This window comes from Arvicanthis niloticus, chromosome 10 (assembly GCF_011762505.2).
Source record: "Arvicanthis niloticus isolate mArvNil1 chromosome 10, mArvNil1.pat.X, whole genome shotgun sequence".
NCBI classification, from domain to species: Eukaryota; Metazoa; Chordata; class Mammalia; order Rodentia; family Muridae; genus Arvicanthis; species Arvicanthis niloticus.
Genome location: NC_047667.1, coordinates 26,935,274 through 27,007,362, shown reverse-complemented (window position 1 = coordinate 27,007,362; position 72,089 = coordinate 26,935,274). Strand labels below are relative to the sequence as shown.

The window sequence follows — 72,089 nt, the reverse complement described above, 5'->3', positions numbered from 1 at the left end:
GAAATTCAGAGGCATTGTTACCCTGGAGAAAGAGTTTTGAAAATATACTATATGTTAGTCTACTTTTAGGTTTTATTTTCTGGTTAAAAACAAAACAAACAAAATCAACCAAACAAAAACTCCACAATTTCAAGAATAACATTTTAAAAATGTATTTTTTTTTACTTTGTAAAGTAAGAAAAAGCTTATTAAGTGGAAGTTTGTTAAGCTAAAAACTCATTTGTTAGTAGTTCCACATTATTAACTCTGCATGGCATTGCTTGAAGTATGACAAAATGAACTTGGAGATGAATTATTAAATTTTAGAAAATAATCCTGATTTAGGTGTCCATCAAAATCACATTATATTCTGAAGCATTCCAAATGAACAAAACCATGAGATATCTTTTACATTATCCTAATTATCCCATGATACGATGGAAATATTTGAGGGCACTCCATTATCATTTCTCTGACATTAGATAATTTATATCAGAGAGCTAAAAATGTTCCTTGGAGAGATGGGGTACCAACCAATACGCTCTCATTCCTGTTATGGGAAAAAATGGAGGCATATGGAAAAAAGAATGGAAAGAACCTCAATTTTCTTCAGCCTTTAGACATAATTTTTACTTTACTGCAAGCAGCATTATTTTGAAAGCATACATTTTAAAAGCCTTTATAGTCACTAATGATATGTTATTGGAATGAACAGTAAAATTTTTAAATTAGATGTACATTCATTATTATAAATTTGGAATACTTTGGGAGAAGAAATGGAATTAAGATACACACAACATACTGGAAATTAAAAACATCTGTCCCCTAAAATTCAGTACATTCACACTCTTGTAAACAGCATATGTTTCCAAACATGACTTTCTTCTTTAGTACAGTTGCATGTGTCTACTGCATGGTGGGGGCCAGAGAGGAAAAACAATGTATTCAAAGTTTCTTAGTGGATGAAGCTGCAGAAGTCTGAGCCTTTGCAGTTAATCCACATGTGACAGAATGCTTCTATTTGAAGGAAACTATGACTGAGTTCAGCATAATGATGTCCGTAGAACTTATTTTCATGCTTTTATATATATATATATATATGTAATATAGAATATGTCCTCAGACCTCAGTCTTTTATTTTTATAGTTTTAGGGATGCTGCAGAGAGCTTTATAAAAACAGCTGTTCTGGAAGAGATTTTCTGCAGGAATAAACATAAACTTGGAGGAGGTAGTGGGGTTACCTTTCTGGCTTTGCAATTTGCTTTGGGATACCTCACATGGCATAAACAGAGAGAATTGCCACAAAACCTTAAAAAGACACAGGGATGCTTCAAGAACAGGAAGATCAAAACAGGAGCACTCCACTTATGTGCAGAAGTAAGCATAAAAACTCCTACTACTAATTTAATCAGCAGGCCAAGTCCACAGGTAAAACATTTGCCACCCTTCTTCATTTGGAAGCTTCTTTTGCTTAAATATGTTTCTTAGTGGAAAGACAGAAAGAAGAGATGAAGGGAGGGGAAGACACTGGAAGGAAAGAAAGGCTGGAAAAAAAGAGGGGGAAATTAAATAGAAGCTTTCAAACCTGCAAGGTGCCAGATGCTGGCAAGGTGCTGACAACAGATGGGGTGGTTCCTCTGGATCTGGAAAAGCTCAGGGCCTCAAAGGGAACCACACTTGGTGGGTGTGCCTGTAATCCTAGCCTCAGGGAGGCAAGAAATGGAGGATCTGGTATTGAACTGAAGGCTAACCTGGGCTACACAGTAAGAATCTGCCTCACAATAGCCCCCAAATTAAAAAGAAGCAAAGTATCGAGGGACATGAAGGTTGAATAAAGAGCTAAGCTGATCATGGGACCTTCCTGGAATTCAGAGTTGCAGCTCAGTAGACAGGATGCCAGTTTTGGTGCATTAAGATCTGCTTGTGCAGTGGAATCTTCCTTTTTTCTGCTATACAGAGTTGATGCCTAAGATGAACTTGCATTTTTTTTCTGCCTTGGCAGTCATAGAGTTGACTGGAATAATATATCAACAGATATGTAGATATAGACAGATATAGATATAGTTGATTGGATATATACATATCCATCAACTCACTGGTTATTAAACATATCTTATTCAATACCAGCTCTATTATCAGATTACAGGAAACCAAGCCAACCTTGATTGTTGTTTTCCTCTGTGAGACTCAAAGTTATACAAGGGTTTGATTTAATTTTAGAAACTGTACACATGACAGGTAGCTACTTGAAAAAACCTTTCTAGGTTAGATTGATAGACACCATATTCACTGTAGACTTTCAGCTAAATATGGCTAGAAATTTGGATTATTTACCATTTGTTAAGAATAGAAATGTATACATCCAATCAGGAAAACTTGAGTAGCTCCAACTGAATAATTATAAGCTAATGACAAAGTGTCAAGTTTTAATGAAGGGAACTGTAGTTAAGTTTGCATTTACCATCAATATAGATGAGTACTTAGATTTCCAGTTTTATCATTAAGTCTAGTTTAGTTCTGTTTTTGTTTGTTTTTTCATGAAAGAAGAAATCGAGACTTAGACAATGTAAGTAACTTGCATAAAATTCCACAAAAAATCGATCACGAGTGAGGGTGACTGCATAATCACGAGCCACTGCCCTGATGGTGTTGAACCCCTGTCCCCACGGGTGCTTCGTGAAATGCATGGGTTAGGCTGTGTGGTATTTTACCAGTTCCATCCCACATTCAAAATCCTCTTGTGTGTTTATTTCTGTTAGTTCAGCTCAGAGGTAACAGGTAGAGTTTTCTGTTTATTGTGACTGTGTGTTTCTTCCTCACCTCTAATGGCATTTCCCCTTTGCTTCACAAATGCATTTAAAAGTCTGAAACTTCAGAGTTGCTTTAGATCAATGTCATCACAGCAGTGCCCTGTGGAATGCTAGCATCTCTAGCCCCAGCCTCCCTTGCCTCGCCCAGAGAGCCATAGGCAAATACATTTGATCTCAAACTGTCACAAAGTATCAGTGTCTACTTGTGTCTTTCATTCCCAAGAGCATGTTTGCTTAATGGATTATTTCTAGGACAGAGTTATGTGTTCATATTCAAAAATAAAAGTGTTTTCTGGTTCTTAAATCTCCAAATAATTCTCCTCTCTTCTCACTTCCTCCTTCTCCTCCTCCTCCTCCTCCTCCTCCTCCTCCTCCTCCTCCTCCTCCTCCTCCTCCTCCTCCTCCTCCTCCTCCTCTTCCTCCTCTTTCTATCCTTTAATTAAAACTGTTTCCTTTCTTTTCAATATCTGTAAGGTAAAAGGTTAAATCAAGAGTTAAATAGAGAAGTAAATTTTACTTGCAGAAACACACATTGAACCTTAAAATACTATCTAAATTACACCTTTTGTTATTCAAATGATGGCCTGAACTGATGGGAAAATATTTCAGTTCTACAGGACCATGGAGTGGTCCATAAGATGTATCTTCATTATCAATTTGGACTTAGGTATCATCTTGACTGTTACACTGAACTGAAGCTTATTTTGTGACTGAGTTCATCCCAAGCCTTTAACCCAGCAGCATGCACATCAGTGGATTCTCAAAACACAAAACCTCCTGTAAGGCTGAAAACAGAACAGTAGAATTGAGAAGTATGAAGCATGAATAAAGCAAGTTTTCGGTGGCTCCATCTGGCCAGGCCCAACGTTCATTCTAGCATCTGAACTGCTCAAATCTGTGTCTTATCAGGAATGTGTGTGTGCCACCTGAAGCTGGAGTATGCATTTCCAGCAGGGTCAGTGAACATAGAGGGCTGTATTTTTATGTCTGAGTCTCTGATAAGATGATAAATTAATTTCTAGGCCATAAGTAAATCTGCCTTGAAGTCAGGAAGGGCATTATTAGTTTCATTAACATATAATTCTTTGCAAATAATTTTTACACATCACTACATGAACTGAAATGAAGAGATCAGATAGAATATGTAACTTTTTTCACTTGAAATGGAGAAGCTAGGTGATGAGAGAGAGAAACAGGGGGGAGACATGGAGGCATATGTTCACTTGTCTCCACCAGTCAAAGATAGTTGATATATCTAGGTTGGGTATTGGGTTACACTTCTGATTGAGCATTACCAAACTTATAAAGCCTTTGATTAACATTTTAAAAAAAATTATATAAAAGCAAAAAGAAAAAGGGGGCATGGGATAGGGGTTTTCTAGGGAGGGGAATTGGGGAAAGGGGAGGGCTTCTGAAATGTAAATAAAATATCCAGTAAAAAAAAAATAAAAATTAAAAAAAAAAGAAATGAATACTACACCAAGTTAATTACTTTCCATTCCCAGGAAGCTGAGCAGTCAGTTTCTGGACAGCAAGAGGGACTCAGCTGCCTGTCTTGCTCATTGATCAGCTGAGGACCTAGCTGGGGTAGTTACTATTCACCCTACACTCAGGGCAGAGCTTAGAGCACAGGATAAGTGGAACCCCAGAGGCTGAGGAAGGCTGGGCATGTTGACATAGGGTCACCTCAGAGACTCAGCTCTCTGGTGACAGCTTTTAGACAACACACTGGAGGACCCAGACACACAATCTGCCTGAGGCTGAGCTTTGTCTTGGCTATGCATTCTTCTTCAGGAGGGCTGGCCCATAAATCAGAGGCTCAAGTCTGTCTAAGTCAGACTCTGGGAGGCCTAGGCAATTGTCTGCACTGGGCCTCTGCACCAGGTGATTAGGGGCCTTGCAGGGAGGTGCTCAAAGCCTTAATTATATAACAGACATTAATTAGGCCAGCCAAAACTTGAAGTAGGAAAATAATGAATGGAATTAATTTATAATGTACAGCAGGCAGTCTGCCTAATCGTTTTGGCCTAGGATCATAATTAAAAGCCTACATAGTCTCTACTAATTCCATGCAGATTTTGTTTCTATTTTTCTGTAACACTTATTGAACCTAAATGCAGTATATGGTTTTTTCTTTCACAAAATCTTCTAGGTGCATTATGTTCACTGGTACACAAGAATTGAACAATACACAGGCATGGCCTCTGATCTAAAAACTTCCAGGGAAGTGGTTTCTGTTTTTGGAAGCCTTGTGGTCTGGTCACCTTGCAGAGGGATACTAAGTGAGTTGAGAACCTTCTCTTTCAAGATGCCATTATCTTTGTTGAAAACAGAGAATGTGGTGAACGCAAAAATTAATAAGAAATAATTTTAATAAATATATATACTGAAGCATAAATTTTATATTCACCCCTTGTCTTCTTGCTTAGGGTACATGTGAAAATATCGCAACAGATCTAAGTGGTCAAGCTCTGCAAAACATTTGCTCCAAGACACTTCCTTTTAAAGAGGTAGGGTATGACCAGACTTCTAGTGTATTGGAGTGTTTATAAGCTCAAACAACAGGTTACAATATAATATCCTTGGTGAAAAAAAAATTATTTCAATGAGTGAGCATTTAAAATAACTCAAAGTGAATAAAATTTTACAACCTGTGATAATGGAGTGATCTTTCAGATTATGTGTAGATGCCACCAGGCTCAGTTCACATTTTATACAATAAGAGTATAAATGGTCTCATTATTCATCTGTGTGCACTCTCTTAGTAGAGCTTTACACAGCTCCTTCTTCTCCTCAATCCTGTGTGGAAGTCTTTGTGCTCGCTGTGGTGGTTATTAATTACACAGCTAGGAAGACAATGGCATGCTTTTTTCTCTCTCCATCACCACCACATATACCAAATCTCTTGCACTGAATATGCAGAGAACCTCTGCGTAGCTCCCACCCCTCTGTTTGGCAGGCTATCTTCTCAAATCAAAGTCCCTGGATGACATGAATTCTCTGTATTTTTTGTTTGTTCAGTTTTATTTTCCTCTTGCCTCTGTCTTCTCTACTTCATTTGCAAGATGTCCTGGCCATTAACAGAGCATGCTAGGCAGAAGGCACCCTTGGCCCCTTGACGCATGCCATCTTTTGGTCTAGAATGTTGGACCACTAGCTAGACTGGCTTTTCTTACTTCATTCATGCCTCTGATCCAGCATGACCTTTTCTGTCTTGGCTCATGGTTTCAAAAGAAACAGCAGCCCTGTCCTTTTAACTATGAATTGACTCTGCTCTACTGTGCTCACTCCCATACATCACCACAAGCCATTATACTAGATATTATAATTATTAACTATAATTCCTAAGACACTCATTGTCTATAAACTACTCAAGCTTATCTTATATATAATAAATTATATATAACATATATTATCTATGGACATATAAGATGACCTGTGCACACGTATGTGCACAGATATGTCAAGCTCTTCCCCCTAAAATTTTGGGACACAACCCAGCACAAACCAGTAAGAAAGAGAAAATTAAAACACACAGTGTGTCAAGCCACAACAAGGACTAAAGATTCCAAATAAGAGTGCAGATGGGGACATTATGAAATGAAATGAGGGTAGAGTTAGTGCCAAACCACATGAGTTTTCAGTATGAACCTGACACACAGAAGGAGCTCACCCCAACACATTTAGAGGAAGAACATTTAAGAAGTTAGAGTACACACTAAGATTTGGGTGCTACATAAGGCTGGGGTCACTAGTCTGTCTGTTGACCGTCTGTGTGTCCTGTGAGAAAGGATCTTCTATCATAGTGGCAGCTTTATACTTTGTGCTTCACCACTGTATCTCCAGTCTGCGATAGAAATTTCTGCTCAAACACGGTAAAGTGCCTTGAATGAGCTAATAATTTTTAATTTACCAAGGAGAAAGTAGACACACATCAGCTAAGTAAATAGCTCCAAATAACCAGGTCCTGACAGGGCACTTAAAATAGAGCCACTCAATACGTTTACCTCTGCCACCCGTGATGAACCATGGCTCTACTAGAAGCTTCAGGTCTCTCTGCAAGCAAGGATACATCGAATACAGGCTTAACAGGAGACGGTGACTTCTCTGGATCGTGTATTTTTATCCTCGGTTTTAAATATAATTGTAGAGAGGGTAACAGGTTTCCCGAGGTCAGGTTGAGAACTGTCTGAATCAAAGCTTACTGTAATCACCAATGCAGAGACTCACATGGAAAAAAAAAGAACCCACACCTCCTGCTCCTTTCATTTAGAACTATGTAGCTTTGGATAATATCTTTTCCCCCATTACTCAGTCTCCTTAGCTGCAATATAGAAATATCTGACTAGGAACTCTAAATATTTCCCTAATTTTTTAAATTGTGATATAGGCATTTCTGTAAATGCTGACTTCTTGAAAAAAAAAAAAAAAAAGATCTCAATGGTTGGTTTTATTTTTGAGCAATTTTGAGCAATTTAAGCAACTTTGATTTACTAAAGAGATGAATAGAAATGATCTACCATGAAGAGTAGAAGCGATCCAAAGAGAGCGAACTGTTGAGCATAGCGTGAGGTGAGGGTGATCCACAGCTCATTATAGAAACAGCACATATCCCTGAGATCCACGTGTCTGGGCACAGAGAGAAGAGAGGCAAGAGGGTGACTGAAACTGCTAAGCCTGCATTTAAAATATGTACGAAATGCTTTGATACCTAGGAAGAGAGTTTGGGCCCTACTCAAGGGGCAGCAGAATATACAGTCACCTGAACCGAGCATAGTTTTCTAAAGCTACATGATAGCTTATGGCAGGAATGAATCAATTTCTCATTCTATAATTCTTTCTTTGACAGGGATTTTTGCAAGGCAAGGTGGACAAGGAACAGATGCGGCTTTGAAAAGTTACTAGAATAAATTTCAATGATGTTAAGGCCAGCATTGGAAAACCTTCCTGCCTCTCTTCTATTTCCTGCCTCCCTTCTATTTACCCGCCCTCTACGGAAACACTGTAGCCGTGGCTGTGTAGCTCATCTTAGAAAGAGAGATAAACACAGCAACTTCCTGTCAAAATGACAGGACAGTAAAGACAATAGGAATGTTAAAGGATTGTTAGAACAGTGTTAGTATGTGAGTTCATCGGTTACAGAGGGAACTGAAGGTTCCTCTAATTCACCTTTTTAATGGTCAAGACATTAAAGAATGCGGGGCTTATGAGAACATCCTGTGAACACATGGACTTGCTCTTTCCTTCCTTCTCTCTGCTCTCTCCTCTTCCTTCTCCTGCTCATTCTTATTTATGCTTTGGAGCAGCCATCTGTGTGGAAATCCCACAAAGCTTTCTTTGGAGCTCATCTTTGATGGTCATTGTACAGCCTGATATTCTTTGTTGACTCTTCTGCGGGTGAGCCATGCATGCCCTTCACTTTGAGTGGAGGACAGTCATTCTATACAGGACATGACCAGTAGCGTGCTAGTATATTTACAAGAGAACTTCACTACAAACAGTATAGTTTCCGTTAATCACCAGGAAAATGTCTTAAAATTTTACTAGAGATATGCTTCTAAAGTTTTTATTTGTTTTTTCTTTCTTTCTTTTTTTTTTTTTTTTTTTTTTTTTTTTTTTTTTGCTTTTGCTTTTGTTTCAAAGTACCTAAATATAGCTAGATTTCTGGATTTTGACCATTTATAAAATTGTGACTACTTCCAAATTTAACCTTTATATTAATTTATACTAAATTAATCAAATTAGTAATATATAAATGTAAGTAGGTGAATTCAGCACATCCAAGCATGGTAATACATAACTGAAATCCCAGTATTTGGGAGGGTGAAGCTCAGGCAAGATGATCTTGACTTTGTGGGCAAACTCAGCTACATACTCTGTCCTCCAACATTCCAGAAAAAATGTCTGAGACAAACTATGTTAACACTACAGAGATAAACTCTAGACATAACTATACTGCCAATGCAATAAATGCTGAAATTAATTGTGTATTACAGTGGTTATTTATATATAAAAAAACAACGGAATCATACCAATGCTTCAACTTACAAAGTTACATATGTAAATATAGGACCAAATCTATTTTATAGTGACATGTACATACATGCTTAATAATATTTTTATGCCTTAAGCAGTGAGTTCCCTGGAAATGAGTTGGCATGTCAATTACACGCTTGGCTTTTCATCCCCTCAAGTCCTTACAGTTCGTGAAAGAAAAAAAAGATGACAGATATGGAATCCTCCATTATCTCTTCCTTTTCTTATTCCTTCCTCTCTTTAAGTCAACTGCATGCATTCCCTTTAAAGTCCCATTTTTCCTAACTACCTCATAATGTTAAAGACTATGTATCTTAAGTTACTTCAATTTGATATTTTTAATTAAAAATCACTTTGGTCTTGAGTTGTATGTGCTTTTATAAAGCAATTTTTTAAAAGTGAAAAAAAGCATATTAGTCTATAAAAACCCATATGCCCCTAAAGCTTTAAAACAAGTGGAATTTAGAGGAGTATCTTCACTCAAACCAATTATTAAATAAGTTGGCAGTGGCTGGCCTTTTCAAATTAATGTCTGAGAAGCCACTAGTTCTGGGAAAACAAATGAGCAAACTCAGAACGTCACCATGAAACACTTGGCCCATATTAGATAACCTTCTTTTTTTATTTATTTAAAAGAGAGAAAAAAAAGAATCAGACCAAATAGCTATTCTTCTTTGGAAATTAAATTTGCTGTATCAATATTTCAGAATGTTTATATATCTAATAATTATATCAGAAGTATTTTATCTAAACTATTTTGGCATTATTTTCATTTTTCATCAAATAAAACAACTTTTCTATTATTTTATCATTGGGTTGTTATTATCATAATTGTCTTTGTACATTTTAGCCTTCCACTAGTAGTTAGCATGGTATTATCTTGTACTAATTAATTAAAATTTGGAGGAATTGACATTAATCAAAGAAGATCAAAGTTCACCTAAGACTCTTGCTCAGTCAGAGACTATGGGAATTTCAGGGAGTGCTGATCAGAGCCTGGGATTTCCATGTGAAGGTCTCTGGGTGGAGCCCTGTGGTTGTACATGTAACAAGGACACTTGTCATACAGAATATGCAGTGAAGAGCAAAGTAACTGTAATATTTATTTCCTTAATAAGCCTCTTGGATGGTAGTGGTCTAGAAGGTTTTTTAAATGTACTTCATGAATATATTATGAATTATGCATCACATAAATTATTTGTTATTAATTAAATTATTTAGTGCTCTCATTGCCTGTTCTCTCTTCTATGTAGAAAGCTATTACAAGGGAAGATATGTCGATGAAATGACTAGGGTTTGGACTTTCTCAGTCATATAAAGAAAAAGACAAATTCATTACCATTGTGCCTGTTCATTTGCATTTGTGGGTGAAAAATGATAGTCCAGTTTTTTGACATGGAACTGGGTTAACCAATAGCCAAATCCAGATTTGGCTCTGTGTGTGCAAGCACAAATAGCATTTCTATTCTGGGAAATTCAATAGCAACCATATGAAAAATGGTTCTGGTGATAAAGACTGAACTTCTTCATGGACAGGTAACTAGTACGTTGGAAGATACTCAAGTGTGCAGTAGTAGGGAAAAATTTTAATTCTCCAAACCTGTTTGTGATCTGTATGCCCATACTTAAAGAAATGTCTTTCAACAGCTCCTCTTAAAGGCAATGAGACTAAGGTTTAAATATTTTGCTCTTAAACCCAACACATACAAAACAGGAGGCTTACACTCTTGATCAAAGAATTGCAGGGAGGTGGTGCACACCTACGATCCTAGCACTTGGGAGCTGGGACCTGAAGAATCAGTTCCAGAGTGAGTTCTAGGCCAGCCTGGAATACAGGGGCCCATGTCTTAAAACAAACAAGCACACAAAGAAACAATCCAATGGGTTATGTTGAGGTAGGCATGGTGCTGCTCTATAATACAAACACTATGATGCTGAGGCAAGAGGAGTGAGAGTTTAAGGTCAGCCTGAGAATCATAATAAAACAAAATAAACAAAACATTTAATATACAGCATGTTGCATACTTGACATAATCTATTTAAGTGTCATTCTGTTTACAAGGCTTTGACCTATCTTTTAAAACTGTCATGGTAAATTAACTTCAGTGAAACCAGCGGTAGCTGTGCATCACACGGAAGATAGGGAAAAGACAACAGAGAGAACCAGCACTCCAAACAAATTATTAGCTGTGAAGTTCACAAAGATGATTCAATCTTTCAGAGATCATCTCTCTGGAGATGTGCAAGCCAACTGCATGGTAATCTACTGTAGTGCTTTTCTGAGAATTCACTCAGCAGAAGGATGCTGAAATGTATTGTGTTTGAAATGAGTTTGATAGAAGAAAGGCATGAGCTGGCACTCTGTCTTTGTCCCTTAATAAGGGATGAATTGTATGACACTTATCTTTTCAAAAATCTCTCTTTACTCTCTGCTACAATGTTAAAAAGGTCAAATGAAACTCCTTAATTGTTGATCTATATAGACATCTGTAGATTTACCTATCCAGTATTTATTAACTTAAAGACTATAGTGAATATCTTAAAAAGTATACAATACTTTTATGATGGCTATTTCATATAAATGCACTCCATCATTTGAAGAAGAAACAAGAATTCCCTCTATAAAATGCACAAGATCATGTTATTAGGGAGAATTCCCAGTTTTACAAGATGGAAGTTAAGAATATCAGAACGAATATTACATCAACACTCAAGTTTTAGTCATTAGAAAAATAGAAATATTCATGTCAGAAAATATTTTAAAATTTAAAAACTTATAAACAATGGTCAGGATCCTGCTTTCTGTCAATCCAAAGAAAGTATTAATAAAAAAAAAAAACCAAAAAAAAAAAAAAAAAAGAAAATAGATTTTGTTCATACAATAAAAAAAAAAAAAAAAAAAAAAAAAAAAAAAAAAAAAAAAAAAAAAAAAAAACGTTAAAACCAAAATCATAGGTGCTCATACTGACAAAAACACAGGTGCTCAAACCCTTGTAGTGACAAAAATTACAGGTGCTCATAAGGACAAAATCACAAGATAAAAGGTGCTCCTATTGTGAAGATCACAGGTGCTGATGCTGACAGTATCACAGGTGCGCATACCCTCATACTGACAAGACCACAGGTGCTCTATACTGACGTATGCAAATTTAAAAAAGAATCTTCATAGCCAAAAAGCATTGAAAATAAAAGGTTTAACAACTATTTTGGTGCTCTGTTATTGTTGTTGTTTGTTTGTTTCTTACCAGCATTTTCATGACAGGCTAAGAGTTAGTGAGTTGGATGAATGGTATATATATATATGTGTGTGTGTGTGTGTGTGTGTGTGTGTGTGTGTGTGTGTGTGTGTGTAATTTATTTAGTCTAGAAAAGGAAAGATATTCTTCCTCCAAATGAATAAATATTAAGGGTCTTGTGGTAATTGGAATTAACCAATTAAAGTAAAAATATCCTTCTTCCAAGTGAATTGAATATGAGGGCCTTGTGATAATTGAAATGAGCCAATCAAATGACTATAGACTTGTTTACATGATGTAACAGAGTACTCAGATTCATAAATACATAGAGTGCAATGACAGCTGATGTGTCGTGCTGGGCATATGTTGTAATGGCATGCAGTTCTTTGGAAGAACAGCAATGTTCTAGAGCTGGATGGTAATTTGAGTTGTTCTTTAAATTAATGCTTTGTAGCATTAAATTATATTTTTCATATTAAGTACAAATTCTACTAGAATGACATCATATAATGAAAAGTGAATTTCGATAAGGCTTTATAAAATTATTAAAGTAGCTACTCATATGTATTCATATGCACAAACATATTTCATTCTTTTTGATTGGCAAAAAAAAAACCTTGTTGAGTTTCATATTACATTATTCTAAAAGGTTTTACTTTTCCTGTTTGCACTCCAATCCTTTAAGTAAAGCAATATATGCCTTTAATTCCAACACTGAGGAGGCAGAGGCAGGCAGTTCTCTTTGAGTTTCAGGATAGCTTGGTTTACATAATGAGTTCTAGGCCAAGAGAGTTTCACGCTGATACCATGACACAGAACAAAACAATATAAGAGACTTAATTAATATTAAAACAACAAGAGACAGGTAGCTAAGCAGGTTGTATTTATATATTGATGAATATGTAAGTGTAATAGACTACCAGAAAAAAAATCTAGCCTGAATCCTAGGAGTGAATGGGGAGGAGAGTCATAGTCTAAAGTTCCCCACACATGCAGAATTTCTTCTCTCTGATTTCACTTCCGGACATGGCTATTCCTTCTTTTCCATTGCTTCTAATAAAAGAAAATTGTATTTTAATTAAAACATTATATTGTGCAGCTCTATTTAGCTCAAAAAATCTGTCAGTAAAATATTTGTCATGATTTATTTTGCCAAACATTAATTCAGTGTGGACACATTTAACCCAATTCAGTAGAAGAAAGAACTTAATTGTCCCTCTTCTCGATAAATATGTCTATCACTCCTTACATGTTTCTTAGAAAGGTGAAATAATGTTGTAAGATCTTAGACATTCCCAGATTGAGAACTATCTGTACAGTCATCCTTTTAATTTCCATGTTTCATACTGTTTAAAATGTAACTTTCTATACACACACACACACACACACACACACCCATACAGAGAGGGGGGCAGAGACAGAGAATGTCGTTCAGATCTTAGAACTTTTAGAAGTGTAGGAATCCACTTATTTGTAGTGAATCACTTTTTCCAGAACTGAGACACACATGACACATATTTTGATATAAGTCTTATCAGTTAAAGCTTACTTAAGAGAGTTTCAGAAAACAAGACAAAACAACAATGACAACAAAAACAAAACAAAAAATCCTCCCATGAGAGTATTAAAGTCGTTATTGAGTTTTAAAATGGGCAAGCATATTATGTAAAACATCATTATTTTGTGAGCAACCTAAACCTCCTCTTGCAAATACATTAATTCCATACTGCACTATGAAGAATGAAAGCAAAGCCCTCTGGCCAGTTAGGAAGGCGGCTCGTGCTCCTGGAAGCTAGTTCTAGTCTTTGCTCACTGATGGTACAGATGTATAGATACATGTGTAATTACATAAACCATTGAATGAGGTGGATGTAAATGTGCTTTTATAGAAAGTGTAGCATCTTTTTGTGTATCTTCAAATGCTAATTTTCAGAAGGGTTTTACTGTGAAGTCACTATAATAAACATGTTAAAAGTACACATTCCAATTAAAACTAGTTTCTTGTTATGACATTCGAAACACGCCATCTGTACTGAATGCCATCCCAGAATTCAGAGTGTGGTGCCTTTTGTTTATATTTAATAGCTATTCTAGTATAAGAAGGCTTTATGTCAAATATCTTGTTTTGAGAGAAAACAAAATTCTTATAATTGATCTTTTAATTTCCATGCGTCATGTATAAGTGTAACACACATGTGATATATTAAATAGATGGGAATACTAAAATAAAATTATGAGAGGATTATATTACACAAGGGAAGGAAAATCTATACATAAAAGCATGTCCTTTGTCTATCTTGATTCGTTCAACTATAGACCTAGTTTAAAAGATAGTTCTCTTACTTTTTCGATCAAAAGAGAAAAACAAGGGCAAGCATATATGGATTCTTTAATTGCGACATCCTGACTGATTGCAATGTGGTGTCCAACATGATGTGGTGTTTTGACTGCATGGTGACAGAGGACTATAATTTAAATGCCATCAAAGACACATAAGGCCTAGTGCGGAGGCAGGAATGCCGTGAAATCTTTTGGCCTGCAGTCACAATGCAGATCAAATTGTTGCTCTGATCTCTCAGTGCTAAAGTCTGCTGTGTAGAAAGAAACGTTTTGTGTGTGTGTGTGTGTGTGTGTGTGTGTGTGTGCTTCCGACTTAAACTAAGACATTTTCCATCAGAGTCACCTTGTTAACACCACATAAAACCTAACACACATTTCATGGAGCAGGTCTTCGTGTTCTCCCATCTTTATTTTGGGCTGTGTTCTGATTGTGTAGTGCTGAAAAATGATGTGCCCAAAATGTTCACATCTGGTATAAAGAGCCTAGACCCTGACTCCATGTGTTGATATAGACCATTTACATGTTTTTTATGTTAGGAAGTCAGGACTTTGTAGTTCGCTGCTCTTCTCTGTAGTTTTTCTTCTGGATCAATGGCAATATATTTTGCTCACAAGGCTAAGCAGAGCATCAACACTGTTTGCACCTCTGAGAAAACTCAAAAGCAAAGATTTCAAGTAGAATATTTGCCACATCATAGCAAATTACATGCAGTCCATGTCAAGATTCTAAGTCACAGACAGATTACTGATACGTTCACATTTTTACATTAAATTATAATTTAAAAAAATGTATGCTTACTTCTCAAGGGAGGAAAAATGATCTGGAAGATTTTCCTAGCAGATTCACTGTGTTTCCATGGAAAACCAGACAAAGGAAAAGCCATTTTCCTTTTAGATATATTCATATGGTCCATTTTATGTGGCACTATAAAATCTGTTCCCCAAATCATCTATTTCAGATGATAATATATTGGCGATAGTTTTAAAATATTAGGATATTTTAGGTCTCACACATTTGTATGGTGACTGGTTTTTTTTTTCTTATTTAAAAAATGAATAATAAATTCTTTAAAATACAGGAGGTTAGAAATATTTTTCTATTCTCATAGTCAATAATCATTTTTAGTTTCTTTTGTAGGTAAGAACTTCTCAGTAACTAAAGGATGTTTATTTAATGACCAATGATACTAGTTCCAATCTGGGGATGTGACACAGTCGGAGCAGGCTGGTATGTGGGAGGCCCTGGTTTCGACCTCAAGCACTATACAAAATAAAATGTATCATCCAAATTTATCTTGTGGGGAAATCTTGATAACAAACTTTACCAAGGCTAGCTTAAATACTTTGAAAGTACAATGTCCTGTGCATAAATATTCTAATTTCACCTTGTTACATTTTATGTCATGACATAAAAGATTCTAAGAATGAGCTGTAGAAGTGAGATGTCTTTGGAAAGTTAAAAGTGATTTCTGAGGTGTGAGAAAAGCCAAAACAAATAGGGAGAAAAGCGTAAGCAGTTCTGACACATAGTGTGTCCAGTAGAAACAATTCAAAGTCTGTTTTGCACAATACTCTTCAACAAGCAAACAACCTAAATAAAATCTGGAGCTTCTAAATGACATCATCATTTCCCGGCCTTCTAAGCAATTGCAAGTGACTTGTAAGTCAGATAAACAGGGGGCCCTTTCTGTCTGCCCAGTGCCAAGGCTACTGCAGAAACTTCTGTTGAGGGATCTTTATTGCAAGCTGAATCTCCTCTCCGAAAAGACTAGGGTACAGTCTTCCCAAGTGCAAGCCTTTGCATTCCCCTTTTGCACATGTACAGACTGATGGAACTTCACTGCAAATAGGGTGCCCCATGTACTTTTGTTTAAGTAGCACTGAAAAGGAATGTTTTGTCCAATGTGTCAGAAAGCATCAATGGTGTGTGAACAGGCCATCGTAAACACAATTCTGTCGTATTGATTCTGAAAATACTTCACCTGTGTCTGAATGCTCAAGAATTGCACAAACCAATGCAAAACTTGCTCTTACTCACTGTGGGGCAATGAAAAGTGAATTGTTACTAAGAGAACAAAATGCAGAGGAATAAAGGCAACAACGCAATTGGACAAGATGTATTGTGTATTCTGTATGTAATTTTAAATTGGGTTTCTAAAAATTCATCTAAACAGTTTTCTGGGCTTTATAATTGCTACTCAGAAAGATGAACCCTGGCAATGTTTTGTAGAGCAGTGAAGGTAGACAAGCCAGCCATTATCCAAACAAAGATTTGCTTCAAAGTGAGTTAAGCCTTCAGTATTAAATGGCATATTAAAATATTAGAATAATGTCCAATAACTTCTGGTTATCAGAAACAATACTCGAAAGGTAAACACACTGTTCAGGCATATATAAAATTACTATCATGTGAACATATTGTAAATACACTGTCAAAAATTCTAACCAAAATAGAATAGATATTGAAGTCACTGCACAAATGATACAAGCCTGCTTTAATCATTTGAAATAAACTGTTGATTCATGAGAGATTATTAATCATTATGAGTGCAAAATTAAAAAAAATAATCAAGCAAATGGAAATATTGAATTAAGTAGCAAATTAGGGCAAATAATATGCCTGGAGAGTATTTTAATGTTTTGGAGTAAATGAAAGCAAGATGAATAAACAGAAATAAAAATAAAATTAGTAAACTAAATAAAAATCATATGCAATTATATTTTTGCCAAGTGGCACTGTGAGCCACCGCAATGCTCAATCTATTCTCGAGCAAATCAGTTTAGTTTCTAGAAGATTGCTGGCAATCATTTTGATTAACAAAATGATTATAGAGCATTAGTAAAATCCATCTCCCTCTTAATTTTGTGAACAAAACCTACTAATGCTCTTAAAATGAACATAATCATTATGGGTTTTTTAAAGATAAGTTAATAGCTAGTCCATGCAGCATCCACTCCTTTTGATCATTTTAAAAGAATCAAGCAAGCCATGTAAACAGCCGCAAGTGTTCATCAGTTTTAAAAATCACAAAATCTTTCCCTACGTTTATTTGATGCCAAAAGCCAGTTGGATTTTACCAACACTTAGTGACTCTGTATTTCATTTGGGAAACTCCAGATTTCTTAATAGATTCCTAAGTATTTGAAAGTTCATTTGTTTGTTATCTGAAGTTCTATATGAACAAAGACAGAGTGGTGAAACCCTCTCACTTACTGGCTAACTTAATTCTCTTCCAACAGTTTAAATAGGAGTGTGTCCTTCTAATAGGCACATGTCCTTCTAACCTTGATCATTGGTGAAAATGATGGCAGGTGAGTTTCTAAATCAAAGATAAGAACACTTAAGACCAGTGTACATCTAACTAAAAGGCTAAATTCAAGATATACCAATGATATGTGATGAGTGTGTGTGTGTGTGTGTGTGTGTGTGTGTGTGTGTGTGTGTGTGTGTTGCTAAGCAAACACAGCCTACACCATCTGTAAGTAAGTGGTTCATATTATGATGTGTCTTACATGAGTATATGATTCCAATAGTGCATGGTACCAAGTGGTGTGATCACTAATAGCCTTGATTTTGAGTGCCCAGAAAATATCAAAACAATGAGTATTCTTTGGAACATGTGCTTAACTTCCTGTAATGGGGCAGGAATCGCAGCTGTGACAGTAGCTGGGGGCTTCCAGATGTCAAGGCTGTATGGATGCTGAGGTAATTGCAGGAAGAAAGGGTTACAATTTTCTTATCACAGATTATCCTCCCCATTCAAAACCCCAAATCCAGCACCAACAACAGCACTTTGGATAGGCACATCATGAGCTAGGGGGTCTGTGTCAAAGACATTTGTACTTTTGCCCTTGTAGAAAAAGAAGGCTAAGATTGTTAAACTACAGAGAAAACAGAACGGAGAGGGGAGACAAACCTACATTAGTATACCTATAACCATTTTAGTCATTCTGAAGCAGAAGACAACTTCTAAACCTAACTCCCAAATCTGGATACTGTTGGCAAGGTGTTGGAAAACAATGAGTTTATAAAGCCAGGAAATAAAGAAAGAGATGAAGTTTAGTTATTAGTGTTCTAATGTAGTGTTTATCCACGGCATTTGAGAATATAAAAATCATTTCCTCACTAATGAATCAGTACCTCTATTCAAGGTTCTTCAAGTAACACTGAGTAGGGGGAAAGATGATGGCTTTCCAACAGTCAACCAGTAATAGTTCCTTTCCATCTTCCCTTGCTCTGTAGTCAGAACAACTACAAGACTTCAGATCTCTGTAAGTTTTTATTCCACAGGTAGACTCAAGAGGTCATAATTCTATGTGGAATCTTAAGGCACACATGCGCCTGTGTGGCAGAATTTACTGTCAACTGTAACACATATTTATTGACAAATTAGGCACTAATTCAACTGACAGTGTCTTGGTTTGAAAGGTTTGTGTTGTTTATTTGGTTAAGTCATTCAATGCTCCTGCCAAATAAGCAAAAGAGTGGGTGCCCTGGTTTAGTGTGAGCGCTATAAGTCCATGTTGGATTCATTCTCCCAAGCATGAAGAGGACTTCATATCATCTTCATTTTTGCTGCCTTCATCTTCTCCTAGAACACCAAGCATTTTATGGTTTCTGTGGAAAGCTGCATGGTAACTGCTGACTGAGGGCTGTGGTAGAGGATAATCTCTAACCAAATGGCCACACACATGGCAAATGGGCCATTCTTACTTGTGCTTCCCTCATTATGTCAAAATGGGAGTGAGGATCAGAAGCTGACTCCTGGATTAGGATGAACAGTCTCTGACATCTGACTCAGGAACTTCTCAGGTAGCTTGTTTACTCTGAGTGCTTTGAAATAATGTACAAAGAAGAAGCAAACACTCAGCAACCCTGAATTCTATGTTTAATGGCCCACAATTCCTACAGTCTCATTCACATGATCAGCTACACCATGTGCTTCAGGTGTGTAGTCTCCGTCATCATTGAGGGAGGCCCTGAATATCTGTCAAGATATGCTTTGCAGTTCTGGCTAATTTACTCTATCCCATAGATTAGCACTTATTTAAATTTATTAGAATCTTAATAAATTATAAGTAATGGTACTGAGTTAGTAGACACATGCAGTACATGTAAGTAATAAAAGAACCATAAAAGGCTAAGAGATACTGGATATTAGGGTGAGGTTGAACTATGAAAAAAACAGAGTTGTTAATTCTTTAAGAGCAGGTGGAACAGAGATAATAAGAAAAGATGAATAAAATATCAATGACAGGTAGTTTTGGTTTTGTGTTACTATATACTATATACTTTCAAAATTAAGCTGACTGAAATTTGTATTTCAGAAGAGATCGCCTGTTTTGTTTTTTCTCTTAAAGTTTCCTGACTTTTAATACCTTATGAAGGATTTTGTTGTAAACAATATCATTTATAGTCCATCCATTCTACTGGTAAAGCTACGTTTGTCTATTACAAATGAGTATTCCCAGGTCATGAACTTATTTATTTAACTTGTAATGGTCTTTGTCATTTCTACCAAAGAGAAATTTCAGCACCAATCAAGGGTTGGTTCCTGAGTATCAATAAAGCTCTATAACACTGACACCACTGGACAACTGGTCATACATGCAGGGTGTCAGACTTTACTTGAAGCAGAGACTCTGGCCCAAAGCTGAGCGATCTATATTTTCCCAATACTTTGAATAGTCCTGGTACAGGCAAAGTTTGTAAAACTCTGGTGTAGAAAAGTCTGTGATAGTTAGAAATGCCTTTAGCCACAAAGTTGCTGAATGTCCATTTCCCAGTTCATCATTAAACCAAATTGTAATTTCTCTTTGATGTGAGCTCATTCACTATAAAAGTTTCTTTTCATCACATGAAACATCTCCTGGCAATAAGTTCTCATATCTATTCTTTCCTTTTATTTCAGATTCTGTTATTGATGACCAGAGAAAGACTCCTCTGTAATTTTAAAAAAAAATTATGTGACATATTAAACAAAGCACACTCATTATAAACTCTTCATAAAGAAAAAGACTGAGCTATAGGCACACTGCCATTTTATGACGTAGTTACTACAGAGTGGAGCTCTAAAGTCTTCTGGCTTTTATGTCTAACTCTTGACACTACAGACACACAGCTGTATGGTTAGTGATGCTGCAATTAACTCCTGAATGGATGTGAGCCCAGCTCCTGCGTTAGCATACAACTACAGCCCTTGAAGGAAAGCCTGTTGTCTCATCACACCATGGTACGTGGATCCGGATGACTGATTAAAATCTGAAACTATAAACACACAATAACATATAAACAAAGCATGTTTAAATTTTATTGCCTCCATATCACCTGGTAGAAGTCATAAGGCAGAGAACCACAAAAACTTTAGAAAAATTGACAAAAACTAAAATGAACAAAGAAAAAAATCAGCTTTGTCCGACAGGTGTACAATGGGGAGCCCACATCACCCACACACGTGTGTACATATGCACATGTGCAAGCACACACGCACACTCAATCACAGGGAAATTACCAATTTATTCAGGAAACTAGTCCTCCTCAGTTAATGGACCCAGATTATTCATTTTTGTTGGTGTGAGCTCAAGTTACAATATACTGTCTTAGTAATGTTAACAGTTTTGAAAAGAACAAGCAAGGCCATGGAATGTATTTTCCCTGTTGTCGTTTCAAGCTGTACTCACAGAGCATTTTCTTTTGATGACTCATCTTGGTTTCTATGCAACTATTATAATTTTACGTTTTTCCGTCCAATCAAAATCACTACCAGCATACAAATGTACACACACATATTCAAAAGCAAGGTGTATCATCTTGGTAGTTTCTCTTCCGGCCTGGAAAGGACCATGATTGTCAACCTATTTCCCTGGTGGTCATACATGGTTGCTTCAAATTTTCTTCACTGTTCAATATTTTATGTGTCATCTCAAGAAACCTATTTAGTAGTTGGAGGAATTTCAAATGACAAAGCACAATTAATACCCCCTTTATAAGCTTAGTTTCCCATGGAATCATCCAAATCGCCTTACTTTCTTCAATCTTGTCAAAACTTGGTTCTGAAAACATGCTATTATATTTAATGATAACACGTGAGAAAAGTGTTTCATATCCAAATGAAGGCAAATATTTTATGTCAACATAGCTGGGCACTTTGAATGGTTTTAAATAAAGCAGTAAGTATTAGCCCACATCCAATGACTCTTAATATTCTTATGTTATCACATGTGTGATGCAGGTGATGGGCACACAGCTGGAATTACAGTACTACATACACAGGTAAAATACTGTTCTGCAGGAGCATTTGTGTCCGAGCTATCCTATCCACTCTGTTCAGAAAACTGCTGCACACACACACACACACACTATTAAAGTGAGTGCGAAGATCCAATATAACTAATTTTATGTATAGATCAAAAAAGAAACCAAAAATATCTTGCAGGTAACTCTCAGTCAGAAAGAACTTGCCTTTGAAGAACTTTTGGTTGTGTATGAATATGAGTTGCCTAGGGAGGGTGGAACTGTCATGCAGCAGGCAGGAGCCAAGGCTGAGGAATCTCCCCATGAAAGGAATTATATAGATTAAAATATCAGCACAGGTCAGGAGGAGTGACCCTGACCTAGAGAAAAATAACATACTTTTCACTCCATATAAATGGCCCATAGTTGCTATAATTCCTGTTACCCACGTGGGAAATGAGAACTTCCATCACAGGGGTATGGCCCCATGAGACAAGTGAAATTCCCCTCTACCCAATCCACTCCAATTTCCAAGGCCTCTAAAGAGTTTTCACCCCAGTGCAGAAAACATAGCTAATTGGTTTGCATCAGCAGGGCGTCTGCAATGAAGGTTTCTTTTTGTGCTGAGATTCAGAGTTATGTATCTCATACCACATGTGAGTGTCCAGGTTGGTTAGTCACCTTCTTGAGAAAAGCAAGCCACTGTGCATGATTACACTGTTCACTTAGATAGCGGGGTAAACACTGTTCTCAATAAGATTTCATATTTTACCTCCCTACATGTTCTCAAATCAGAAGTGTAAGTGAAAGTATACAGCCCAGTTTCTAAATGAAATGGATTATGATCAATGGACACCTCTCGATGTGCCTTTAGAAACTCCCAATAAAGCCGGAATACATTCTCATATATATAATGTGACCTCTCCCAAAGGGGTTCCTAGATCTCCACAACTAAAGAAGCCATTTGCAATATAGTATAATTTTATTACATAAAATTAACACTGGAGAAAAGTGACTGACAAAGTTATGGTTAAGTATTTTTAAGCATATGATTATAGACTTTCTTTTTTATTTAAGTGCAACCTCAGTTTGCAAGATGTTTGTCCCGCATAAATAGCAAATAGCATTTGTAGGTGGAGACTGAGAACTACTCAAACATTATTATTTCACCAAAATGTTTAGGTTTTATTGAAGGGACAGCTATTTTTAAAACATTTCAATAAAACCATACCCTGATTTCTTCAAAACACCTTAGACTTGCACTCGTAACCATAGGAAGATGTGGCAAGCTTTTTGGAACTAAGGCATCCTACTTGCCAAATTTTAAAAACTATATAATTTTGTGTGTTGATTCAAATTGTGACAAAAGTTTTTAAAGAAATTGATTTTCCTGGGAAAATTAGATAATTGGTTTAGGGGTAGAATCAAAATTTTAAGTGTGGTGACTAATACCTACAATCTTAGCACTTAAGACAGAGACAGGAGGATGATCATGAGTTTGAGGCCAGTCTGTGCTTGAGAGTAAGATATTGTCTCAAAAATTACCAAAAAAGAATGTTAAAACTTTAATGTACACAATCATTTATTGGTGTATTTAATATCTTGTTCTTTTAAAAAACATGACAATCATGTCTTCCAGAATAAACTATATTTCCTAGAGAATCCTACCAATATTTCTAAAGATAAGATGTATCAGTTGTTTGTCATGCATCTTCTCTGTGCTCACACAGCTACCAGTTCTCATGGGAATATTTATAAATGAGAAAATGGGCTTTCATCTCACCCCGTTTAAAAACAAAAGAAAACAAAACCACAATACTGAAACTGAGGAAAGAATTCCCAAAGGTCTAACACAACTTATGCACACACTTACCTTCCTTTCTTCTAGGCCTCCTCCTGAGCAAATCAAACCCACAGGAAAATGAGCAAACACCTTCAGAACAGGAAAAAAAAAAAAGCCAAACAGAAGCTGCAGATGAGTCCAGAAGAAAAGATTCAATCCTCAGCAGAATTCTGTTGAGTATCATATGTATACAGATGTCAGAAATATCTGAGATTGACATCAGTTTGCTGTGTGAACAATATCCTCAGGCAATTTCAGCACACACTCTTGTCTAGGTTGGATGGTAATTCCAGTTTGCTGTGTGTGTTTTTGATAAGAGTATTTCTCCTCAAACATTTCTACAGCATCTTCTCTGAGTGTGCAAACCTGTAATTAAGCCAACGACACTATCTAGCTAGTCTGATGATTTAGGAGACAGTTTTAGGACTTCCTGCTTTCCATTTGATATGAGTCACAATGCACAATTTCAGTGCTTACTATCATTTCTAGGATTCTAATTAATTTTATAAAAATAAGGATAAGGTTAAATTATAAGCTGAGAACCGCAAGTACACCCCAGTGCATGCAGCACAAGTGCCTCTGGACCACTGAGGCGTTTTTAGCTGCAGTGTCTTCTTTGAGCTCTCAGCAGGGAACAGAAGTCAGGGACCTGGTAGCTTACTTTTCTTGTGTTTTGCTTGTTTTGCTTTGAAGTAAGGAAACAGAAGGAAGGAAAGTCAAACATGGAACTGTTAAATCTAGGATCCAATTGACTGGGAAGTGGGGTCACAGGTACTGGGACATCGCACTGAGTGAGGAAAGGATTCAGGGAGGATTCCCTACCATGCCACATAGCGCATCCTGAGGAGTGGGGTCTTTCTTACCATGCTCTGGACAGTCTGCTCTTCCCAGCTCTGCTTCCAGTAGCCATGTCTGCAGCCACCTGACTCCAACCATTTGCTGCTTTTATTACCACCACAGAAATAGAAATTATAGCTTTCAACCCTCCACTTTATTCCTCTTACCTATATTTCTCTAGTTCCAGTCTGTCTGCCCCCTTCACAAAGACTTTTTGTTTTGTTTTGATTTGATTTGATTTGGTTTGGTTTGGATTGGTTCAGGGTGTCAGAGGTGGTTTTTACTAAAAACAAACAATGCAAAACAAAACACAAGCTACCGTAGCTTTGTGAATATATTTTATATACAGAGAGCTGTAGAGAGTCTTGAAATTTTTGATGTGAGGAAAAAAAGAAAGAAAGAAAGAAAGAAAAACCACCCTGGTGGGAACACAAAACAGCACAGAGAACACATAATCATGACCCTCATAATTGAGATTGTCACGTGTCTTATTAAAAGCCCGCATTTACCTAGATGTCTTGCTTGATAAAGACAGTGAAATGCCTTACAGATTTTACACAAACATGTCTTTCAAAGCCTTGCTGATCTATTTTCTTGTGTATGATGTTTGGTTGGGTCCTTCAAAGGGCTTCAAGGGTTACTTTTATATTTACAAAGACTGAAGATGAAAGCTGTTATTTGAATGAAGCTTTGCATTCAGTGGCACCAAGATGCTTATTAGAAGTGCCCTGATGAGACCGGGGAGTGGCTCCTGCACATCACTCTCCTCTAGTGTGTACTTAGGTGCTCTGGCTGCCTAAGAAGCAGCTTAGCTTTAATGAAAGGATAGTAAATAACATAAATTATAAAAGACATCTGCTAAGGAGAGCAAGAAAAGGGAGAAGGAAAAAGAGAAAGAGAGTGAGAAGAGAGAAGAGAGAGAAGAGGGGGGAGAAGTACAGACGTTGGGGTGTGTGTACATGGAGACATTGGACGAAAACAGAGAGGGAACTCTGACAGGCAGAGAATAAAGTGTTTCCAGGGATATCAAAGAAATGATGGACCTTAATCACAGCCTAATTTTAGTGTACATTGAACTAACCTCCTTAAGTTCTTCAGGGACATGCACGTTGCTGCAGTTCCTACTGGATTGCCATTGAACAAGTAGATGGAGCTGCCTTCATTCTCCTTCATAGGATTTTTTGGTCCTTGAGTCCAGAGCCTATACAAAAAAAAAAAAAAAAAAAAAATCCTCTCTTGAACTCAGGCAAATTATCAAAAGCTCTTTCTTACCCTTCTATGGGGATGACTGCCTTTCCAACAGTCCATAAGGATGGCAAGCTTTGACCGTCGTCTACTTTGCTAGCCTTGGGACTAATTTTAACATCAGAGACATTCCCAACTTGCATAAACACACCTTTTCAGTAACGAGAGTCTCTGTTAAAGGTAAGCTAATAATTTTAGCTACCTCTAGACTATGATTTAATTATGAATATTCCTTTCCACAGAAAACTAATCTTGTGTATTTCCTATCCACAAAAGTATCTAAAATATTTTAAATGCTACAATTATCAGTGAAATCTACCTGCATTCTAAAATATCTTAAATATATAGTTTTGTGTTTTATCATCTCTTTTCTCTGAAGAGTCAAGCTTACCTAGTGACATCATGCTATTTCTATACCATTTTTTCAACCTGTGATTACTGTTGAAATTTTAAGTTCTCAGGAAAGAAATATTGTGATTCAGTAGTGTGATTTGAATGTAAAAGTGCTTCCTGTCACTATTGAATTCTAGCAAACTAGAAAAAAAGGAAAACGAAATAAATAATGCCTCATTCCCCCCAAATTATTGTTTTTTTATTGCTGATTACTGATTTTCTTAGGTTGCTCACTGTGTATTTTTTTTCTTTAAATGTAGTTCTCTTATTTTTATTTCCAAAGCCTGTGGCTGTGGTGGTCTTTCTTCAGACCTCACAGCCTGTCTTTTTCCTGGGATAGTTTGCTTTCATCGTCTTTTGGAGCTGAGCTCTGGAAGGTCTCTTTAGAATCCAGCTACGGAGGGGAGAATGACCCTGTTGGCTAACAGTATGAGTCAGGGCACTAACCACTCCACACGTCCTCCTGCCAGAGGCTCCCCGTGGTAGGGAGAAGCTGAAGAGGCCTGTTTTCTAGCTGAAAGTTTCCCATCATGCCATTCTCCTTGAGCCTGTGTCACTAAGGATTCCATTACAATTAGAAGAGTAGTGGTCAAGGGCAGACAGAAAAAGTCAACAGGGCTGAGTAAACATGGAGTGTACACTTTAAGAAGTTTTAAAGCAGAGTATTGTACTTCAGGTTACAGAATGTTGAAATATTATGAGAGGAACACACACCCATCCATACTGCAGTGGTGCCCATGTGGAGCCCTGGACTGCTTTATGCCGTGAATGCACGAGAGAGATAGAACCCCTTAGCATACTGCAAGTTCAAGTTTTTAAAACAATAAATATCTCACATCCTTTCCTCTCAGCACATACATCTGCATTTAGAGCAGAAGGTTTCCTCCAGGGATTGATCTCCAAAACTGAGCTTCGACTTGCAGAATTCTTTATATTCCAGGCAGGAGAACTGAGATGGTATCAAAGGAAGATTGCGATTTGGCCTAATTGAGAATAAAAGTTAGGCTTCCAACCGAGCTGGCATCTGTTTCCCACAAGCATGCTGATGTTTTCAGTCCCCTTTAGGTGGGGCATTTTAACACCACATATGAAGTATCAATTTTGCTGACTTATATTAGTGATATCTTTTAAGATGGTAATATCCTTCCCAGTTGATCATAATAGCTAGCGCCCTAATATGGGTTTTGTGTGTGTGTGTGTGTGTGTGTGTGTGTGTGAATAAAGAGTTTATATAAAACAGTTATATGGTTACCTAATAGCCTCACTATCCTCCAGGATACCTTTTTTTGAATTCTAAAGTGTTCTGTAACAGTGCCTCTCTGCCTCCCTCCTCCCCTCTCACCCTCCTCTCTCTCTCTTTCTTTCCTACCCTGATGTTTCTAGAAAGCTAAAGAAATTTAAGAGTTACGAATCTTGTCAAAGGTACAGGAAATTACAAATTGTGTTTTTTTTTTTTTCATTTTAAATTTGTTATACAACTTAAAAAAAAATTAAAACATCCCCAGTGCAATTTCTTGGTCTATTACCCCTGACAACTACTATTAATTATATTTTAACCTGTTAAGGACTCACTTTCTTAAGTATATTAAGCTAAGTTTTCTGCAAACACTGAGCTCATCTGAGTAGTAGGGATGGGCTTCCAGGTAGACAGGAATAAAAGCATAATCTTTCTCCGTAGACAGTCTTTCTTTGTCTCCCAACCCCGGCCTTTGCACCTACACATTGCCTGGCATGATGGAGAGGCCAAGCAGATGGCCTTCGCTGTGGAAGACAGGGCTCTGGGCCCACGAGACGAAACCTGCCTGCTTGGCAAGGCTGAGGCGCCAAGGTTTCATGTGTAATAAAGTACTCGCTGCCTCTCCAGTAATGATATCCAGGGGCTGCTGAGAAGAGATTCTTTTCACTAGAAACATACTCGTAGGAATTTAATACTATCTTGCTAAACCCTTTGATTCAATAAGGTTTTAATTTTAAAAAAACTTCTTACTTTGTAGACTGCGGGATGTGATCAAGTATCAATTCTTACTCTCTGATCAATATCTCTACTAAGCTCAAGATTCTTTTGCCTTCTTAAACACGTGCTTCAACAAATAAAATATCTTCCTGCTGCCTGTCGTTTTTTACAGCCTGAAACACTTTTAGGTTAAATAATATTTGTTAGGCTTTGATGCAATCAAGTGAAATTCGAGTCTTCAGAGCGATCCAGCCCCGCCTCTTGGAGACCGCACATATGTGTCAGCTTTCAGTTTTTCTCACCAGTGTTTTACACATGAAATCTATTTTTCCTTGAGAAAATGGAATCTTTGTGTCTTTGTCTGGAAGGCGCGCTGTGCTCAGGCGTGTTCTGGCAGGAGCTGTGACTGCCAGGGCCCTGGGGGAGGGGCCTGGCAGTCATTTGTCAGCTGTCCTGCATCTGTAATTTCTGGCCACTCAGCACTATCAGAGTCTTAGAAAGGGGGCACGAAGGGTGGGGGAAAGAGCTTGTCACTGATGAAAGACAAACCCCGAATAACTGCCTGATGTTGATGACCAAAGGGAAGACAGAGTATGAAAAACTTTTATTGTGTGCTTTAATGAAAAGGATTTTATTTGAAATAGCTAATTTATGAAATTGCACATGGTAACATTTTCAGACCTCAGTCTAGAAAGGCTCTGTCCATATTGTGTTACCAATTTCACTGCTTTTACCTTGGCAAGGGCTCCTGAAAGTGTTTTAATTTTCCTCCATTGGCTTCTGGTTATTTCTGCTCCTATGCCCTTGTAACCAAACTGACAGCACAATTAAACATCTGCATTTTAAAACTGGATTTTCTCCCCTGACTATTTTGCTTTGCTTCTAAAATTTCCAGATGTTTTGGGTTCTTTATGATTTTAATGTATGCAAATATATTTGCTTATATTTTAGAGAATGATGGAGAGGGAGCAGAGGGAGGGGAGGGGGAAGAGAGAGACAAAGGCAGAGACACAGGGAGACTGAGAGACACAGAGAAAGAGACAGAGAGACACAGAGAGACAACACAGAGACAGAGACAGACACACAGAGAAGCAGAGAGACACAGAGACAAGACAGAGTATATACTAGCATGGACTGAGCAGATGTTTCTATAAGAATAGCTTTGTAATAATACATCAAGCATCAAATCACTATTTTTCCTGTTTGTAGATTTATATTAGAATACATTTTATCTCTTAGCACGTTACTATTTTAATTGAATTTTGCAACTCAGTTTTGTGACTAGAGTTCAGAATCCACATCCTGATATCTCATAACTGGGTAGAAGCTCTCTACTCTTACTGTCTTCATTTCAGGGAGAGATAAGTTGAGGTGTAGGAGAAGAAACAATGTATTTCAAATGAGCATCTGGCTTTGTGGAACTTAAGAAGATTATCAGTATCTTGCTGAAGTGTTTGAACAAGAGTTACAAGAGTGTCCCTAACATTTTAAGAAAATTCCGTTCCCATAATTAATAACAGGAAGCTCTTGCATACAAATGAATTCCCAAACAGTAATATAAAAGAAAACAGGCAAAGAAACAAAAGCAGCCTTTGGTACCCAAGTGGTTCAGACCAGAAATACTTATGAGATATGTGCTCACATAATCCTTGGGAGTAAATGAATATCTATTTTCCATTCCTGACTGTCCAAACACAAGCTTGGGAGAGTGCAGCCATTTTTCCCCTACTCTAATTTCTGCAAGTGATCTCAGGCAACTGACATACTTAATAGTTAGTCAGAAAAATGGCAAGTAGTTATGAAGGAAGACAATGTATTTTAAAAATATTATTTTAATATTTTTAAGATCCATTCTTACTGTACCCTCTGGGAGATGGTAATACCTAGTAAGGGAATTTGTGTACATGTCAGGTGTTTGGGGAAATGGATGAGTAGATTTATGAGTCTCAAACTAAATGCATCATTAATTAGACAGATAACAGGGCAGGGCGATTGACCCACTTCTGCACAGAGCTCTGGGCTAAGCTCTCTGAGAACTGACAGGTCTTTATCTTCTAATTGTATCAAAAAATGGGGACTGTCTGATCCCAGTCCTGACCTTGAAAGCAGCAAAGTGAGGTGATGGATGGTGTCCTGTTTTGTTTTTCTGAATTCAATCTCAAAGTTTGAAGCTTCAAAAGCAGAATTAGCTGCTTTAGTTTATATTGAATTTTTATAGTGAATCGTTTCCTCTCTTAAGGGGAAAAAGCCTGTGAGAGAAAGGCAACTGCTTTAGAAAGGTTAAAAATAAGACTCAGCCCAATTAAAGGTGTATTCTTACTTCTGTAACATGAGCAGGAAAAGAAGGGAAGCTAGCAAAAGTGAGGGTCAGTTTCATTTATTAGGTCCATGTATTATAAGTGAAAATGCATGTTGGCCATTATATCAGAGAAAAACACATCTCTACAGTTCCACAGAGCTGCAGCCATGTGCTTTGCTGGTTGCTCCCAGCAAGCCAGGCCTTAGCTCCAGAAAGATGAGACTAGACAGTGTTCTACATGGCAGGGCATATGTAATGCACGTGCACATAGATGACCTTGGAATCAAAAACCTTGTTATCTTAGCCAACACTTCAGCACCCATATATTTAAAGCAGAGTTGTACTAAAAGTTAAATGGGCCGAAATATTTTCATGTGTGTGTGTGTGTGTGTGTGTGTGTGTGTGTGTGTGCGCACATATGGATAAATCGAAGTGAAGCATCTACATTATGTGTGTAAATTGTAAGCAATGAAATGAGTATTTAAAAAGTTAAGTTGGAAAAATAAGAATGTAGTTTTGTCAAGCTGGAAAAAAATAAAAATATAGTTTGCTGAATCAACTATAAGATAATTTTTCAGGCTGTAAAATTTTAGAAAGCCTAGAGGTAAGAAAGGCACACCAAAATTAAAGTTATATATTTAAGATATATTTTGTTAAGGATGATGGACACTGTGCAGTACTGATAATTAGTAAAATTTCAATAGTGTAGTATTCTCTTAGCTCTCCAAGTCAGATTCATGCCATTTATTATTTGATGTTTTAGAAAGAGTAAAATATGTTCCTTTGTTTTTAAAGTAAAGATCTTCTTGGAAGCTTTGCAAGAATGAAGTACAAAGTTTATTATTTATTAATTTAGCTACTTAATCTAATTTTACATGAAAGCAAATGAGGTACAGATATGTAGTAAATTAGGTGCTATGTCTGGGTTTGAATACTCTTGGATTAGGGAAGAAGAGGGAGAGAAATAGGGAGGGGGAAAGGAGGGAGAGAGAGGAAAGAGGAGGAGGAAAGATTAGAAGAAGAAAAAGGAGAAGAAGGAAGAACAGAAGGAGGAGGAAATTTAAATTGTTTATTTTGCAGGATAACTCACTCTGTCATATGCTCATGCTGTGATAAAGATGTTCGTTTGTGAAAATGATTTGTTCTAAGAAGTGTGTAGTTGCTGTGAATTAGTGTTCAGTAGAGTGATCAAAGCCACCAAGACCTGATTAGGCTGGTTTCTCAGGTTGTGTAGAACTGTTGATGGCTGCGAAGATGAACATTTTCTTCCTTTCGTTGGCTCCATCAGAGGATAAGGGTTAGTCCCTTGAAGAGGCTAACAGGGGAAATTTAGTATATCTTAAAAAGAGAACCAAAAAAAAAAATCCTTGTGTATAACTTGTCATATCATATCATCTTGCTGGTGTAGCAAAGTGCTAAGAATTTAGTGGTGGCTACACACGCCATCCAATCACTAAGGGTCTGAGGCAAAGAAAGTCATTATACTTGGAAACAAACTTCGTCTCCAGGTGAGTTCTAGGGCAGCCTGGGCTACAGACAGAGAATCCACCTCAGAACACAAAACAATAAAGTTTGTTTTACTTCTTGAAAGTGATATGTAGAAGAAAACAATATTATAATGTTTGAACTGTAATATTATGTATTCCCCCAGACTTGGACAAATGTTTATATCAAAAGGGGCCATGGGCATAGCTCAGTGGAGGGCTGATTGACTCAAGTATGCAAGACCCCTAACTGAAGAGCTAAGATTTACGAAGCAAAGTCCTCATTTAGGTATACAGAAATAATCTCAGCTCAGTTTCAAATAATATGGACTACAGAGTTTCACGCTCCTGTTTGTTCATCCCTCCAGTGAGTGACAGATGGTTTCTCTGACTTCTCTTCGATTTTTCTTCTGCTTTTCATTTGTTTTTCAGTAACTTGTCTCAAAAACACCAAGAATCTGCTTCCCCAGTCTTGCCTCTGCTATTTGGTCATGTACAAATTTTCTGTTGTAGGTACTTGAAAGAGATAAAAAGTCCTTTGGTGTAGAAGGAAGCTGGCAAGAATTAACTTTAACAACAATGTAGCACATCTGGTACAGAATGAATTTGTAGTGGGAGCCAGAAGGCTTCTGTAGTTGGAAAAGTATCAACTGGGACCTGGGCAATCCTCATGAACAGGATACATGGAAGAGGGTGATGCAGCTAGAGCTTTGACGTATTTCTTTCAGATAATTCAGAAGTTTGGACATTCTCTTCCTGTTCTTCCTGAAGATGGCTTATCATCAAGCAAACATCTAAGACTATCTCACAGTTCCCCAAATAGGGATGTTCTTTCAAATTCTAGGGATCCTTTTGTCTTGCGTTTTTGTGTATTTTAGTGACCACAGCCCTATACATTTCCTGTCTTTGTCACTTTTCTAAACACTGTAACCTGTAATATACACTGAGCCTACAAGAGGAAACCATGTTATTTTGCTAATAATGTGCTAGCAGCAGAAATGATTAAGACCGAGGAGTAATTTTTAACATCTTTTCAATCATAAACAACTGATGGTTGTAATGGCCCTGCACTGAACTAACAATTAAAATTTCACAGGCAGTATAATTATAGGTCAGGAATGGACATATATAATGTAATTAAATATCAGAATAGCACTGATTTTTCCCATGATAAATAGCAGAATGTACTCAAGATATATTAAAAAGAATTGTCTGCCTTATAATCCGAGCCAGCGAGGTTTCATTGCTGCCAATCAACGTCGTCCTTCAGCTGCCTCTATCCCACCATTTACAAATAGAATCAAATCCACTTTGCCAGACATGGGAAATTATGTTTATAAATTCTAATTTTAGAAGGCAAAAATATAGCATTTGTCTTAGTGGCTTAACAAGTATTCAAAACAACCCCACTTATAATACTTTTTTTAAAAAATTAATTGAACCCTGGTTCTTTTTTTTTTTTTTTTTTTTTTGACAAAAGTCTATGGACATTTCAATTTCGAAAGGCAATTTTAACTACAAGTTGTATTATTATTAGTTATCTAAGTAAGAAACATGAATGTTACTTAAAAAAACTCGCAATGTTAATGAACTCTGGAGTCTCTGAAGAGTCTGTAGAAAATCCAAACACACGTGATTGATCTCAATTTTTACTTGATGCCTGGCGAATGATTTGTTGAACACTTATTCTCACATGAAACATGCGCTTTCTTTCGGAGAAAAAGAGAGACTGTGCGGGTAGCTTTTGAATGGAATGGGTGCTACACCATTTTGTGTGGGCTGCAGCTGATCCTGAGTTTTCAGTTCTGCTCTTCAGGGTGATGGGGCATGCCTACTCTCACCTATCGTGGAGCAGGCAAAGCCCCTCTGCCTGTGTCTATAGATTCTTTGTGCCCTACCTAAGTACCAACGACTCTTAAAAACAGGCTGTGTGCCTATATATTTGGCAAATCTGATCTCTTCGCTGGATTTTCACATTTCCTAGGGTAGGAATAATCATCTTTATATCTAGGAAGAAAGTTGTATTGGAAGATGAAATTCTGCCTCCTCTCTCTGGTTTATTGTATTAAGTCCTATAATTCTAGACTAAAAGTTATTTTGCTAAAATGTTCAAAGCAAAACCATTAAAATTTTATTTATATTTTCTTTTGTCATAATTTTTATTATTCATCATGTAGCAATATGTTTTAATAGGAAAATTTTCTAACGCTGTGTATTATAGTACTGATTAACAGTACACTATGTTTACAAAATTTTCTTTATTTTCATGTCATGTTATTAGTTTCCCATCTGTAGTCTAAAAAACTTTGCTTATGGCTTGTTGTCCTGTGAGAAAATATCTTTTATGTTTGTTATAGGCTTAGTAAACTTAAATATTTAAATATTTGCAGTTTTAAGAGATAGAAATTTTAAAGGGATTGGAATCTGCTGGACCCCATGCCTCAAGAATATTATCACATTCTATTGTCCTATTCTCTGTACCCACTGGAATCATCAGAAAAAAAAAAAGAAATTCAACTCTTCTATAATCTCTTCAAATCATATAAAAGTTGCAGCAGTGCTTAAGCACCCAGGAATTTCATAAACATTATCTCCAAAAAGGACAGAATTGAACATCAATAGCTCTGACAGAACAAATTATTACAAACTACATTTTAGCAAACGTGTGTGCACCCACTGTAGCGCCTCTGCAGCAAGAAAAAGCAGTAGTTTCCCTTCTCTCCAATACGGGAACATTAAAGAGAAACTATGTTTTCATTGGAACAAAACTGACACACCTTGTAATGGATGGCAGTGCTCACAGAAAATGGTCTGCCTGGTCCTGGTTCTCTTTGCTGAGAACCATCAGTCTACAACTGATGAGGCTTCTTTCTCTATTCCAGGCAGCCCTCCCCTATTCTACTAAACACAAATAACCTCAGGCAGAAGAAAAGAAGAACTTCCTACTCTCAACACTCTTCTGTCTCCCACACTTAACTACTTCTTCTGATCAGTGAGTCAAACAATACTAAGGATAGAATTTGTAAAAGAAAAAAAAAGCCAGAAAATACCCTAAAGAGAATTAAGAAACACCTAACACATCATTACTAGAAAAGAGAAGGGGCTAAAATTATCTTTGAGCACTTACAAGGTGCTTACTTCCTTTACTTTAAGAATAAGCCACTGGTAAGCATCATGAAATAATCAATTATTTAGATTCCCATGACAAATGGAAAAGATTGGGGTTTTTTGTTTGTTTGCTTTGCTTTGTTTTTTTTTGGAGGGGAGGGGGATGGGGCTTGTTAGATTGAACTTCACTGATTATTTAGAAAGCATGTCCAACTCTCTGTTATTCTATTTCTTTCTTGGCGGAGCAAATGAAGGCTGTAAATGGTGCACAGAACATTGAGTTTCCAGAGGAGGAGGCTACAGAAAGAATGGAGTGAATGTTTGACTCAGGAGGCAGAGTCTCCATGAGTCAGAGGTGAGTCTCCTAGAGTATGTGAAATGAATATTGTGTGTGTGGTGGAAGAAGTGACACACATGTGTGTGAAGGGAAGACTTTAGTACCAGTATCTATATTTTCTGATTAAAACTCAGCAGCTATATCATGTTCCAGTATGCTAAACACCAAAGTGCCCAAAAATTATTAAAATTTTATTCAAGAATAATGAGAAAAGAATAAGCAGAAACTCCATTGTTCTAATAATATGCATTCTCTAGTACAATATGGTTGTTGTAATGAAATCTTTTAGCAAATCTATTAATGTGTTCAAGAAATGCATGGTTGGTTAAAGAGGTATTTTGAAACAAAAATAAAATCATGTTCTTGGATAATGTATCAGAATAAGCAAATATGTGAATAACCAGAACTAGCAATAAACTTACATTTTAACATTTAAAACTTGTTTAATGTATCTCTAGATACCATTTTTATGACTATACAAATTTGAAACACACATATTTGAAACCCAAGGAACACAGAAAACATGGCTCACAGAGATTCAGCATGTCCCTCTATAGAATGCTAGCTGCAGACACTCAAAATGACTTGCTGTACAAGGGTTTTCAGCACACAAAATCCAAAACATAGCTGAAAATCATTATGCCCATTTTCTCAAAACAAATTAGAAGTTCTTTATGAAGCCAGTCATTTAAAATTCAATTTTTTTCCAAATTCTGCTAAAAATATTTCATACGTTAACTCAAATCTCTTCTTGGATATGTAGAATAAAAACACAGAGAAAATGTGAAATCTGGTGGACAGAACAGTAGCTTTGAAGCTCTGGGATCTGGCATGACTTGTGACACAAAGCACGTCACCCAGGCCTCTCTGAGAGCTGGGTTAATCCTGACATTGATCTCCCTGGAGAATAAGTTGGAGAATAATTATCCTATGAATGTAATACAATGGAACCTTCTCATAAGGACACTTTTTAAATCTACATGGAGTTGAACCTTACTTAGTACAAGTCTTGGGGGAAAATAAAACCTTGGTGCCAATTTAACTAAACTATTTCCAAGCTCCAGCTACTTCTTGACATCTGCACTGCTCTGCAGCCCCTGGGGAAGCAGTGTTCTAAGTGGGCTCCATGCTTCACCCTTACTCAATCCCTCTGGACCTGTTCTCCAACAGCAGTCATGATGTCTTGTTGACACAAAAAAAGGGAAATCACACAGACCACTGTTCAAACTCTTTAGTAGCTTTAAAATAAACCCCCAAATTTTACCCATGCTTCTAAGTATGCTACATGACCCGCCCACACACTTTTTCATTGTGCCTCTTACCATCCCTTTCCTAGTCACTCTGTTTCGACTATGTCGGCCTCTTTGTTCTTCTCATAATGAGGTTTGCATTTCATGCCATTTGTACTCTTGTATCTCTGGTCTGGAAAGATCTGGAGTTGATGTTTTCCCCAACCCTTTTCATTCATGACTTAGTTAGAACACTTCTTAGGTGCATCTTATCTACACACATGCAGATAAGCTCAAAGCTCACCCTCCCTGGTCTTTGATTTCTTGTCTCAGTATTTATGGCATATATGGTGACATTCTAGTGTGTGTGTTTGTTTGGTGAGCTAGGGACTTGTTAACCATTTGTCTACCATTATCTCCTCCGCAGTGAGAAGACTGCTGGGAGTTAAATATGTGATCAATAAATATTTGTTGAATGAAAAGGAATAGCTAACACTCAGATGCAGAAGTATAGAGATCACATGACTTCTTTGGCTTATATTTATTTCCTGAGCTGCCCAGTAATGGTACTTCTATTTTAAAATGCCTGTTTGTTTCCCGTGGCTTATTTGATGAGCTCACCATTTGTACTCTGTAATGATTGATGCCATTATCTTCAATACTGGCCACTTGTTGAACACAGACTTATAAAGTCATGGAAATTAAGGGAAATGAATTTATATAATACAAATCAAACAACTCCGATCTGAATTTCAATTACAAAGGGTTTTTTTTTCTTCCTTCAGACTGTTGAAATAAATAAGGCTCTTTAAATGCTATCATTCAGGCAGAAAGAACTTGGTACTTTCAATATTTCTAGAGATAGTTCAGTCATAAGATTGCCTCTTTGATGTCTTCATGGTTGTTTTTCCCTTAAGTCCTTACCCATTGATTCAATATTTCAATAAATATTCACTTGGCATTCACTATATCAAGGCTTCTGTTTAGTAAATGAGACCTCTGTTTATGGAATAGTCTTCAAAAGATGAAGAGATACTACAGAAAGGAAATACGGTAAGTACCATGAGCAGGATAGAGCTATAAAGTTATTGGACTTTAAAGGGATTCTATTTGTCAAGAATGGATAGGGGAGATGAATCTTAGATGATAAAACCTCAGTTGGACTGCATATGAATGCTCAAAAGGAAGTAAGGAAAACTCATTTCGATAGGAGGAAATAGAATAAGCAAACTTGAAAGGTATATGGAGACAGCAATAGCTCCACACAATGATAAGAAACGTTGGGCTATAGTTGTTTATATGCTTACACTCTCTATAGACAAGGGTTCTAACTCTTCTGTAGAAGCTAAACACTCTTAGATATACAGTGGATATGTGTTCTTAAAACAAAAATGATTTCTAATGTTTTCTTCAGGTTATAATTTAAAAACCAAAAGAAATTCTCAAAAACCAAAGTAGATTAGAGAAGTCACCAAGTAATACATACCATTGAGCAGAATGGCCACATGGCCAGCTTTAAGCTCTTGCAGATAGAAGTGACATAACCTTTAAACCATTCTTTGACATTCTTTAAATTAAGATATGAGGTACACACACTATCACCCCTTAAGTGTGTTAAAGTTATCAGCGTTTAGCCTGTATAGTGAGATGTATACCTATGCAAGAACATTGAAGTACTTCTAGTTTTGCATCCTCAGTGAGTACAAACCTGGGGAACATGTTAAAGACTCTTGCAGAAAACTGCTCTTCTAATTTTGGTATTTCTAGTGAGAGCCAACATGTTGTCTCCCATGTGCAAATAATTGTGACTCCAATATAAATTTCTTGATCTGTTCCAATTTATAGCAAAAGAACACTGTGTTCTACATACATAAAAGCACAATTCTTTTCGTTGTTGTTGTTGTTGGTTACTTTTTAAATATTCTTGTGGAAACTGGATTCTTACCAAGGAAGAACAGCTATGAGAGTTGCTGGGGATGAGCGTTGTCATTCCTTTTCTGTGCAGGCTTCCAAGAATTCAAGGATGACCAATGAAATTTCTCCCCATGTGGACTACAGGTATATTCTATACTTGCAGGCATAATGTTACTTAGTCTAAGACCACACTGACTGGTTTGTCTGTAAGGACAGGGCTAAGGAGGGGAAATGTCTACTTGTTTTTAATTCCTTGATTAACAATATTACATTTCATACTCCAACCCTAGTTTCTCATTTCAGGAAATCCGGAGGAACTCACGAGAATGGATTCCTGAATCATCTTTTTAAAGGTAACCTTCATCCTATTATACTTCAGTTTGTCATCTTCTAATGGCTGTCAACTCTCTAATAAAAGTGCTTGCAAAACACAGTTGTGCAAATGAATCACATGCAGCGGCACAAAGGGGATTCCCAGAAGAACATAATCTGCATGTTTGCTGAGTTTCACTTTGAAGAGGGGATGCTGTGTAAAATACACGGGTTATGAGAAATCAGCTAGCCCCTGGTTCCTCTTACACTCAGACTACAGCTATTCCTGTCTTCCAGCCTATAACTGGCCTAGCCTACAGATTCCGGTGTTTCTATCACCTACAGTATTTGAGGCAATCCCTCAGCCCCCACATCATGAAAAATTCTGTTAATTTTGTTCCCCCACCCCCCCCCCCAAAAAAAAACTGAACGCAAGAAGATTCCATGTCTTGAAGATGACTATTTGAATATTTACAAGCTTCTTTGGATATTTGAAAACCTTGGTCAATTGGTCCCAGACTCCTTCTTAGAATAATTTTATAGTTAAGCCAATAGATGTCTGGTGGATGTATAATCTATGTTCTTATGCTAAAATTATTTCAGCATATAAGGCTAGCTTTCCTCGTGCTCAATTCTACACCTCTAAAAACTGCTCTGAGTAGTGGCCATGTTAAAAGTTATTTCAGCTGTATGCTATGGCCACTCTGCTGCTAGCTGCCCTTGACAGCAAAGGGTCGATACTAGTGGAATAGCAAGAAAAGAAGAGAATGGATGAAAGGAATGAAAAAATTCACAACTAAACCAAGACTCCTCAACAAATGCTCTACCAACTAATAATATATACTAAAATGACTTGGCTAGAGAGCTTCTTTTCTTTGTATTAGTGGATGAAAACACTTTCAACAGAGTTAGACTTCTTTAGAGCATATGAATCTCAAGTACTGTTTTACATACTGAGGTATTTTCCTAGATATTTCCCCATACTCTATTATTTAAGCAGCCACATTAGACAATTTTACTGGGACTTCCTGTTGATATATAGAAGGGAAGGGTGTGTTTAAAGGCTATGCTGCATTTGATGATGAGATTAATAAGTCAGTTGGTATCGGGGTGCAGAGTAGTTTGAGAAAGCAATCCTCTCAAGGCTGGCTTGTAAGGAAGATCAATTGGTTTTTGTCTCTGCAATTCACAGTGCCATTTCTTGAAAATATAGGCTGTCTAGGTCTCTGGTGTAAATTTTCAGTGGTTCTTTAACTATGGTTAAATTTCTGGGAACCACTTCAACTCTTCTAGGTAGTAAAGCCTCTACTTCTCACCATGCATGCACACGTGTGTGTGTGTTTGTGTGTGTGTGTGTGTAGTTTGCTTGCTATATTTAAAATGTCAATAAAGACTTGAAGCTCACATTTTTGTTTTTCTTTTTAAAACTCTTTTTATAATTTATGTCTGTCTTTTAATTTTTATGAAATGGCTTTGAGGACATGTTTCTTCATGAGGGATGTTCCCTGGTTAAAGAACTCCAGCAACCAAACATTCTTAGCTCTTCCATTCACTGCGCTCCACACTCATATTATAATAAGGAAGTTTGGAAGGAAAACCTGGGAATGTGAGCGTGAGTATCATCATGACTTTCTACTCTCTACATTAACTCCGTCTCTGTCTCACCCCGTCTGCATTTGCTCTCTCCTATCCCTAAGGAACTGATATTTCTACAGGATGTGTAAGTTTTTGGATGGATTTAAGTGGAACATCACAGTAAGCTTATGAGATAGCCCATGAGGCAATTTTTTAGTCTACATGCTTGACGATGAGGGCCACGTTAAACAAAATATCTGGCTGTAAAAGGAATGACAGTGGTAATCTATTTCCATTCATTTTACTGTTTCACTGCTGTTGAATGTAAGTGGGAAAGAGGGTGTGATTTACTGCCTCAAGAAGGCCAGGTGTTTCAAACAATACATCGCTTGTAACAAATGTTTGCTTCTGTACAGGAGCTCATATTGGCAACACACTGCGCATGTATATCTCATAAGCTTACTGTGCCACTTAAAAAATTGGTTCAATAATATATGTTTAGTACTCTCTAATTTGGAAAATTATCTTTATTTCCTCTTGAAGAGTCATCGATTATAGTTTTTTTCATAACTCATTATTCTAAAGAAAATGATAATGTCTATGAAAATGATAGTAATATGTCAAATAAATATATGTTAAGACTTAAAAGGAAAACACATGTGTCATTCCTTCCCTTTTTCCATTAGGCAATTTAAACTTCACTATAAATGAATAACTTTAATAAGTTTCTTTTTCTTGTGCTTTACTAATTTTTTGTAAATGCTAAAAATCTTTAAATCCTTTATTATTTTAAAACACATCAGGAATCAAGGTGGAAATTGATTCCTACCCTCATCCTGTTACAATGATTTCTTCACTTCTTCCTTGAGTATTTTCATTAATCTAGAGGTAGCATTTCCCTTTAATAAGACAAACACAAAACAAAACAAAAACCATAAAAACAAAGAGAAGAATACAATTCTCCTTTGATAGGCACAGCCCCACTTCTGTGTGCAAGGCTTTGGGTTCAAGTCCCAGCATTTAAAAAAAAAAAAAAACTTATTTTTTCATTAATCTCTCAGTAAAGGAAACCTCTATCCCATAAAAGCATTTGCTACTCATTCACATAAAGGCTTTGGCCAGTTAGTCAAATCTCTTGAAACTGGTTGTACTAAGGCACAGAAATGCAGCCGTACATTCAAGAACATAATCTGAGGACACAAAGACCTCACGGTAGTTCAGCAATGGCTAATAAAATGCCACACTGACAACAAAAGGCTCGTTAGGGAAAATCAGCTATGTTGTCAGAAAGGGAGAACACACTCCAGAGAGCACATCATTGTGCCTGTTATGATCCATATTGGGAAACCTACTGAAGTGTCACTTCCACGGAAATGAGAGAAACGTGCAGACTAGCAGAGAATGCTTCTCGTGGCACTTGAAGTCACTCTAAGGCTCACACTGTGCACCTGAATCTCTCTATGACCTATTAGCTATGTTGATTTCATTTCTGAATGCCCTGGGAGCTTTGTGCCTCTTCTGTCAGAATGCAGTACAACTGGCTTCCATGTCATTTGTTTGCTGTCAGCCTAACTTTTATTTTCTTTATAAAATAATTTCATGTGTTTTAGCTAGGAAACCATCTTAGCTCAAAAACTTTGTAGGAATTCACATTGGGTGAATTAAAACTCTTTTAATCCAACTCTAGAGAATCTGATGTCTCTGGACTTTCATGGGTAACTGCACTCACATAGACATATCCCATACACACACATACACACACACACACCAAAACAAAGCAGAATGACAAAACCTAATGACCCAGAAGAATGAGAATAGAAACTAGTAATCAAAATTTATGACAAAAAAATTATCAGAATGATGGTCACGAAGTTGTTAACTTCTTGTCTGTGTCTTCTTAAAATTGTTCATACAGAGAAACATAAAGGGCTTAAGGGTATAGGAAGTCATTTGGTTGCAAACATTAGCTTTGATAAAAATTTCACTGAAGAGAACAGAAGGTGTGGTCTAGCAGTTTGTTTTGGTAAGAAGGTCCAGACTTCCTAAAGAAAACTCATTTCTTCGCTGTTGTTTCCACATCATCTGCAACAATCAACCATCTTTAACTGCACATCACAGCATTCAGGCACATGTCCCACACTATTAAATACTTTCTAAGTCATTTATATATATGTATATATGCATATAAGTATACATATTTGTATATATAAGTACATATAACTATATGTAAGTAAATATAAGTAATATATAAGCAAATATAAATAAGTAAATGTATATGTATACAAGTAAATCATATATATGTATATATCTATATTATGTATACACATAAACACACACATATATATGTATATGTATATATACTTTCTTCAGATAAATTCTATTAAGCAACTTACAGACAGTGACTCATTAATAATTCCCAAATGTTGTAATACCTAAGGGCTCAGACTAGACCCTGACGTGAGAGACCCCTACCTATGCATCTAAATGATTTGCTTTTTTCTGTTTTTATTTTCAGTCACTGTGAGGTGGGGAGAACATCAAACCAGTAATGCATAATGCAAGTTGGTATTAACTCTAGGAAGATGTAGCTTTATCTTATATTATTATGGGTAATCAATACTTGGATGTTCAGGTCAGATGTCTAATGTGTTTATTCCAGGGAAGACTGAGAAGGGATGTGTTTAAACATCACAGAAAAGCCAAATGACTTTACTTGTTGATATTTCTGTATACTGATCTCTCTTAATATACACTATAATAACCTATGACCCATGCAGACAATATACAACTTTTTTTTTGTATTAAGTTAGGTTTTTGACAATTTCATAGCTATCTGCAATTCATTCTGGTTACTCTTTCCTCTCAACTCCCTCTCTTATCTCCTTCTGATGTCTTTCTTCTCCCCTCTCCTTACCTGTCCTTTTTCCAGATTCACAACTCTTGATTTTGTTGTATGACTAATTTCTTTTGACCATTGGATTGGGCCTACCTGTGGAAGGCTGGAGTACGCCAAGGGTACAAAAGTGAAGGTAATGTCTGATTATTTCTCTAGTTCTAAATAGACAGATTGTTTTTACAGTAGTTACATTTGTTCAAGGACCCTGTATGATGCTCAGTCAATTTTCCTCACAGTTTATTTTTTTTAAATCTCCTTACCCACTCAATATGCAATATTCTATAAGTCCATCTAAACTGATGTAATGCTTCTATCAGAAATGTTTACAAATTTTATACCTGTATTAGGTTTCTCTATTAGTCATTCACAGTAGCCCTGAGATCAGTTTCATTCAAATGAATGGACTCAATAAAATCCTTACAAAGGGCCAAGCTGAATCTAAGCACATGACTCAATCAAAAATATTGAGCATCAGCTTTGGATAAGGCAGTGGGAATATATATAATTCATGCTCTTATTGTCTGAAAAATATGTCGACAATATTAGCATTAGAGATTTCATGGAGATTTTAGGAGTTAAAATATGTAACTAGGAATATAGAATTTTCAAAACTCTATTTCTTTGATTGAATTTTTTTCTAACAAACTTTGGTTTACTCAGAAATTTGATGAGACACATACGAGCTCCCTTGTGGCTTACTAAGTGTTCAACTAAAGGCTTTAAGACATGAAACTGTAATTCAAATCAGCTTCTGCCTTAGAGGAAATAAATAAATCTACGCTTGAATATTTTCTGAAAACTCTTGGTTCTGGGTGATATAATGAACATCCTGTGGAATCTTTAGTCAGTCCCATGCTGTTATGATCATGCATCTCTTTGTCAATGTTTAAAGAATAAACCAATATTATTTATGTTTATGTGACATTTCATTTGTAAAAATCTGAAATCTGAAGACAGTCAGCTTACACATCTAAATGGTCTGAAGTGTCAAGAGAAGACGTTCTCAAGATGCTTCTCTTTGAACATACGCCAAATAATTGAAATTCTTAAGGATGACAAGAGGAAGTAAGTATCTGTGAGTCCTAGAATTACATAAATAATATAAAATAATGCGGAGGATGATTCTCAGTAGCACATAGGGCTATTGAGTTAGGGAAACTGGTCAGCTGACCATCATCAATGAGTCCTCGCTTTCGGTTGCTGTGAAACTTGCTACTGTTCATAGAGCTTGCTTTTACTATTGAACTCCGGTATTCTATCAATTTTACCATCACTATCTCTCTACTGTTATATACTCTGCACATAAAAAGTGTCTTATTTTGACTTTTCCTCAGTTGTAATTAACTATAATGATATTTGAGGCAGATAGACAGATTCGTTATGTTCTCTAGAAATTGTCCAAATCAATGCCAAGAACATTGAGGTTTTCTGGAGGGAGGATCTTGGGAGTGTGTTATCCTGAGGGTCACACTTGAGTCCTCTATAAGCCTTATCTGCTTTTAACCACTGAGCCATCACTCCATCCCTAGTTTGTTTGTTTGTTTGTTTGTTTGTTTTTTGACAGGGTGGTTTGAGAAAGGTTTTCTCTGCGTAGCCCTGGCTGTCCTAAAACTCACTCTACAGACCATGTTGGCCTCGGACTCAGAGATCTGTCTGCCTCTGTTTCCAGAGTGATGAGATAAAAGGCAGGCACCACTACCACCCAGCTAAGATTCAATTTTTAACCCTCTAGTAATCTCTTGAAATTTTTATGGAAAATAATGTTGCACCATTTCACTAACTAAATCTCTTAAACACTGAATTTTCACTTTGAATGACTGACCTTAAAAAAATACAAACCCTTACTTTGATTAACACATTGTTGCATTTTACGAACACTTTAATAGGCATCGGCAGTTTCTAGTCCAATGCAGTTCTTTCTTTAGCTTAACATTCCATTTAAAAATGTCTTGTAAGAGGATTAAGATCCATACACTCAAAAGTGACAGAAGTAATGGGATTCAAGTCCAAATGTAACCATTAACAATGTCTTGTGTGCATTTGCGTTTTCACAAAAGCCATTCAATTTGCATCTATTCTATGTTTGTCGACGACTTTAGAAGCAGAGATAGTTTGGGCACACAGATAGATTTAAGACATTTGTGGCTGTCAGATTCATGGCTTGCTTTGAATGGTTGTTTGATTATCATGTCTTACAGGAACAAATTAAATCTTTTATATGGACCTCACTAGAAAAATAATTTCAACATAGTAAAAACTTCTATCTTGAGAACTACTCAAATGAATATTGCAATCACTAGTTGAATCACTTGATATAATGTTTTCCTCCGTGAGCTCCCATTACTCATGCTGAAGTCCTGATACTGAAATTATTTCTATGTCTGACACCTGAAACCCTAAGTTCAAATCTCCATGGTCATTCCCAGAGTGAAAAAGCCTTTGTTCATTACCGTTGTAAATTGGGTTACCTCGGGCATAGTCTGAACCAACAGAATTTACAAGGAAAGCTGTTCACAAACAAGGAATTTAAGCAAGTTTGCATTGCAAAATTTTACAGTGAAAACTTGGCAAGGTTCTCATCATTCACTCAAGGATTAGCTTCCCTGTAATGAAAGTAGTGCCAATGCCAAATTAAAACCTAGTATATTTCATAATACATTGGAAATACTCATTATTTCATTCTTCCTATCACCATCTAACTCAGCACCTGGGAATCTCTGGGTCAAGCCATGACTTTCCAATGATAGCAGTTGAGCACTCTCCCTTGTTGCTATGCTACTGAGTATTCCCAGATGATCAGAGTCCTGAGAGTGATTCCTACTCAACACAATCTTTACCTGTGAGTCGCAAGGTGTCTTCACTGCCCTTGCTTTATCAGTGAAATATATTATCAGAATTATTTGACCTGTTCAACTATAAAATTTTCACAGATGATACTTATCCTCTGGAAAGCAGTAAGGTTGGGGGAAACTGATCCTCAGAAGACACATACAGTCCAGTGAAATTTTAAGAGCAAAATAAGTGAAAGCAGACAAGGTTATATAAATGTGACTCTGTGTTTTCAAAAGGATGAAACACTTGTATAACATAGATTATTTTGAGAGCTCAGAAGTCATCAGACAATGAGAGGTCTAACTGTATTGGCTTAGAGATTTGTAAACATCTTGGAGATCTAGCTCAGCCTTTGTCAGTCACTGATAGAAAACCGGAAGTCCATAGAGAATCATTACACCATCCAGGTTCATAGAGAGTCATAGCATTTCCAAAGGAGCAACCTTTCTTGGTCCTTAACCAAGGTGTTTCCTAGTTGTTGAATAAGCATAATGAGAACCAGACATGAGGATTTTGAAAGACTCTTAAGAAATTGACCAGGGTTCTGGAAAAACAGCAATAAAAATGTCCAAGTGTGTGATACTGACTATGTAATTATCTGCAGTGGGAGAGTACTGGTCGGTAATGAATGAAAGAAGCCAACGATAACAAATGAAAGACAAACCTCATTGAAACAATATCACACACATTTGTAATGCTTGGGATAAAATAATAAGATGAGACCTAATTTTCATACTTTTTAATATACTCTATAATAAAAATGTGATGTCTGAATAAACAGGTTTGTCTACAAAATATATCTAAAAATAATCTAAAATTTGCTGTGCATCAATAATACAGTTTTTAAAAGAAACATTGTAATTACCCTGTACATCTAGCATAAATAAAATGAGTGATTATGTTTACTGGTGCTTGTGATAAACTCTGAATAGAAGATAGAAAAGAATGGAGCCTTTCATGTGCCTCGTTCTGGTCTCTGGGTCATGTGAGGCCATTGTCTTGAGTCAATATTAATTACTGGATACTAATTACCCAATGTTGGAATAACATGCAGTTTATAAATGGATGCTGAAGACAGTCTGCACAAATACCCACCTTAAGTATCTGAGCCAGGTACCTCAGTTATATGTCTCTTCCATCTAAGTGTTAAGATTTTTGGCTTAAGTTGTAAATTTCTGCAGACATGTCCTCATATACTTTTTCAAAAGTAGTTTATTTACTAAGGAATCTACAAAAGAAAATAATTCATCTTACCTATGTGTATTAATGTTCTCCAACTTAGGTTTTGTGAACGAGAAGACATTAAGTGATGACAGAGGTTTATGCTCTAAAGGCTAGGTGCAAAATGATCCCTGACAAGTCTGCATCAGATACACCGCCATATGGTGAATGTAAATCTCTGACAACACACACAAATAGGAAACATTTCCAGAAATGCATTCATTTCTTTTCTTAAAGGTCGGCACGTCACTCAAAATGGAGAAACCAAAAAATAATGCCAATGTTAATGTTCCTTTCCATGACTATATTTGCTGAATTTCCTTCACATACCCAGCTGAGCATAGTTCTAAGAGTTTCTCAGAGTATTTTAAAATAAAGCATCCTTACAGATGGCTCGGGGAGTGTGGAAGGTGAATGCATTGATGCATGGAGATGACTCTAAGACATGGTTCTTTATAAAAGGAGGGGAATGTGGTAAACAGGATGCCAAAGCATGATGTCATAGCCTTGTTACCCACACCTTATGCAACATGAAGACATAGTGTAAAGGACTGGCTTGTACAGGCTCTGCAGAAAGGGAAGCTAGACATAGGTTTTCCCAGTGTCAGCCATCAAAGCCAAAAGAAAACTCTTTCATCATCTTACCACAATTGTCACCATATTATATACGTAAACGAAGATTTCATTGAGATCATTGTGCCCTCTCACCTTCCTTGATTTTAAGATGAGTTTTAAGTGGGCTAACTAGGAATTTTACACCTGACATCTCATTTTTTTTAACAGCTTCTGACATATAACCAATAAACTATGACAATGCAGCTATGAAAGATTTTTTTCCTTAATTATTTGGAGTAAAAAAAACCCAAAATACTAAAAATTGTAAATCTTTGAAGTAGAAACAAGAATCTAAATATTATTTTGCCATTAATGTCCTGTGCAATTTGAAGTACTTTAAAATTAAATTTAAGTTGGTTCTCTATTTTTCTAGCCATAAGGAACATTTGTATATGACTCTGCCAATGAAATTTTAAAGTCAGGTTTTTGGTCAAAAATCAGAGATTTAATTTTCCTTAAAATTCAAAAATACATTTAAAATGAGTGAACTTAGATCATGTAGAGTGTTGCCTGCTAAATAAAGACTTTTTTTTTTTTCAGAAAAAATAATACAACATTCTAAATCTTTAAAATGTGGTTTTAATACCTAACTTCCTCTCTCTCTTTGTTCTATGTTTGAGTTTGGAGCCATCTCATGCTTCATACATGCAATCAATCATTAATTTTTAGACTTATCAAATATAATACAGATAACTATAATTTATAAAATTCCATAGATAAAAGTTTTCCAATGTTTTAGAAAATGGTATTGTTTTGGTTTTTATCTCTCTTTTAGTTCCACGTTATAAAACAAAATCAATATTTTAAGAGTAAGCAATGTAAGAGTATGCTTAGAGCACGCCTAAGTATAAAGATTTAAGAGAAATACTTATACAAAAATATCTATACTCCCTACCAAGAGACGTAGTTTGGGTAGAAGAAGCTATTTTAGATATGTTCACAAAAAATCACACAGTTACACTGTAGTAATTTGTTTTAGATTCAAGTTATACTGAACAACCTCAGTTATAGCTGAAAGAACGGCCACACTCACTGCTTAGTGACTACAAAGGAAGTGGATCTAAGTTTACAGAGCTTGGAAAAATGTTCCCACAACATTTTTCAACTGTGTATTTTTTTTGTATTTTTTAACATTCAACATATTTTGCTCATTCAAGACTGGAAGTTTTCTCATAGTGTCCAATAATGGCCAAGCACTTGCACAAATGTTGCACCTGGAACAGAGAGGAATGAAAGGGGGCAAAGGTCAAAACCAGGCCTTAATAAGCATTGACTAAACAGACTTCAGACTTAGTGAAAAGTCCAGACGCCCCCTGCAGCGTCATCTTACATCTGATTTTTTCTCTTTCAACATGGAGTATAATCCATAAATACAACCAAATCACTGGCAGCTTAGCCTCTGGTTTTAGTTTAGTTTTTATCTTCCAGAGGCTCCACCCCCCCTTTGCAAAGATTTAAAAATTTAACCCTTTGCATTCCCCCTATTAACCAATGAATGTCACTGTTAGCTTACATCCATCTGTAACTCTTTCCAGGACAAGAGACACCTTAAAGTCTTTCCTAAGCAGAGTGCTGGCTGAGGGATTCCTTTTTACCTAAAACATTTTGAGTAATATTCTGGTAAATGACTAATGGATCAAGACAATCAAACTACACAATCAGCAAAAAGTGTGTCTTTCATGCATATTCCACTGTGGTGGATTTAAATGAACATTTAAAACCTTAAAAGGAATTGTCTTTCTCTCACATACTATCACAGAGAAGTTAAATTTGCATATGAGTTTCTATATGTGTATGTGAGTGTTGAAATATTCATATTCGGAGACTCATAACTTCAGGTTAGATGACACAGTTTGTCCTGATAATTTTATTGGTTTAATCTCATTGTTGCATGCTATAGTATCTCTCCTTTAACCTTTATTTTCAAAATATGAAGTTGTGCTTCTCTTAAACCTTCATTTTCCTCCAGGAAATATACTTTGTCAAGGGGAGAACACAAGAATAAACTGGGCATCCACCTTCAACTTATTAAACGAGAGATCTCCTCCACTTGGAGGTGGGCTCACTGCAGGAGCTACACATGAGAGGCATAGAGGCAAATTCGGTGGCTTGTTAATTACGACATTGCAGATTTTCAGGATGCCAGAGACATCTGCATGAGCCTCTATATTTATCCTCACATCTATTCATATAGCACCACTTCCTTTACAGCTAAGGATATAAAATTAGAAAACAATACAAGAGCGCATTAGTATGTGTATAACCCATAAGCCTCTCAATGAAGAATGAGGCAAACGGTCACTGGGCACTAATGGCTGAGTGCACAGCAGACTGGAGGGGAGGCATTGGCTGTACAAGAGAGGTTAAGCCGAAGAAGGCTCCTAAGCAAGCAAACCAGAACAAACAGTGTTCAAGGAGAGCTGAAGGGGGGCCTGGGTTTCCTATGGATTCATATCACGGAGTCATTCCCACAGTTTCACAAGACAGGAAAGGGGCCATAGAGAGGGCAGACATTTTGCACAGCTGCAAAGATTCCATAACTGTCCATAATCTTTCCTGGATTTTTTTTTTTTTACCAAAATGAAAATTAGTATTCATGAAGCAAAAGTAGAATGGGAATCTCAACCACAAACCTACAAAAATGAAAAACAGTAATACTCACTTAGCTTAATGAGACGTAGAGTTATTGTTGCATTAAATACTTTTGATCAGCCTTGATCTCACAGAATCAAGACCTGCTTAGTAGCCAATGGTAATACAGAGAAGAAGAAATTAGAAGTAGCTTAGAGCCATCATCCTTATTTAAAACTGTATCTTGATTATTTAGTATGAATGATGAAAAATTTCAATATCAATTTAATTTAATAATACCCATGATCCCATTCTCCATTATTTTCTATAGCCTGGATATGAGTTATGATTTAGATAAACTCTGTGGCTCTAAAGGTAAAGATAAGGGGTAGCTGTTTATAAATTAAATTATTAGATGACACTTTACTTCCATTTTTATTGTTAGATGACAGTTTTGATCTCTTAAGATTTTAAACATAGTCACATAGGGTAAGACAGAATTGGGTAAATCAGAGCAGTAGACACACATATGTAATTGGTTTTTCCAGTTCTAAGTCATTAAAAAATTTTAATACGAGAATTAAATATTTAAGCCTGTGAGCTACTTAAAGACATGATGAGAATCTACAGTCTAATGTATGCAAACACAAGTTGGCTCACACAATGTTAAATTAAGATATAAGAACTTTAATTTTCCCAAGGTTCATGAAGAATTGACTTCATGTGTTAGTGGCTGAGAGCACAGACTTTAGAACTGTAAATTCCATGGGCAATCCATGTATAACTCTGATGCAAAATATCTAATGAACGTTAGCATTCCTAAGATGCATTTTTTTCAAACATTTGAATGAACGTGGGTTTTGATAAAGCATCTTCTTGTTTTAGACAGTCAGTGTATTTGTTACATACTATGTTGGCCACATCCCAAATAATCAGTATAACCTTGAATCCAGGGCCAGCACTGCTATAGAGCCTCTACAGGATTTTTCAGTTGCACCAATAATTGATATGTATTTTCTTAATTTCTATCTAGTTTTAAAATGTGTACCTTGAATTCAACTTTTCTTCTAAGTTTTTATGTCAAAATAATGTCAGTATCTCACAGGTTTGCCATTCCAAAACTGTACTGTTAGAACAGAGCACTTTTAACTGCGAAAAAATATAAAAATAATTATTTGAGTCAAGAATTTATTCAAAAGAGAGTCTGAATATAGTTTAGTGGTTGAATGTGTGCTTGGCACATTAGGCCTTGGGTTCAAGCCTCAGCACCACTACATCCCTAAAATGAACTTGACAACAACAAAAAAATATGGGTGCCTACCAAAGTAGGTATCTACTTTCAAAGCATATATAACTAACTGAACTATATATTATATTTACCTATATAATATATAATTCATAGAACTATATATTATGTACATACATATATACATACATGTCTCATCTTTTATTTCCAGTATTATTGCTAGTAAAACATAAATAAACGTCAAGGAAAATATTTTTCATTTCTTATCATTCATATACAATAAATACAAAATCTTGATATTTCCATAAAAAATTGAAAATGCATACAGATCTACAAATATATATTCTATATACATATGATGTAATAATTTACTTAAGCAATGAGAAACATAAATATGATATTCCATCTTCCTATCTCAATTCAACTGTTATGGTTCTATTTTAAGGTACTTCTTAAAAAAACAACACTGTGTAAGTGCATGACAATTTTTTTTTGATTTTTATGCTTAAACAAAAGAATCAGATCAATCAACTAATTCTCGATGAAGAATAATAGTGCAATTATTTTAATTTTAAGCATTTTCAGTATTCTCAGCTAGTTTGGATTGGCTAGCAAGGGTAAAATACAAAGACAGAACTGAGGCAGAGACTTACAATGCCTCCAGTGATTTCTGTCCCGGCCCTTCCTCTGCACATGGTCAATTAGAATTGAAAATCCTGTGCTGATTTCATTCGCTGGAATTTTTAAGCAGGTCAGGAAGAAAGATGTTATTGAAAGGAAGAGTCTCATCTAAATAAGAAAGGAGTGTGTGGCCATCTGGTCCTAGCTATATGTATAAAAAGTTACTTCAGCTGAACTAAGGATTGCTGTTTTAAAAGATGTGCCAAAAATCAACCCAAAATCTATTCAAAGTAAAAAAAAATATATATGTATATATCCTAAATGTTTCTTTTTAAACCTCTAAAGATGCATTTGGTTCATTTCCTATCTGTGATTCATGAGTCTGTCTGACCCCATCGTCTCCCTGAGCCTGAGTAGGTTGCAAGCAGAGGGTCAGTCAATCACTTCCCGTACCCTCTGCCTTCATGAGGCATCTAACAAAACAGGGGCTCTTTTGCAAGTTATAAAAATAACTGTGATAGTCTTCATTCAGGTTAATTTTGAGTTTAGCATGTGTCCAGATTGGAGGAAGAAAATTTGGAGCATAAAGCAGCAGAACCAGTTCCCCTTCTTAGCTACTGCAACCAGAGTTTCCTTCACTCTCTGAACGCTGCTTGGGCATCTGTGCACAATAATTTGTAGCCTTCAACCTACAGGCTAAGCTTTAAAACACACACACACACACACACACACACACACACACACACATCTTTCTCTTCATGAAGAGATTATGACTGCAGAGTATACTTTTAGGAGTAACTGGCTGCTCAGAAACACAGTCTGGTTCTGTAGTAATTTTTGCTCTGTTCTCCAAATTTAGATTGAAGGTTTTGAGTTATGAAAGTAGTGTGTGTGTGTGTTGTGTGTATTATGCATAACAATTATCTCACCAATAAACTAATTTATTCAGTACCTGAGCATGATCCTCACTTAGAAGAATCACAACCAGTGGATCTTGCTACCCAGAGTTCATTGTATTAAAAGTACAGTCACACTCTAAAACATTTCAAACGCTCTCGTATGATTATAAGAATTAATTGTGACCACAAGTCTATATTCTAATGTATATGTTAAATATAATCCATATATGGTCACAACCCTCAGTTGATGCTGAGGCCAGAGGAGCATAGCCAGCAAAATCTAAAACAAAAAGACTAAGAGTAAGAATATTCTGTGATGGCCAAGGCTCTCGATGCATACCTGACGTGAAAGAACACGGGTTGTTTTCTGCTTGGGTACATCTATCTCCTGTTTGTTCTGCCATTTCCAATAAACCATTACCATTGTGTAAGGAGAATGAACTATAGGAAATTGTTCTTTCGTAGTTATGTTCTGAAACACCATTTGTTCTTGAATGGGCCTTACATAGTCCAACTATTTCAATCAACTCCATTATCTTCTTGTCTTTGAAAGATGCCTTTCTAGTAACCTGTATCCCCAGAGGGCAATGTCAGGTCTGGCTTTCAGAAAGTAGGATGGAATCAAAAACGGTTTGTTCATTTTTCTCTCTTGGATAAAGAAATTAAATTATTTTTTATCAGGCCAGAACTTCAGTGTGTGTTGGAAGGGATTGCTTACATAAAAATAGGAAGCCATGACTCAGAAAAGTTATTTACTTGTTTACTGCAGTGTTACACCATAGAAATACCAGTCAACTTATATAGATTATTTTTGTAAGTACAAAATGTGTCAATTCTTCAACTGTATGCTTTTCTGAACAATAATCAAATGAGGCAATATTTTTTTATTCTCCTGTTTAAAATAATCACATGATACATTGGCAGATAAATCCGCTGTTGTGCTGATACATTAGTGCAATTGTTCACAGACACGTGCTTTGAAAATCTTTTCTAAATTAGAAGTACAAAGAGTGAATTTCAAAGCTTACAAAACTGAATACCAAATGCCAGGCATGTCTGAGCTAGCAAATATATCATATTATTAATAAGTTACATATCAAAACTTGATAGCTAAGGTGTAGAATGAACATAGATTTTTCTTCATTACTATCTCAAATTCAATCATATAGTGTGGTAAAAGTAATTATCTTTCTTCCATTTGACATAAGAAAATAAAATAATATCATATGTATGTTAATAAAGACCTGAACACTTGTTTGGTGAGTGACTCTTTAGAGAAGACCCACAAAGTAGAAATTAAAAATATAGAGTAAACTCCTACACAAACACTGAATCCAAGTTTCATATAATGCAGATACATACTCACAAAGGCACAAAATGGGCATCACTTCAAAACCATTTGTATAAATGATTCGTTCCTTGAGGAATTTTAATAGTAAAAAACATATAACATTAATAGCAAATGACAAATACCAATTCATAAGGACTATTACTTTTGTAAAATCTTGAGCCAAATTATTTTAAAATGCTTTTCATTTCATCTATTCATATTGAAATTCAGCCACCTCTGACATGTATAATCAGCATATTAATAAGGCGTCCTAGAACCACAGATCTCTGACTGACTACATATATCATGACAAACACACCCATACTGCTCCGTAAACACATCTTCAAGAGAGAGAGAGAGAGCTCCGAATAAAAGACTGCTTTCCTGTGGGTGTTGGTTAACCCCGCAAACACTTGAACTTCCTATGGGCACACACCCAGCAGACTCTGGCGTCTAGGTGATTGAAAATGTTGCCCACAAAGGCGAAATTTCATCTGTGATGACATCACCGACTAACCTGGGCTTGTTGTGAGTGATGTGTTTTTCTGGCTGATGTATGCGTCTTATGTGTGTGTGTGTGTGTGTGTGTGTGTGTGTGTGTGTGAGAGAGAGAGAGAGAGAGAGAGAGAGAGAGAGAGAGAGAGAGAGAATGCGAAAAAGACACAGAGGCAAACAGAATGATGCTTACAGAACGGCACCCCGCAAAACCCTCTGCAGCCCTCAACAAGGCTTGTAAGAACCTTTCCACAGACCTCCGACTTTTCCCCCTCAATCTTATATAGCTTAAGTTTGTTCAAAAATGCATTCCCTGCACCAGCGAATTGTTTCATTTAGTTAACACACTGTGAATCCTCAAATATTCTGCCAGGATCCGTGGAGATGGGATTTCCACACCAAATGAGGCGTGTGCTTCTATGCGAAATGGTGCAGGAGTTGCAGTGTCCCTGGAGACCTGCCTTCGAGTGCTTGAGACATCTCGGGTTTAAAGGTAACGAAAGGGTTAAAAATTGAGTCTGTCTAGGGTAGGAGAAAGGGGATATTGTTGTCTTTAATCTTTCCGCAGTATGTGTACGACTTCCATCCAGGATCTGCACATAGTGGTGGAAAAGGCTCTCGGCATGCATTGCGTGCAAGCTCCTTGATTGTAGAAGGGGGGTGGGGGGGGGGGACCTGGCTGGAGTCCAGACAGGCTGGAGCTCTGTTGATCATTATGTCTAGCCTTCAGGTGTCTCAGCGCACAGTGGGCGGCAGTGGGGGAGGTGTAGATAACATGAGAGAGCAGACAAAGAAAAACTGGTGTATTTTTAAAAGATTATGTGAAATTTCTTGCTCAAGCCTTCTTACAAAAAAGATTCCTAGTGTCTTGGACTTTTATAATTACAGCACAGGCTCAGCTCTGGCACCTCTCTAAGCCATAATTAGTTATGTCTGGAGCCTCTGAATAATTCCTTTCAATAATTGATGGAGTTAATATTCTCTTTTAAAAATGGGGAGGGCAGCGTGTTCTTCTAAACTCTCTTTCTGTCAGAGTCTTTGTTGTTCAGAATCCTCATCAGTCATAATCACACCGATCTGATTTGCAGTTTCATTTCTTATGAGACTAAACATAACTTTTTAAAGATTTGGATGAATCTAGAAGGAAAGACATAACGCATTGCTGGATCACCCTAGCTATGAAAAGAAACCAGTAACAGGAATAATCTCTACCATTTGTTTTCAATTACTGTATAAATGTTTTTAAAAATGCTGCTTTGAATGTCACTTCTGTTTAAAACTCCATCAAAAAAAAAAAAAAAATCTTACCATAAATACAACTTAGATGCTAGCTATAGCCTTGCGTCCTCCAGCAGGAAGGCATTCTAAATTGTTTTATTCTTTGAGGATTCTTCTATGAAGAAGCTTCGGCATGCTTCCTCCCCACCCCCCACATCCTCACCCCACCCTATTAGGAATTTAAAAAAAAAAAAATCTTTATATGGAGGCCTGGCTCCTAAGGCAGAAAGCTATCTTTTCCTTCTCCACACTGGCCACTTTCAGCTGCCGTCACTCGTGCCCGGACCTCGTTCCACATTTTGTGGGCAAAACACAAAACCCAGTTCAGTCTCTGTCATTATTGGAAAATTTAAAACACTTCAAAAATGAATCAAAAGAAAGCCCTGGCTTGAAGCCATTGTTCAGATTTAAGAGCTATTTTGTCTCCAAGTGTCTTTAGCAGTCTTTCATGGCTAATTATAATAACTGTCAGATGTCTGGAAAGTGTGGGATGCCCTAGTCAGTGGAGTCAGCAAAGTTTGCCTTTTATTTTTCCTGGGGACAAATCAAATCTGATTAGACATAAAGAGCGAAAAGAAGGGAACTAAGGACATATGTGTGTGCCTTCATTTTTTTTTCCTATGAACAAAGCAGCATGCTGTAGCAGTGTCCCAGTGCGGAGCCTCCTACAGCTACTCTTCAGAAAGCCTGACTTTTCTTCTTAATTCTTTATCTTTCACAGAAGAAAGCATGCAACAAATGTTCCCGGTATAGTTCCCTGCCCTTCGGCTACCTTTCAAACTACACATAAGAAGATTCCCTGGCAAATCTTCGAGTATTTTGTGCTTCTGGCAGAAAACTATTTTAATCAGCACACTTGACGGAAAGAAATGTATACTTACAATTTCCAAATGCTGTTTCTTGTTCTAGTTCCTCGTCCCTGCAAGCGAAGCAGAGGCTTCTCTCCCGGACAAACTGCGGTGCAGGTGCAGAGTCTTGTTTGCATGCCCAGGGAGGGGGAGAAGCATTTCCTAAAGTCACTCGGAACTCGGCCACTTGTACTCAGACATCCCTGCTCCACCGTACTATCTGCAGTTCTGAATTGAACTAAATTAGAGCCCATGCGAAAGGCAGGGGCAGGCAGTCATGTGAGAGGCACGCAGCCATCCTATTGGCCACAGAGCCATAGCCTAGGCATTCTGCCTTTTCCACTATTGGTGAAGAGTTAAAACTGAAAGCATCTAGATCCTCCTCTCCTGCCTATTTTGTCCTTTATGTGTGGAAGAATGACTGTAGGATTTCACAGTGACAGAATCAGTTAGGAGCCACTGAAGTCACCCTCCCAGAGACTGTGAGAGGGGGTAGGAAGCTTAGCTTTTGCACGATTTTTTTTCCCCTTTCATCCCCTTGACCTGCAATTTTGTGTGTGATTTGCCTTCAAGAAAATAGGAGTTGTCGTTGCTCTTCCCTGAGCTCCAGTGATGCTAGAAATAAATTATCAGTGCCTCCCTTTGCAGAATTTATCAAGTTGAGGAGCACAGGATCAAGGTCTTCCAATGATAAGTTTTCTGATTTTATTTTGAAAACTACGAAGGCTTAAGTGCAGTTCTAAATCAACATACTGCATACTGAATTATTCATTAGTGACACTGGCAACAGAATTAAGGTTTTTGTTTTTGTTGTTTTTTTTTTTGTTGTTTTTTTTTTGAGTTGTTAGTTCATTTTGGAGAAGACCAAAAGAAAAGTAATGTTGAGAAATATCAAAAAAAAGCAAAATACCAGAGAAATGAAATCAGGAACCCAGACTAAGTCGGTTAACGAGGAGGAGGAAATACATTCTTCTCCCTCAAATCCCATGTTTAATTACCTCTTTAAGCAACATAAAATGTCCATAAAACTTGGAGACAAACTGTATTTTCCAGTTATTCGGCGAATATTTACACACCAGGGTTCTTAAAACACCTGAGATATTTGTCAAGACTTAAAGGTTAAGGTCCCGTAAAGATCGTCAAATCCCACTCTCTCAATACCGAAGCGGGCCTGACAAATAATAGCTGCCTTGTAACACTAACGCAGAGTTAAGCCAACGGAAAGCAATCTTGCTGCAACATCATCCTGCCCTTGCTGACAGTACCTCCTAAGAGCCAGTCACTCTTAAATTTAATCAGTCTTTAGGATAACCCAGTCTCTTTTACTGCTTTCATTTCTCAATGAGAAACTCACTCTTTCCCCACAATGACATCTTTTGGATCTTTCCCCATTGTTTATGCCTCCATGAATAATTACGTCATTTATGGACACCTTACTTTATGTCAGGGACATAACAAGACTTCACATCTCGTTAGTCCACCTCCACAACTGTAACTGAGTGTGCTTTTTGCTTGTAATACATTTTATTAATATTTTGAGAAATTCTTAGGATATGATTTGATCATATTCACCCTCTAGCCTGCCACCTAACTCCTCACCAGTCTACCCCCATCATTTGTGTCCCTTTCTGTTGTTTTCTGTCCTTAAACAACCCACCCAGTCCAATTTATTCACTGGTACAGGGCCATCCACCGGAGCACAGTTGACCTACCAGCAGCCACACCCTTAAAAATAACACCCGACTTTGGGTTGCCCTGAAGTTGTCAGCTGTAGCTGTTGCTCACACTTCAGAGATGAAGAAATGAGCTTCGAGCTACTCAAGGTCCTGGAGCTGGTAGCTGGTGCCCTGTGGTACTCATTGATTTACATGTACAAACTCTCATTCTTCTATAGAGACAACAGGAGTTTTCCCAAGGTATCCACAAGCTTCATTTGCCTTGATTATTTCCTTCCCGGTATAACATATTTGAATATGTACGCATAACTATGGGATATTCACTATTTTTCATCAATATATGCTAGGTTCAGATCCAGGTTATACTGTAAAGTGGACCATAATGGACTGGAAACACAGATTAAGGACAACTGTGGAACCATGCTTATATGTTTACATGAGTCCAGCAAAAAGGTTCATACTGTAGCTTACAGTCGCAGGAGCTTGAATGTTTTCTATGGTGTTGTTCTGGCCCTTGGAAGTACTACTACCGATCCAAATGGTGGAATGCAGTGCTTAGTAGGACAGCAAGCCCTAGAAACTTTCAAAATGGGGGTCAAAGGGTCCATCTCAACCTGGAAAATTCAGAGTCCAGCCCCACCCCCTGCACTCTTTCAAATAGGAAAATTAAATGCCTCTGTGCTACTAAATCTCACCTATACAACCCAGTCTTTCAAATAAGTCCTCTTCTTTGAAATATTTTGAAGCTCACTGCTTCTTGTCGTTGGAAGTCTTCTTCCTTTTGTTGTCCTAGATTCCTATTTTTCTTTATTTCCAAAGATTTTTTTTGTTGTTGTTCATTTCATGTGGCTTGTTTCCTCTGGTTTCTTTACAGATATGTATTTTGTAGTCTCCTACATGGTTTCAGTTTTTACTCCACAGATTTTAGCATATGAACAGATGGCACTTGTGCATGCTGAACTAAAGCAGACTGAGTGCAGGATCTGATGAAGAGGAAAAGCTCTGTTTCCCATTCACCACAGGGCTGTCAATTACAATGTGATACTGAAGATTGGTTTCCATTTACCACACAGGCTGCACACTGAAACTGTAGATCTTGTAGACCACACAACATCCTTCCCTTCGGATGTCTCAATCCTATGAACACAACACTTTCAACATCAAAGTGGCTGTTTCTTCCTTGAATTGTGCAATATCTCAATGAGAATATCAGTGTCTACCAGAAAGGCAGGGTGACATGGTACTAAGATCAAATGTTTCTTCTCCAGATGTCTTCGTACTTAGATAACTAGCATACCTTACACATCTCTTGACTTGCTCTGTCCCATTCCAGATGAATGTTCTGAATTATGCGTTTTGATTAGGATTAGCTCTCCTCTTGCCCCCAGCCATATAGAACACCACTCCCTTGTCTCTTGGTAGCAATGAAAATGGCAATAGCACCAATAAATTCATTTAATGATGAGGTGTTTTTCTCAAAATTTCAAAGTCATATGGATGTGCCTTTGAAATGTACTCAGATAAACTTTTTAAAAAGTCTTACTCCTATATAAAATATAGGAGTAATATATTAACACACATATAAAAATATGTGTGTTAAAGGCGATAGTTTCCGCTTCCAAGATGCAGAAGGAAATCTATTGGAAAAGGAATGTTTTTGATGGCAGAATTGGACATACTAAGTGTAATGCTACCAAATAATTCCAGATACAGAACATGTTGTGAATCCTGAAATGTCTCCAAGTAACCACACTTTTCAATAATAGTTTATTATATTTACACAGGAGTCACTACATTTCAAGGCCCTTTAACATGCATGTCCTATTTATACAATATCAAACAATCAAGATGGAGATATAAGCATTATCCAATTAATACAAGAAAACTGAAACCTGGAAATTTTTATGGCATCTAGAAATCACAACATAGAAACAGCTTTATGTCTCTGTATCCCCAACACTTAAGGCTACAGTAAGGACAGAATATTCAGTATTTTACACATGCAAACAACTTACTTGATTAAGAATTGAATCATGGTCTTAAACTTTCATTTCATGGAAAAAGATTCATGGAAGTTTCTGCCTCTCACACATTTATATTCAGATTGTTTTGTTACAAAATTAGCTCTTGGTGGTAATTTTGTTTGTGATGGGTGGTCTGAGCCTTGGGTGGGAAAATTGGGATCAGATGAAAATTAGCTATCTGAACAGGAAGTTTCTTAGCCACTCTGAATTTACAATATGCACACATTGGGAAGTGTGGCCAGATCACAGAGAGATGAGCCACGCACACTACATACAAAGTCTCTTCCGTTTTCGTTAAATGCTAAATGTCAAATATTTCAGGGAAACTTAGGGTTTTTTTTTTTTTTTTTTTTTTTTTTTTTACCTTGAAATAGCTAAAATGCTTTTAATTTTTCTTGGCTTATTATTTTCTCTGGAGTACTAAGAGTACATTTCTTACAAGTAAGCAAAAAGCAAAAGTTAAATAATTTAGACAATGAAAGTTAGCCAAATATACACATGGTTTATACAGGGCAAAGCCAATAACTCAATATTTTGATTTTTCATTTTCATGTGGCTGTTTTGGCACCAGGTAGAATAGAGAAAATAAGCAATCGGACCAACTGCTATGTTAATCTTTCAGTTCCAAACCCTCTGCTGATTTAGAGGCAAAGTTTATTTCCTGTTTTTCTTTGATTGTAGAAAAGCAGCTTGTTAGAGGTAAGTTAACCAACATAAAGTGACATCATTGCTTCATCAGATTAACAACACTCTTATTTTTAGACAAAATAACAATTATTTTATAGGAGTTAGATTCTCACTTGTCAATGCACCATGCTTTGATATTCACATACAGAAATGCTTCAAATCATGGTACCATGAAGGATTGGAAGTCATGTTAAAATTATGCCTGTTTTTTATAATAGTCTGGAGTATGGCCTTAGACTCTTCATAGTAAAAGTCCTAAGTGCTGTTGATGCCTCTGGTCAACTGGCTTCCTTCATGCACTAAGCCCTGACAGTTATACTAGGACATAGCATTAAAATCTAGCACCATGCTGGCCATGGAACTGTCCTCCCATGGAGAGAACTTCTCTCAGTACTTCCATTTGTTTACCTTTCCCTCTTTTCCAACTGTCACTCTCTCTCCTTGCTATGCCACAACTTGCTCTCAAAGAACAGAATATGGCATGTCATTCACTCATTTAACTTCAAGGGATACCTCTGAATGGGATCCAGAAAGTTTCACCCATTTATTCCTAACATACCACCAAACTGAATCCATAACAACTCAGCTGTCTGCCTCCGCACACAACCCCAATATACACCCAGCTTTCTGCTAGCTATTCTGTTTGTCTATTCCAGGTTATCCTGCTTCAATTTTAACCATGGTCCCATTTTTTGAACTCTTGAGTCATTTGTTTCTTTCTTTCTTTTTTTTTTTCTCAATAACTGATACTTTGGGCTTAGCAGTGTGTGCTTTTAATCTTTTGTGTGGTATTATCATTTTTGCCTAAACCAAAATTGAGATTAACCTGTTGCTTCTCTGAAACATTTGAGTAATGTTCTGCTGGACTTGATAGGTTATTAACAGTCCCTAGGATCACTGTCTTCCTAGACAGAATTCTTACGGGCAGGTACAATGACATACAATAAATCTTCCATCTGTGTAGCCACTGGGAAAATTAAAGGCAATGTGACACTTGGAGAGAAGAAAATGGTAAGAGTAAAATAATTTTGTAATCCTTAAGTTAATGCTATGAAGTACCTCTTTCCTGCCTTCTGCTTTGGGCACTTGTGTTTCTTCTGACAGGACAGGTAGAGTTGATTACAATGGTCCAGATTCTCAGGGTCTAAGAATGTTCATATGTTTGTGACCCAATGACATGGCAAGGCTGAAATATTATAAACACTACTTGGGAGTTGTGTATACTCATGGAAAGTTCTACTGAATCTTTTATTTTATTTTATTTTATTTTATTTTATTTTATTTTTTACTTTTAGGGTCTTTATTTGACAAAGGTTTCTTTTACATTTCTTACTTGTCTTAGAAAATATTCCAGAGGTCATGATAACAGCTGACTTGACATTTTGTTTAATGGTAGCTAGCATCTAACAGTCAAGTAACTTTTAAAAAAATTAGCTACTGACCACGAAAAAAAAAAAAAGGTGAAATAGCAGAAGACATAAGAGGCAACGTTTTATTCTGTGACTTGAACTTCTTAACTTAGATAAATCCATGCCATCCTGGCCATAGCCAGTATTTATCGAAGTCTCCATTATGAAAAATGTTCAACTTAACAGACAGCCTTGCAGTTCTCAGATCCAGCTATATAGTTAACTCTAACTTCACTTCTAGCTCTTGGGTGGTCTAATGTTGAGATAATTAATTAAGCCTCAGGAAAAGCATCTGCTATCCACATTTCGTCTTGGATGGGAGAAATTATTTTATCCATTACTTAAAGAAAGTTAATACCCAAAGGCTACACATTAGCACTGTCTTGAATTAGGACTCACCAAATCTGAAAATCAGCTATTCACATGGAATCTACTTTAATAACTTATGAAAATTTAAACCAAATTGGATTAATAATTTAAGTAGAAAGTTCTACCACTGAAGCTTAAAAATTTAAACCTTTACTATAAGCAGTGCAAATAGTAGACAGAAAATGTGTAGTGTTTTAACATTTGTCTTAAGAATAGAGAGAAAAATCCCTGGTTAGGATTTATCAGAATAATATGTAAAGGGGGAATTGAAAAACGTGACTCAAAGGTTTAAAAACGAGAAGTGTTCCCTGACCCTCCACATAAAAAAAAAAAAAAAAAAATTGTATCATAGTCAATTCCTTTTTTTTTTTTTTTGAGTTAAATTGTCTTTAAGTAGTGGAGCTATGGGAAACACCTCAGAGGACACAATCGGGTGGAACATGTGCTGGTACCTGAGTTTCAGGTCTGCATGGGAGGAGAATAAGAAGGAAATGGGAGGATCTAAAACTTTAGTGCTGGGGTCATAGGACACTGCTTTAGGTTAAAATGTGTGAGCAAACAAAACTCCATCCTGTAAAATAGTGAAGGGTATCAGGCAGGTTACTTGTACTGCAGCAACATACAGCATTTCAGTCATCCCGAGAGGTGAATATTTCATCTCAACCGGTTCAATACTCATGTGATCAGCTAACACGGATGGACACGTTGGACCTTTTGGATCCTTGTAGATCTGTCTTCTAGGAAACCCCATTGTGGATAGCCTACCAATGACCGGACCAAAGTGAGGTTGGGAGAGACCTCTGACACTATTAATGATACTCCGCTATGCTTGCAGACAGGAGCCTGGCACAGCTGGCCTCTGACAGGCTCCACCCAGTAGCTGATGAAAACAAATACCCAGACCCAAAGCCAGACATTAGGTGGAGCTGTGGAGGATGGGATCTTGTGGAAGAGTGGGAAATTAAGGGAACTTCTAGCTCTTGGGTGGTCTAATGTTGAGATAATTAATTAAGCCTCAGGAAAAGCAACTGAGGGGTCAAGGACATCACAAGAAGATCTACAGAGTCAACTAACCCGGGCCCAGGGGGGCTCACAGAGACTGAACCACCAACCAATAAACCCTTCAAGGACTGGACCTAAGCCCCCTACACGTATGTAGCACATGTGCAGCCTGGTCTCCATCTGGGTTCCCTAACAATTGAATAGGGGGCTGACTCTAACTCTGTTGCTTATCTTTGGATACCTTTCCCCTAGCTGGTCTGCCTTGTCTGGCCTCAGTGGGCTAGGATGCACCCAGTCCTGCTGATAGTTGATGTGCCAGGACAGGTTGGTACCCATGGGGATCTTCCCTTCTCAGAGGAAAAGGGAAGGAGAGAATGGAGAAGGAAAGGAAAGTGGGACTGGGAGGAGAGGAGGAAGGGGGCTATGATCAGGATGTAAAGTAAATAAATAAATACATAAATAAATACATAAATAAATAAACAGGGGAAGCAAACCCCATTGCATCATTACTCAGGCTATCCAACAGTCCTCCACGGTCTAGCTTTGAGCCTTGGCCAAAAGTCAATTAATTCAATTTCTTTGTTAAGAATGGAAAATTATAACTAAGAGGCTTGGGTTCAGAGTACAGGCTGCCAAGGAAGAAAAGACCACGTCATACTTAACAAGAACATAGAATAAAAGTTATGTTAATCTTCAGCAGGAAGGAAGTAATGTAGAGCCCAGACATACACACACAATAACTCTCCAGCTTTCCACAAGCTACGTTTGAATCTTCTATGTCCCGACCGCTGTCCATCCCTCAAGCCCCAAAGACACCAGCCCTAAGGACTGAGACTTGACACTTGCTGGATACAGAAACAAACATCTAGACTACGTGGATTCTCCATCAGTTTCTAAGCACTCCTTCATACCACAAGTAAACGGGATCTCGGGAAATAGTTAATGTGCCATTTTAATATAAAAAGACAATCTACTTTTTTATTGTCAGTCAAGCTTCTTGAAAAGAAAAAAACAACTGATACATGTTATCTAACCTTTTTCAAAGTCACCATATAAGTTCTAAAGAATTTTTATTTGTGATATGTGTAGTAAGTCAGCAAATGGTTTTTGAGAATGTCCTATCTCCCAATGTCATCAATATGGAAAACAAAAAATGAGAATAATGTCCTTTTCTTACATTATTGGAAGTGATGATAAAATGTGACTACAGACAGTGAAAGAATGTACATAAAATGGCAAGCAACTTTAATTCCTAGGATTTAGTATAGTAGATATATAATATATGTGTATACAAATATATGTATATACACATACACACACATATATATACATAATTATATATATATATATAATTATATATATAATTACTCTGTAAAATATACTGTGGAGATGAGGCTATCCTAGAGGAAATGATCTCTCATGTTTATGAGAAACAAATTTAGTCAACCCTAATACCACAGCTGTCTGGAATATAGCTCTAAGCATATTTCTTATGACTGTGTCCCTTTGATGTTTTATGTTCTCTGGTGCCTGTGAACTGTCTGATGTTCATTAAGGTCCTCAGATCAGCTTTTCAATCAGTATTTTCACTCTGTCTGTGTCATTTATCATTTCACATCCAGACTGTCTCCTTGATTTAAGGTCATAACAACTCCCTAAGAGGAGAGGGCAACTCGAGTGTACTATTGTTCTTCAATTGATTCTGACTTCCACCTTAAAAGGGGGGCTTTGCACAAGTATACAGAGCTTTGCCAAGAATGACAGGCTACTCTTCTTATTTGTTAACACCCATGAAGAAGATCAAACATCTCGTCCGCAGTGGAAAGTCTCAATTGCAAGAACTGTTGTCCTTCCATCCCAGTGCCCCACAGCTACAGCCTTAGCATTTTCAGACCACTGTAGACCTTCACTGATAGGAGGTTCACCTAACTCGCTCTCTGCCTCTCAGCTTTCACACACAGTTGATCCTGTGCCTGTCATGTTTTGTAAGTTGAAGGGATAGGAATCTTCACGTACTTTGCATCCATGTCGAAGTAAGGAGCCTGATGTCTGCAGCAAGAGTGCACACTACTTAGCTAGAACGCCTCTGAAACTCAGAATTGCTACCCATATTTGAGCAGCCTTCTCATGGCATTTTCCAGAATATTAGGGCATCTAATTAAATTATGTATGCTGTCTTGCCCAAATAAGGCATTTGTTTCATTTTAATGGGGAATGACATTTATTTCTCTATTGCAAAAGATTCCCACACAGCTTTCCACACAAAGAAGTCTGAATTTATACCTAATATATGGATATAATCACACCATTTTTGTCTTTAATATATTTTTTACTCCCTTTAAAAAAGTAAAATTTCCTGACCTGTATCTTAAAATTGACAATTTTCTTGATAACTACCTTCAACTTTTCTCCTTGTTTTTATGGCATATATTCTTGTCTTGTGCCCACACTGTACTGAACACAGCATTTGAGTGCACAATTTAGAATCCACATAATTATTTTGAATGGGTTCTTTCAATGTTTCAGATGACTATTGAAATTCATACAATGGGGTCAAATTGCAATTTACAAACTTTTGTGCATATCGAAGTGATTTCTTTGACCATGATAAGTTTCCCACAAATGATGGTGATAGCAGTTACCTACTGCTGGCCTGGGTTTAATTTTAGTCATTTTTATTCATGATATTCTAAGCCACACATATTAAAGATTGAGTAACTTCTAAAAGTGCCACATTTCTTTGAGGTACAGTTTATCACTCTGCTCAAGTCCATACATCATAAACAAACAATTCATGCAGAAATCTGTGTCTGCTATTTAGAGGGAGGTAAATAGATAAGCTGTCTAAGGCACAAAGAACTAGAGCGTGCATAATGCACGTTGGAGAGTGCACGTTTGAGATAGCCTCTTGCTTAAGTGACATGCGTTCAATCAATATCCTGCAAAGGCTTTTTATTTTTCTTTGTTTATTTGGTTACATTTTGTTTGGGTACTATCAGAGTTTTCCATTAAATTATCTGTTTCAGAAGGCACTTTTTTTTTCTTAGTTTCCAATTTCATTTAATTAGTATTCTTTAAATCCTTTTGCCATGTATGCAAATTATCATCTATCACCATCATCATGACATTCTTCCGCTCAAAGAACTCCAGTGCTTCCCTATCTCTTGTCATATCAAATTTGGCCATTTTTATCTGATGATTTTAATGCCTGGAGTTCTGTGCCTTTCCTCTAATCACAGACATTCTCTAACATAACCAGAACTCCCACGCACAGTTACACAGACACAAAATGCTAATTGTACTCACTATAATCCACCCCTCTTCTTCCTCTTCCTTCCTTCTTCCACCGTTGCCTACTGTATGTGTGCATGCCCATGTATATTATGCATGTATGAATATATGCAAGTATGCATGCCTGTATATGCATACCTCTCTGTGTGTATATGCGTTGGTTTGTCTATTCATTTCTTCCGTTTCTTCCTTTCTTAAAGGCAGAAGGCCTGCCTTACTAACTTCCTCTCTAAGTGGCTCCAAAATAACCTTTCTTATTTTCTAAAATGTCCTGCGCACAAGGCCATGCATAACCAAGTAGCTTAAGATTATGTTTTTATTGTCTTGCTTCAGTTGTCTGTGTTAATGGCAGCTTTTACATACATAGAGACTTAGTGTATCTGGAATGTGTACAATATGGAAAGCAAATGGCCTGTTCACGTACACATATGCTAGAGTCATGAATTTAACCGATGGCTGCTGGATCCAAGGTCTTATGTCCACTCACTATAAGAAAACACATACTTCATAGGGGTAATTTCTCTACTGAATGTTAAATTCCATGTAACAAGTGAAAAGCAGTCAGGATACAATAATGCAAGCCGTGTGAGCACACGCTTTGCTGGCTGACTCTTGTCTGTTCAAATTACATCACTTCTGTGTTTCCTTAAAGCTCTGTAATTCCCTGACAATAGTTCATGCTTACTATTTTTCAAAGAATATGGTAAAACACTAAGGACATACTTAACATTTTATAAAGCATTTTTTGCTGGGAAGTGCTAATCCAAGCCATAGCTATAAGGAATTTGGGTAAATCAATTTGATTCATTTTTACTGGAAGTCATGAAAATGTATGTAATTAGGAACACCTGTTATAAAATACTCAGGTAAAAAGAATTTAAAGTGCTTAAATGTTTTGTTAATGAATAGCCCAGTTCTTAAAGAATAAACAGGTTATTGCACCCTGGGTTTGAAGAGTGGGCATTTTGTGTACACCCAACATTAAAATGATAGAAACATAAAATGTTATTCAAAAATAAGCAAAGTCAGCCATAAATATTAATAAGACAGCTGCATGGAACTTCACCGTGGTTGTTTCTGAGTGTTGCTTAGCAATACTGGATGATCTGGCTCCTATCATGAAAGATGACTGAGCTACATAGGCTTTATTTGGTAGATTCTACAAATATTTAGGCTTTTGTTAAAATGTGATGAGTGATGTATTACACTGATGTTGAGTAAGAGCACCTGGATGCCATGACACGTAATGTTAGGTAGTAAAAGATGTAATGCAGGATTTGGAGATGAAGAGACAATCCTGGTTATCTGGGTGGGTCCAAATGTAATCATGTGTCCTTAGCAAGGAGGATCACAGAGGTCTTTGAAAGCCGTAGAAGAGACTATACCCAGAAAGGTGGAGCACCATGCCAGCAGAGGAGAGACTGCAGTGATGTGGTGACAAATCAAGGCTCACCATCAGTGGCCAAAGAAGAACCAGCAGGCAATCTCCTGAGGACCTGAAAGCAGCTGGCCCTTAGCCCAGTAATACAGATTTTGAACTTCTGGCTTGAATATGTGTGAGTAAATGCGTGCGTGCGTGTGTGTGTGTGTGTGTGTGTGTGTGTGTGTGTGTACATATTAGTGTATATATTTCATCAACTGTGGAGCTTATGCATGTTAGGAAATGATATAGTTTTATATATAAGAAACCTAAAAGTCCATCAAAAATGATGAAAAACAATAAAGCCAGTGAGGTTACGGGTTCCATAGTCACTACTCAAAAGTAAAAATCAGTGACACATTTTACACCAACAAAATATCCTACAATTTAAAAAAAAAAATCTGCTAGTGTAGTGTTTTTATAAAAGCACTTAGAAATATGCTTAAGCCATAAGGTAAAAGATTGGTCAGTTGAAAATAATAAAATGTTTGTGGAAGAAATTAAAGCTTTAAACAGTGAATAGGCTTCTGGAGCCCATTTCTTCAAAGACTGTTGTGGTCAAATCCTGGGCCACGTTGTGCTACAGTAAGGGTAGTCCCCATCAAAACCCTATTGGCAGTTTTGCAATAATGACAAAAATCCGTCATCAAATAAATAGGGAACTTATATCCACCATAGCTGAGTTAATTTTAAAAAGGACATCACTAGAGGCATCACACACTGTACCACAAATTATGTATCAAAGCTATAATAACCAAAGCACTGTGGTTTTAGAGTAAAAACTGACATACAGATACTTACAGACTATCTGAGGTTATAGGTATGTTAATTAGATGACTTTATTATTTATTTTACATTATCTACTTATATCAAATAATTTATTATCCTTTAAATATGTGGAATTTTCTGTCAGTTATACCTTAATAAATCTGGAGAGAAGGACAACCAGGCTGTAATAGTCTCTGGTTATGGTTTTAGTTTTTGCCAAAATGAAGACATTTTGGATATGGGTCCTCAGGGCTGATTCGGCTGACAACGAATGGCTAAGCAGGTGTCATCTTTCCTCCTCAGTCTTCCCTGATTTATTTCAGCTAATCAATCAATCAGAACTGGACCCCTTTTTCTGTGGGACAGATGCCATCTTTAACTTTGGGTGCACTTAGCTTTATAGTGGACATGTAATAAAAGATAAAAAAAAAAAAAAAACTTTGTTTTCCTTTGTAAGCACAGGCACTGGCCTTTCTCGCTGCTGGTGGATGAGTCTGTGTTCATCTACATAGCCAGTAGACCCATGTTTGGCTTCATACTTCCCCAGTGCGAGAGACGAGCGCCATTTGTCAGTTCTATTCACCTGGAAAGCATATTGCACTCTCGTTGCCTATTTTCTTCGGCTCTGGCTCTGAATTTTTGGCTTATCATTAAGTGTTTACAAGAGATTTGCAACTGCGATGAAATACTCCACTGTGAAAGATGCCAAACAAGTGAAATAATCTGGAGGTAAATTTTTGTCATATTGGGTATTATTTATGGTACTCTCGTTTATAAGAAAATCAGTACTTAAATAAGCTTGTGTTCAACATTTAGTGGATACCCACTTGTAACTCTTTTATCCATCTGAACATGAAACTCTGGAGGAAAAAAAAAATTCCTCTGAAATGTTAAAGATAACAAAGGGAGTCCAGTAGTATTGTACTGATGTAACATTGATTCTTGAGATTTGTATAGAGTCCCATTTGATGTCAAAAGTTTATACTTGAAATGGGAAGTTCCATATTTATTTACTTTCAAAACTGAAAGTTAAACAATTGTCAGGCTCTGCACCCCAATGGGAAACCCTGTTGTTAGTATATTTGGGGCACACTCCTGCTTTGAATGTGAACCCTCTAGATCATGCATTGGAGCAGTTACTGGGCAGCTGGTGGCAACTTTTTGAAAGCTGTTGAACCTTTAGGAGGTAAAATCTTCCTGGAGGAAGGCAAGGCAGAGCTTGGGTATGATATACTGGCCACACCTGCAGTGTCTATGCTTTGTGGCTCCAGAGGCAACATGTCCAGCTCCCTCACAATCCTACCAGGCCTCCCCTGCTCCCAAAGACAAACTGAAACTCTTATCCCCCAACCTCTTCTTTCTTGACATTATCTCTTGTCAAGGATTTGGTCATAAAATAAGACATGTTGCTAATGTACAGAGAGTGACTGTTTCTTAGAAGGATGCATGAATTTGATATTTACACGTTGTGAATTCAGGTCGCCAAACAGTTTATGTGACATCACGGCTTTCCTATCTTATGACTAGTAACTAAAAAATTTTAAAAAAAATAATTAGACATCAGTGAAAAGTCAAAAGCGTTCAAATAAGTAATTCAGTTTATATTTGATACTTGTACACTTCTATAGCACCTTAACTGAGGACACAGTAGCAAATAGCCATTAGGAAATAGCTTTTTGAATGGCAGAAATTGGGCTTTTTTTTTTTTTTTTTGGTATAAAGTCTAATCACTTAGTATTTATAAATCTAACGAGTAGATACTCATTACTCATTTACTGAAATATATATATATTAAATTATCTTGAAAAAAGTGAACATTCAGGCTTCTTAATGTTCAGTCATGTGAGCACTGTGTGCAGCTTTCAGATTGCCCAGGAGTAATGCTCTGGATTTCCCCATAATTGGATCTCATCCAGTTAATGTCCGACCCCTTTTAGCCCTTATAATATCTGCTCCATAATGAGCAGCAGAAGGAAAAAAAAAACCCTGTTGAAACGCTATCATGTAGCAACTGTAGCAAGAAGATGAGGTGGGTAAATTTAATATGTAGCTTTACTAGGCAGTGAAAGGAAACATTCACCCCCAGCCTGCCCTGCTGAGGGGCTGCATCTCTCACCTCTTACAAGCAGGGAGGAAAATAAATCTCAGATTTTCATTCTGTGGGGGATGGGAAAGAATCACAAATTACTGATGAATGTATATCCCACAGCATCCCCTCTTTCTGTTAATGCTGTGTGCTTGAAAATCTAATTATGCATCCAAAAAAAATCAGACATTTGAGGCTAAAAAATTTTAAAATATACTATAATATTTATAAACTTAGAGTACTCTAATACTGCCACATAATTTTTGTGAGGGAAAAAAAACTAGCAAAGCCTCTTATAGTATAGTAGATTTTTTTGATATTTTAAAATTATATGCTCAA

General features: G+C 36.8%; 1 long non-coding RNA gene across 2 annotated transcripts; it reads right to left on the bottom strand.

Annotated features, from left to right (window-relative positions):
• Window positions 1-20,725: 20,725 nt before the first annotated feature.
• Window positions 20,726-57,239, bottom strand: LOC143443675 (uncharacterized). Of its 2 annotated transcripts, XR_013112847.1 has the most exons (4): window positions 57,052-57,239; window positions 25,398-25,517; window positions 23,510-23,569; window positions 20,726-21,334 (listed from the first exon to the last, which is right to left on the bottom strand). It is a non-coding gene; the product is annotated as an uncharacterized LOC143443675 (long non-coding RNA). The 2 variants fall into 2 exon arrangements; XR_013112846.1 differs by having other exon boundaries at window positions 20,726-23,569.
• Between the last annotated feature and the right edge of the window lie 14,850 nt (window positions 57,240-72,089).